Source organism: Carassius gibelio, chromosome A9, assembly GCF_023724105.1.
Source record: "Carassius gibelio isolate Cgi1373 ecotype wild population from Czech Republic chromosome A9, carGib1.2-hapl.c, whole genome shotgun sequence".
NCBI classification, from domain to species: Eukaryota; Metazoa; Chordata; class Actinopteri; order Cypriniformes; family Cyprinidae; genus Carassius; species Carassius gibelio.
Genome location: NC_068379.1, coordinates 5449298 through 5510245, shown reverse-complemented (window position 1 = coordinate 5510245; position 60948 = coordinate 5449298). Strand labels below are relative to the sequence as shown.

Genomic DNA, 60948 nt, shown 5'->3' with positions numbered 1-60948 from the left:
GAGCATTTTAGACTATGACTAGTTAATGGTTTGGATCAGCTTATAAACAGCTAAATGGAACATCCATGCTCCAAAACAATACCAGATACAGCCGGATTTCCCAACAGGGAATAACATGTTTATTTAGTTTCATATTTTAATTATATTAGATTTTTTTTTCATGTCTTATTAACCTTGGGGTTTAAAAAAAAATCAAGATTTTAATTCATTTGTTAAAACAAAACTATGATCAAGATATAAAATAACAGAAGATGGGTAGTTTAATGGAGCTGGGAGACGGAGCTGAGCTAAATAGGGAGCGCGTCCCACTAGACGTTATCAGGCTGCATGGAGGCGCACTTCCGTCCCGCATAATTCGGTTTAGGGGAGCAGGTGCAGGGAAGGGGACTGAAGCGTCACCTCAGAGAACGCAATATATTTGATTTACCGAGCGTTTAATTGATACCTGGACGCTGGCTCGGAAGATGGTAGCAAAACAGAGAATCCGCATGGCAAACGAGAAGCACAGCAAAAACATCACTCAGAGGGGGAACGTGGCGAAGACCCTGGTAAGACTGGCATGTGTCGTCTCTGTGCGTGGAAATGAACGACGATCTTGGCTTCTCTGGCAGGATTTCGTGCGTGATTTGGGGTTATCCCGGCTCATTTCGAGGCCATCGTCCGATTTTAGCGATGCTGTTGATGCTGTTTCATTTAAACCTCAAACGAGGCGATTATACAAGTCTAATTCTTTTCGGCATCGGGGATCGTCTTAAATTAGGCTTAAATGAAGTTAAACGCGCTAGCTATTGTTTTACATAATCACGATCTGCTCAGTAAGCTTTATGAGCATGATGTAAACCAGATTTAGTTAAGGTTGACGCCTATGTTGTTGCCATGGCGACAGTCACGAGCTGATGACAGATGCACTTAACTAATCTGACCATTGCTGACCCTCCTCCATAAAGCTGCAGTGTAACCGGGTCACAACATCTGCCACAGATGTTCAAGCTGCTCAATAATATATATACATTTTTTTTTTTTTTTTTTTGCATCAAGTTATAGCAAATGGCTCCATATATATACATATATATGGAGCCATTTGCTATGACTTGATGCAAAAAAAATTGGTGCATAGATAACAGAAAATAGTCTTTTTTAAATACTATTTAGACATTTGTCATGGGTAAATAAATGTATCTGCAGAAATGGTTTATGAAATATATTTTGTTTATGATCCAGCGACCGCAGGAGGAGAAATACCCGGTGGGGCCATGGCTTTTGGCACTCTTTGTATTTGTTGTTTGTGGATCAGGTGAAATTCAATTTTTATATTTTTTGTGCTTATTGCTATTAAAGGGTTACTCCACCCCAAAATGAAAAATTTGTCATTAATCACTTACCCCCGTAAAAGCTTTGTTCGTTTTCAGAACTGTCCCACAAGTAAATAACAGTGTCAAGGTCCAGAAAAGTAATGAAAAGTCGTTGTCAGAATACTCCATCAGCCATCAGACGTGCAATCTGGGTTATATTGAGCGAAGGGAACACTTTTTGTATGCAAAGAAATAAAAAGTTTATTTAATAATTCCTTTGTCAACGGTCTCCTCTGTGTCACTCAATATCATCCTTGTGTCAGTGATTAATGACGTTTTCATTTTAGGGTGCTATATCCCTTTAAGCTTCCCATGTGTTTGTAATATTTCTTTTTTTCTTTTCAGCCATCTTTCAGATAATTCAAAGTATCCGAATGGGGATGTGAGTCCCAGCGTTCCTCACATGCCGTGCTCTACATCTGAATGAGATTTTTGTGAGACTGGATACAATCTGAAGGAAGAGTGATCGGTGAAATCCTGTTTGTATGCTCAGCTGGATCTAGTGTACAATTCTACATGACATTGTCACATGTTTACAGTGTCCCTGGACGAAGGGAGCACATGCTTTTCTACAAAACCACTGTTGCTGTTGACACACATCTTTTCATTTTTGTCATATTTATTTGTGATTGATGATTGCCATGATCTTTTACTCCATTTAACCGTTTGCGTGAGCCTTTTTCAAATAAACGTCAAATACGTTTGGATAATGCCTCATGTCAGTTTTGCTCTTTCAAAATCATTATCAGATTTGTGAACCATCATGGATGTTTCAGTAAATTACCAAAAAATCACATTCCTCGTGTAAAATTAACAGACTGTACACTAACTGTACAGACAATCCCACTGGATCAGATAATAATCAGAGATCTTTCTGAAATGTTTGGATGTTAAACTGCAGCCTTTATCCTTGTTCATTGAACAGAAGCGTGTTTTAGCTTTGCAGTCCATTAGAAAACATGGATTGAGTGAAAAAAAAAAAAAGCAATTCAATCAATGTTTAGATTTTTCAAGAATCATAAAGAGACTGGTTTAGATTACTTTCAACATATAGCCAATATGCATTATAGACTTTGAGATTAAATAATGAATAGTACAATCCTAGAGGGATATTGATGTTGAAAAGACGGGTCAAATATGAAAATTCATCTGACATCAAAAACATGACATGATGTTGATTTGTTGTAAATTGAACGTCAAACATATTGGTCTACATATACATTAAACCAATTTGTGTGGGATTAACTTCTTTCTTTCACCACTGGAAGAAACTGCCATCCAAACTGATCTTAAAATGGGTCGTTCAAGTCTTGACTAATATTTGACATCAAATTGATACCAAGGTGCCAACAAAACAATCCAATTTGATATAATGCCCTGCCAAAACTGGCAATTTATTATCTTATTGTGATCGATTCATATATACAATAGATGCATTTATATATATATATATATAGCCATCCATGCATTGCTTTAATTCATATACAGTATACTTATATTGACCTTTTAATTTTAAATCAGAATATAACTTGATCTTTCAGTGAAAAAAAAAAAGAAGAGAAATAGCTTTATGATAATCCTTTAAACTTGGATATATGCCACAATATGAAAGATCTGTCACTCCGTCTGTTTTAATCATGTCTTTAAGTGAAAAGTTTTTCAGGCTGCTACAGAAACATCTCAACTAGAAAAGCACAGTCATCACAGCATGAGAATATGATATAAATACTCACCACCAGTCTGTAGCATCGTATGATGAACCTTACGCAGACTATCATTTCTACAGTTCTTCCATTGAAACACAAGCGAAAGCATCAAGGGTTTTTCCCAACGGTGTTCACAAACATGACTTTATTGAGGGTTGTGAAGTGCAACTGGCAAGTGCAATTACAGCGTTTTTACAACTTATCTCCTGGTTTTGAGAACATGCACAGAACATAAGCAATACAAGTTGTACACAATGCAATGTCAGCTATATGATAGTCGAGAGTAACTTTAAATTCAAAGATTGAGCCAGAATACTTCACTGTCCAAACTGAAAACAGAAATCACATGGGTGTAATACTTCAAAATCATCTCAAGGGAACAAAGTAGTGTACAGTAGGCATTAGATGAGTAGTTTCCATCTGTCAGATAAATATTGAAAGAACAATCCTGCTTAACAGCATTAAAAAAACAACAAAAAGAGGAGGAGGATGTCTCCTGGGTAAGCCAACTATCTTAAATCTGTACAACCTATATAGTGTCTCTTTAACCGCTTCGCATTATATTGCAATTTTACAAAATACTTACACTAATCGTACAATAATATACAGCCGGTCCGCCTCACAATTCAACTCATCCGCCATTCCCACCGCACGGAGAACAAGTGAGGATCTGAAGCATCAACCCTCCTCATTTACTTGCTTCCAAAAAACTAAAAGTATCATGATTACACCAACGCAGCTGTGGAAGTCAATGCGTCTGCCGTCCCCATGCCAGCTGGGGCACAGACCGGCAGCTCTTCAAAGTCCCATCACATTCGTCACCGTAAAAGTGCTTGCTTTATTAGAAGCTCGCGATCTTAAAAGACCGCCGTCAGCATGTACACTACAAAGGGAAGGGAGACACTAGGCCGAAAACCAGCGGGAGTTTAGACACAGGCACATTGATTCTTTATATGGCGTCCTCCAGGATCGTTTTCCTGACCATCACATTCGGTGGATTTTGGCAACGTCCCGCCTCAGCCAACTGGATTGTCACTGGCGTGTAAAATCACCTCGACATTGTCAAGTTTTGAAAGGTGTGCACATTTCGTCAGTCTAACATGTGAGGGAGGCATGTTTGTTCAGAAGCTTCGGCCCGTAGGAGGACCTGTCACCGGGTGCTATGCGGACGGGCCGGAGGTCTGTGCTGTGAGTTGGGCCGGCGGGGCAGGAGTCTGTGTGGAGGACGGCGGCGGAGGAGAGCCGTTCTGGACCTGCGCCTGGAACTGTGCGAGCTGCTCCGGACTGGCCAGGTTCTTCAGCAGGTTGTTCTCCTGCTCCAGCTGAGAGTTCCTCTCAATCAGCTCCTTAATCTGTTCCTTCAACACCTCCACCTCTTCACGGACCGCGTACATCAGGTGACTCTTCACCAGATCCTGAAAGCAGACAATAGAGTGTTATTTTCAAACCTTTCTCTCGCTTATTCAAACCGTTAGATTCATTTTATTACGTGAAAACGCAAATCTACTGCAAGATGCTGCCCAGCGTCACCAAACCAACAAAATGTCGTCCCTCAGCGACTCGGGCCAATCAGAAGCCGAGATTATTTATAACTAGGTGTAAAATATTTGAGGTTTGCCTAGCAACAGTAACAAGGATCGCGTGAGCACGCAAACAAAACCTCGCTCGGTTTATAATCAGTTTTTTTTATTTTATTTAAATTAAACTGAATGAGCTTGAACGATGAAGTGATTTACAAAGCCGCAAAATATTGACGTTGTGGCTAAAATCATTTGCTAACGATTACATAAGTGCTGACACTGACGCAACTCGACAGCCTGCTTGCGGCATGTAAACAAAACATCTGTTCGGATCTCTCAGGTTTGTGATGAGAAAAGAGGGATGACTTACCATCGCTTGTTCGATTTTGTTGTCTATGGCCACAACACTGGCACCCGACGAGCTGTGGAGGAAAAAAAAGAGAGAGAGAAACGTTAAACGGTACGTTACACCAATGCTTTAACACACCGACAATACACAAGAAACCATGCACACGCCAAAAAAAAATCATCGAAAATCGTTGTTTTAAGACAAAGTCCATAGTATCATGCTTTCTATGGAAATCTCTAGAAGTCGTCAACCGCTGCTGTATTCTCTCAGAGAGACACATCTGATTTATTCATCTTTCAGAGCCTGTGAGTGAACCGAGAGAGCAGGCGAGCTGCTTACAGTTTAGGGTTATTACCCGACCGACCCAAGCAAAAACCAGCATTAACCGGATCCTCCAACAACAGCACCGCGTCTTATACTTTAATGTGTTACTTGTGTTCAGCACTGAACACTGGCTCGTGCACGAGCTTTATTCCCAACACAACTGTGACACATTAACGTTACCTATTGTCAAGCTTGACAGACGAAGTCTCGGTCCCCAACAACGACGAGAGGAAAGATATTGAGAAGTTTCTAAGCTGACAAACACCGAGATCCATCGCCACGGAATAGCATGGAGAATTCATGCTATAGCGTCCATCAGAGATCGCGCAGGGAGCGAACGCGTGTCCTTCCTACAGCCTCTGGAGCATTACATCCTTTGTGTGCGTTTGCGGGAATATTATGCCGTGACTCCCGCAGAAAAGCTCGCTTTATCAGGAGACTGTACATCCAGTGCCGCAGCACAAAGAAACTCCAAGGTCAGCTCATCTCTGCGCTGGGGAATATCTCTGCAGCCCGGGCTATTTGCATAATCTTTCACGCCAGCGCTGCTCGGTGCGCTATTGGCGGAGAGCGAGCGCTATTTGGCTAAACTATGCAGCCACGCCCCCATTTGACGCTCTTCCGACTCGCTCTGGATAATTTATTCAAACTCCACTTGCCTTATAAGAGCATCCGGTTGGAGCGAGTCGATGTTGTTTCCATCAAAAATCTCAAGGCAAAAGCTCTCAACAGCCCATTTCTATTACTCAGCATCTACATTTGACCACAGAATCCAGGCTGGAATTATCACCGCTTCTACATCATGTTGTTGATGCATAACCTTTTTTTATAGTAATTTCCCCAAAAATCTTTTCCAGTCTGTTTTGTTTTTATTATAAACACTGTCAAAACTTATCTTGCGGGGAATGCCTTTGAGCACAGTGTTTATATGTCGCCACTTATCGGTAAACAGCGGAAGTGCAGCGGAGTGAATCCCAAAAAACAGGAGGTTCAACCAAGATGCAAGGAGTCCCAACCGTACCATCAAAAAATTCAGTATAATCCAGATGAAATAATTCTTATCTTTAAATCCTAAACATTTTTAATTACCAATTTAGCAGATTAATGCACCATATTTATCAATACTATTATAAATATACAAATTATTTGTACACTTTAGTTTCGTGTTTTTTTTCAGGGTTACGTGGGACCAGTCGCTCAAAGCTCCGATCCTAAAGCAGAAAGCATCTCCAGCATGTTTAGATCACACTCAGTTCCCTATGATTTAGGTACAGCTAACTAATCTCATGTGAGCTTTAATTAACAGGTTTAACTACACATCAGCGTGCTTCTTATTATTTGAGCATGCATGTGCTTGGTTTGCAAGGCACAGAGAAATGATCAAGCTAAACCCAAGCACACTTGTTCAACAGCACAGTTTTATATCTTAATCGATGAAGATGAAACTATAGTATATATCAAAATGACATCTTTATCTTTTTAAATTCGGACATGCAAACTGCTACATATGCAGCTTTTAAAGCATAAAAAAATCCCGATCTTTTTTCAAAAAGCATGCTGTTTTTGACCTCATAATTCTTCATGAAAATGATCTAGTGAAACATCTGACTTCTCTCTGGTGACGTATGCTGGACAATCATTTTGTTTACATAAACCCACCCCTTTCTTGCAGTCAATCACAAGCTCGCATTCAGATCTCTGACAAAAGTTATATTTCTTCCATAATCCATTTCATTTGGGTTTACATCACAATATGGAAGATCTGTCGCTAATTTTGTTATATTGTGACTGAATTGTATGTACAAGCACTATGAAGCAGACTAGGCGGATGAAATCAAAAAAGGAGAATCTCCAAAAATAAATATAAACTTAAACAGGGTTTCTGCAGGATTTTATAGCTCAAATTTAAGACTTAGGCCTTTTTTATGACCTGCACAAAACAAATTCATACCATATAAGCAGGGAAGGGCAGTATCTAAGGTAACAAACTGTAAAATGATTGTAAAAAGCATGGTATGTTTTAGTAAAACTGGTTATACAAATGGTAGTCAATATTCTAAAAAAATACATGGTTACTACACTTATACTATAGGAAACCCATGGTTATAGTTTGTAATGAAAATCTATCAATTATTAATGTAAACAAATATATTTTACAGTCTAGATTGTTTACGTTTTTATATTGCATTATCTTCTTGTTGACCCACCAGTTCAAGGTTCATGTTTAATGAAATCATAGCCTTTTGAAATTTAATCTGACATTCATCTCACATTCATCTCACATTTACTCCGCATTTTTTGTCTTTGTACCCAAATTTAAGGCCTCTTGAAATCATAATTAAGACTTTCTGGTTCCATTTAAAACTTTTAATGCCTTCAATTTAATACAACTAAATTTAAGACACCCGCGGAAACCATTTTAGATCTACAGAGATGAGGATTTTATATTCAGTTTTTCAATAAGCTGGATATGATCACAAAATAAACCGGGTGATCAGGTCATGTATCACCTTGAAATGGTTTCTTTTAATCATCTGATTGTTTATTATTTTGCTTACTATGCCGTCACAAATAAATGACATACCGGTACTGATGTTTGATATTTCATATCAAACAGATGTGTAATATTCTATAACGTGCATATAAAATTAGATAATTTCAGAGCACATTACAACAGCTTTGCGGTTTCAACACTGTCGCCTTGAGTCATGATTGTGGTTAGGTAGGTTTCCCCATAATTTGGGTCCTGTTGTAAAGGTGTGCACCCACACAGATGCCAAACCAATTATAAGGTGGTGCGACACCCACCCGGTAAGCACAGAGGAATGCTCCGTTACACTCACTGGAGCGCAGCATTTCCAACTGATATCCTCAGTTCTTCTGAAACATTGCTCAAGTCCGGTCCATGATTGGCACAGACCTTTGAAAACACGAGTGGGGTTCAGCAAATGAAGTGTACACTTGCGTAGAGTAAAAATAGATCACTTATACTAATTAAGTGCACCAGCGGCACACCAAATGAAGCCTAAACCTAAGCAGCTCAGGGTGCTGTTAGCTGTTCCAGGCTCTTTGACTGGAAATGGATTTAAGCAATTACGGAGTCCAAATATACCTCTGCTGTCCATGACCTGACACACACTACCACTATTCAGAGTGCTCAAATCAACACTACCTACTTATTCACTGACGTCTTTGTGCGCCAGTCTCAGTTCGCTGAGACTAGATTGAAATGGTCACAATTAAAAGGCCTACCTGAAGCTGACTAGGACACAAATATCAAGACCTGATCGGACCAATAACAGGTTTTCTGGACAGTGTGTACTCGCATAATGAACATGAAGAACATGTTCTAACTGATAAAGAAGCTTCTGTCCAGAAGCCTGGTGCAAAGGTCGACAGAACGAATCATCCATCTACATTATCAGCAGTTTCCCTGTAGCTCAAGCAGAGGAGCATGGGACTAGAAACATGGGTTCGATTCCCTGGGAATGAATGAACTGATGAAACAATATACCTTGAGTCAAATGTAAGTTGCTTTTGGATAAAATCATCTGCCAAACATAAAATGTAAACGACTTCCGACAGAGATCAAATGACATATGAAATTAAATCATAAAATACTGGAGATGCATAGCATAGCAATGTCAAAGTGCCAAATATTATTTGGAACTAAAAACACTGAACATGATTTCCTCATTAAAATGAGCAGATTAATCAGACACACATATGATGCTCAGAGGAACAAAAACCTCCTACAACTCTCCAACATATAGAGCCATACCTTTCATTTATGATGTCAAATGCATTTGCATGCATTTTTAATCTTCCTACATTTAAAATGTCTTTCAAATAAGAATCTGAAAGCATACAAACAGAAAATGATGCACAAGGATTTAAGACAAGGCTGTGTGAAACACACTTTACCTTTTCAAATGCTGCTCTAACTCCCAGAACAATAGCTTCATGGCCATTTCCTCTCGGCCGTGTACTCGGAGGACTGTTTCTCTCATTGATGTGTCCGTCTGCAGTCCTTCAAACACAGAACTTGCTCTTCTATTCCTCACAAGGCTCAAACACACAACCGAGCACATGCACAGAGCTATGGTCTCCCGTTATCCTCTCCAGCAGTAGTAAAATGCCTGGTAAAAGCTCAGTGGTCCTGTCCTTGTTGGTCTCCACTGTACTGCCTTTGTGCATCTTACATCGAGATTCGTGAACGGTTGTGTGAAAACAAGAGTAGGGAAAGCTGTGAAGTCACGTCACTGATGGGTCACGTGACTGTTACATAAACCAGCAACGGAGATTAAAATATTCCCAATGATCACTTCTCGCACACAGCCCTGCCGCCCTCACAACCCTCGATGGCTATCCTGTGCCGATGTTGTTTTTTTCTACTTTTCTTTTCCCGGCACAGAAGCGTGCATTTCTCCCCTGTGGAGAGAAGAGACTGGCCCCTAAACTTGAGCCGGGACTTATCTTGTCACTTCTCATCAGTATCGTAGCCTGATTCAGGCTTACAGCATGTGCGGCTGGTGAAACACACACACACACGTCTCTCTAGCTTAGGCTACTTGCAGTAAAAACAAAAAACAAAACAAAACGGATCCCAACAATGGCGGGGATTGTACCTGTTCAAATCACATGTCTTTCTGTGGGCTACAGACAGCTGATCAGAATGAACATAATATTTCAGAATCTTAAAACTATCACACTGGAAAGATGACTTACTTTTTGGTTTTAAATCACTGCATTACACTCTCTACAGTAGTAGGCCTGTGGCTATCATTACACAATCAGCTGTTCACACTAAAATAGAGAAAACATTCACTAAATAAGGGTTTTCCCCTCATAAATTCCTAATTTGCTGCTTATTAACAGTTAATAAGATAGTAAGGTTTAGGTATGGGGTATGATTAAGGGATCTAAAATATGGTCATGTAGAATAAGGCATTAATATGTGCTTTCGAAGTACTAATAAACAGCTCTTATGCTAGTAATTAGGGCTGCACGATGTGTTGTTTAAGCATCGATATCGCGATGTACGATTCCACGATAGTCACATCACAGGATGTGCGATGTAGGCTGTCGTAGTTGATCCGTTATTCATTAACTGTACGGGCCAGCTGCTCCCCGGCCCTTGACAAATGTGATTCGCGGAGAGCGCGCGAGAGAGAGCACGCGAGAGAGAGCACGCATACGCACTGCACACGGAGTAGGCTTGCCCCATTATAAAACAAAAATGCGCTGCATGGATGAAACATTATATATTTTTGAAAAATGTCAAAACAATGCCCCACTCCACTCCTCAAATTAATAATTAAGAAAAATCACCTTCAAAGTTGTCCAAATGAAGTCCTTAGCAATGCATATTACCAACCAAAAATTTAGTTTTGATAGAGTTATGGTGGGAAATGTACAAAATATCTTCAATTATTGTTATAGAACAAACATTAAAAATGATTTTGATTAATTAATATTCAGGTCAGTGTACCCTGGTTAACATTGGTTTACAAAGCCTTAAAGGACATCATACATCTTATGCATTTAACTTCAGTGTAAATAAACTCATGTGTATGTGTGAAAGCTGTATGTGTACTAAGTTTGCGCTGACTACACGAGGGACCATTAATCGCCAGCAAGTTTCATAATCATGACAGCCCTAGTCTGAGAACTGGGCAGCCTCAATATTTACATGTAAGATGATTTGAATAAGTGCCTGGAGAGTTTCGTAGAGAGTCGGGCTGTTTGAACAGCTGTGCTGGACAGAAGCCCTGTCGTCAGCAGCTCCCGAGCCTCACAACTTAAGTCACAAAATATATAGAAAGGTTACGCGTTTCAAATCCACCTCAGTGTCTGTAACTTATCCAAGAGTCAGAGTGCAGATGCCATTCTCCTCGGTCTTCAACATGAAACCCTCTCAAGAACCTGTGTTACAGATAGAAGATCCATGAGATCACACAGTGGGATTTCGACATGAACAAATGAAGGCCACGTTGCCACGCTGCGTGAGAGAAAGTGGCATTTTGCCAATTGGGCTGACAGCAGCAGGTTGCACAACACCGCTTCATCCTGTATTCTCCAGCTCCAACTCTGACAGTGCAGCACACACAGAATAGACTGGACAACCTCAGCAAGTTTCACTCCATGAGCAAGGAAAGAAGCATGTGTGCATCTACTGCTCAGTATGACTTAATACAGCAGCGCTTTTCTAAAAAGAGACGGCTGTGCATTTAAAAATCCCATCATTCACTCATAATGAAATGCTTTTTTTTTGCCGTGATTATAGGCATGTAAAATGTGCCATTAAAATGGAAAACGCAATAGTTGATTGAACACGCTGAGTGGCGTGTTCCTTCAGCGTTTAGGGAAGTGTGAATGGTCGATGGCCTCCGCACGTTAACAGTTATGTAACTGTGCTAGTAGTCTGCACACAGAACAAACAGGTATAAGTAATGTGGAGTGAAATCTGGAATTATCAGGATTAGCCCAAAGGCAAAACGGGCAAAGAAAAGACCAAGGATGATTCATTGAAGTCGTTTCCACTACAGAACGCATGAAGGCCTGCGGCTAGAATAGTAGAAGCCTTCTTCCCTTGCCGCAGTTATGCACCAAACCTGCACCGGTCCACCCTCTCCTTTTGTCTGGAAGCACTGTAGCCTTTATATAAAGTGACAGATGAGGCACTGTCGAGACGGTAGACTCTGGGAATTCACGCTCCCATTTTATTGAGCATTGTGTGGTACTTATAGCACCTTTGCACGCAATATATTGTAGAATTGATGGATTCTCACCGCTTTATAAGAGCACTTTTCTCAAGTGAACTCTTCAGTAGCACACTAAGGACTGGCGGAGACAAACAGCCATTGATGGTGTGGTTAAGCTCTAGTTTGTTGGGGCTGATCGAGTGAGACAATAGTTGGGATGTAGGCGAATTGAGGGGGAATTGAAAAGGGGGGTTGTTTACACTGTACACAGTGTTCTTGATTCAGACGGCCAGTCAAGCACGAGCATTACTTACACTTGAGCTCATGCGATTTTCGGACTTCTCAATATGTTTGCAGACACTCAAGATGTGGCAATATTATGTCAGACTGATACCATATATGCAGTCAAAGTTGCTTTTAAGGTTGTCAAAAGGATTCATTTTAAAATGTCAAACAAAAATAGTAAAAAAATTAATAAAAATCACCCAGCAGCCCTCCATCTTTTAATGGCGCATTAAGGCTTCTGTGAGTGTTTGTCTTTGCTTCAGACCACTTTTACAAAGAGACGTCTCATGGCATGCGGAGAAAGCATTGAGGCTGATGCCTGATCTAAATTAAACTGCAGTATGATCACTGGGATAATCAGAGAAGGTTCTCGCATCTTCTCAATCCATCCCACTGGGATGTAGCAGCCTAAAAAGGAAGAGGTATTTCCTCGACTGCACTTAAGAACACAATGTTCCTACTGCAGCCCTACAGAATATGCAGTGTGTGAACAACACGGGACCAAAATCACACGGTTCTCAGGTGAAGCAGGGTTCATGTTCACAGACTGAGCAGCAAATACCCTGATGTAACAAAAGAGATAACAGGCCTGCCCTCAGCGCATTCGTATTTTGGTTCAAAACATGAATCAATTTAGATTCATGTACAACCAAACCAAGACCAAGCAAGCTGTTTTTAATGACAATTATCTAAAATAGTATTAGGCTGATCAATATAAAGACTTTGCCTCTTTTTTTTTTTTTTTTTTGGGGCAAAATGAAAACACAGGGCAAGTTAAAGTGACCATTAAAGTGAGGGCCAACGAAACACTATCAATATATAAAAGGTACTAATTTGTACCATTTTGGTACTAATATGGACAATTTTCTAAACTACACTGGCTGACTCCTCCGCCTGGCTCCCTCCCCCCATCTGTCATGTCCGCCTTTGACGAGTGCTTCTCTCGCTCTGCTCTGCCCTAATTCTGAGAAGAACATATACGCTCGGGGGCCAACCGGCAGAATCCAGTTTGCTTATGGAAAAGAGCCTGTGATGAGAGCCACGGAGTCGTCGTGGCAATGTGGTGGGACGCATTCCAAGGCGCTTAAACTTCAGAATCATCCCTGCAGTCGTGCGCTGGCCTGTGCGAGCAATCACACCTGCATTAGCACTGGAGCCGCTCTACAGGCTTGGCAAAAACAGAAGCGTGACTCACTGAGTAAGGGAGCAAACTGACTACAGTCACAGAGACACATGAAGCAACTGCCTTGAAGCATGAAGCACTAGTTTATCACAATTACATTTCTAAATGATAGGTGGCAATCATAGTAATACATCGGAAAATGTAAATTGTTTGGCTTAACTTTGATTTCGGTAGGATTAAAAGTTACATCCTTGCAATACAATGAGCTGTGACGCTCAGGACGTTGCTTTCCCAATGTGCACGACAAACAACAGACCTAAAGACATCCGATTATACGCAAATGTATAATTTTTTGATCCAATCGGAGTTTTTGAATGCTGAATTTTGAACATTTGCGGCTAGTCCGGCTTTAAATTCATCAACACTATGAATACTAAGTGAGAATTACCAAATATCATTTCTGTCCTCAGTGGAGGACATTGTATTTCAGTGAATTTCTCGGAGAACTTCCATGTCACAAACGTCCTGTACTGAGCACATCCAGCGCTTTTCAGAGATCCCGAATGTTTGGAGGATTCACCATGACCTCTCCCTCTCCTTGGGTTATTTATAAGACTTGAACGCTTGAACAAAAAATATTTTGGATAATCATATTACATATTAAACGGTACCCGATTAAATTTCAAATAGAAAATATAAAAAAATCAAATAAGCCCCACCTCCAAAGTATTGCACAGCTGTTACACAGCATCACACCACCCAGACCTAGAGCTCGTGAGGGTGATGCAAGTTTAGGAGCAGCTCGTGTCATTCCAGTCTCTAGCTCCATTTTCTTTATTCTGATCACACCAATTAAAATGTTGCCAAATGCAAAACAACAAAACAAAAAGGTCTGCACCTTGAGAAAGCGAATGCTAAAATGATTTTCGTTATCAAAAATCTGCAGTAGAATGCAGTGTGTGTGTGTGTGTGTGTGTGTGTGTAGGAGCAGAGGCCCGCTGTTTTTCTTTCTCTGTGGAGACTACAGGAATCTCAGCATGCATCCCTCTCCTGTAACCCCTTTCTCAATTCACGCAGAAGAGAACCTGAGGGAGCCTCAAGCCTCGCCTGTTCTCATTGTGTGTTACGTAACTGCGGTTTCATTTGGAGAGGGGACCCCGTTCGGAGTAATCACAGAACAGGATTGCAGCTCTGTTTCCTCTGCCAGTCCTTTTATTTGTGCCCATTTTGTGTAGACAGGAAGGGCAACAGACCCAGTGCCTGCTTCCACAGGGCTGGCGTGCACAACAGATGTGTGCTGTGTGCTGGAGAGCAGTAAAACACAATCAAAGACAGAAGTGACCACTGACCTAGATATCAGTGAGTATGTCTTATCTCAATTATGTGCAAAATAAATGTAAAATTGAATTGGTATTTTAATTGTATAAATGCCATGCAGTGTGTGGCAGCACTCCACAAAAACCAGCATCAGTATCTTTTGTTTACTCTGCTGTGCACAGTCTGACCCATCCAGACCTGATCTTTAACACGTCTTTCATTGGGTTAGTTTACCCCAAAAATTCTGTCATCGATTACTCGCTCTCGTGTCATTCCGAACCCAATATGACTTTCATTCATCTTTGAAACACAAATAAAGACACTTTTAATGAAAGCATGCATGTTTGAGCTTCTGTTTACCATATTTCAATAGTGGGGTGGGGCTGTTGATGGCGCAGTGGATAAGACACATGCCTTTGGTGTGGGAGACCCGGGTTCGAATCCACTGTGAGACACCAATGTGTCCCTGAGCAAGTCACTTAACCCCTAGTTTCTCCAGAAGCATGCGACCTCTGACATATACAGCAATTGTAAGTCGCTTTGGATAAAAGCGTCAGCTAAATGAATAAAGTAGTACTGATCACCAGAGTAGATACTCCACACCTGGTGAGACGCAGACTTCTAGCAGCCATCTCATGCAAAGTATATGCAACAGAGTACTAACATTGACAACATTGATTCGTCAGAAGAAACCAATGCATTTCATTCCTCTGAGCCAAAAATGAACTATTCTTGATGCTTAGTCCCTGCTCCGGAGCCCTGATTGGTTCAAACTGTCCCATATTCAACCAATAAACATAGGCTTTGGTCTTTTGAACTACTATAACATATTTCTTTGGAAATATGAACAAACACAAAGTGAAAGTGAAGTCTGTCGTGCGTGCATGAATACAAACACAAAAGAACACATTTGCATGAGAAAACTCTCTGAAAAAACACAGAACAACACACGACAGAGTACTGTGACATAATACAAATCAAAGACAAAGATGAAACCATGGTACATATCTGACAAAGCACTGGGATGTATGTCTCTGGGTCGCTAGGGGATGTCCCGATAAAATCGATTCTGACGCAGATTACAGCCAGCGCATCGATCTTTTATATTATGTATATTGAGTAAATAATTCTTATATATAGTTCATAAAGATAGTTTGCACTCTTTTCTTTCTTATTCATTTCGTGTGTAGTTTGTGAATAATTTGCACTGTTTGTATCGCTGCAGAAGACAATTTGTGCAATTGTTTTACTACATGCTGCACAGTTTGTTTATTGTTCATACTACGATTAGAAATCTATTTCTCTGAAGAAAAATTGAATTTTTATAAATAAAATAGTTATTTAGTTTAGTTACACTGAAATGACACCGAGACATCCAAAGTTTTGAGTCTAGAGTCCGAGACTAACACATTAAAGACTGTAAATGACAGTTTCTCAGGAGTTTGCAGAACTGGCAGATTGCCCGTCATTCTTGGTATTCATGATGGAGAGATCATGTGTGGTCTTTGAAAGATGCCTGTCTCATCATCACTCTGCGTTCCAACCATGACAAGTGAAGCTCGGGTAATGCTTAGCATTACGACTGGACACTCTCTCACTCAACAGTGCCAAGCAAACGCTGTTTCTACGACCTGAACACACTGAACCACAATGCGTTTTCAGAGATATGTTTTAAAGCAATTGTGCGCGATGATGACTTCTTAACCTTCCACTGCTGTGTGGTTTACTGCTCATGCTGGGCTATATTTAACCCATTCACTCTTCTCTTCCTGCCACGCTCCATGATCATCTCGTTAAATGTTCACTCACAGAAACCAATATCCCAGATTACCACTAGTCTACGTCAGATGCAAATCCATGATGCCCACGTCTTGACTGTAATAAGACTTGATCTCTGGGCGATGTCCCGGGTCTCAATCACCGTTGACCGTGTGGTGGGGGGTGTATAAAAAAGCTGGTGCATTGTGTTGGCCAACTAAATAGAGACTGTCAACATCCTAATATCATAATAATCAAATTATGCTGCAAAAGGTATGAAAAGTCCCTTGTAGCAATAATTGGTTTAACAGCAGAATTTGGGGCTGAAAGAATCAGAATAAAGAATAAAGGTTCTTTGTTAGCATCAAAGGTTCCATAAAGAACATTAACATCCATGGAACCTTTCCATTGATTAAAAAAAAGGTTCTTTTAAGAACTTTTCACTGACAATGATGATTCTGACCCTGAAACCCTCTATTGAAACCTGTATTTTTGAGAGTGTGGTTGGAGAGCGAAAGAGGCGGGGCAGAGGAAGAGCCCAGCCGGTTCTAACCGGTCCTCTTGACTCCGAGGAGCTCACGGTCCCTATAGTACAGTCACAAAAAGACAGCTGGGTGTTTCTGTTCAAATACATTCCTCGGTTTTCTATATGTCTTTGTCATTTGCACCCAGCTCTAGTCGAGCGGCTTCATTGCAGGACTACAAGGTTTCAAAGGCCCAACAAAGGTCATTCAAATAGCATTGCTTGAATGATGACAGCAACACTGAAGCTAATCGCAACAAACAAAGGAACAAAGACAACACAAGGCCAGGCGTGATTTTCTAACACGGCAGAACAGCAGAAATGCATCATCCGGTTGAGATTTAACTACATTGGTTACAGATGGATATATTTCTGCTTCTATTAGCAGATATATTAGATATATTTCTGCAACTATTAGTGGGCAGGATTTCTTTACATAATTTAGCTACACGTGAAGGCAATGGAAAAACGTTGAGAAAAAAATACAGAATGTGATATGCCTAAAAAAAAAAGGAAGTCATTACATTTCCAGCAACAATATTTACACAATGACATATACCGTCGCGGTTATATAGAACCACTCTACTATGATAACATTTTAGTCATGCCAACCCCTGTACGAATGCTATATCCAAAAGCTGCTAGTTTATAAATTGAGGCACAAATCAAATGAAATATATCACAAAAAACTTTTATCGTCATCAATGTCTCAGTCTCGGACTGCTTAACTGAGGGTGCATACAAGGAAAACTGAATTACTTCAACAAACATTACACTAACACAAACAAAATGTCATAAATCGATAATGAAACAATTACACGAGTAGGCGAAGCAAAAAACTACACAAAAAAAACAACAAGCGTGAGGTCTGAACGGCAGTTTTATGAACTCCAGTCTAGTGAGGTGTTTCTGCAGAGATGCTTTCCTCGAAGACAAAACCGGAATTGCTTTGACTTCGAGGAATAGACCCAGGCAAGTCTGTACTAGTAAAACAGATCTAGATAAGGAGGCTGTAAAAGAAGGGCAGTCTGAAGTAGCTGATGTTATTTTGGTCATCACCAAAAGCTAGCTTTCATTTGGTAACACAACTCTCTAAAACATACAGTATCCCTCTGCCTCAGGACCCGGAGCAGCGCTGTTAAAATGACCTTACAGCAGTGAGTGAGTGTGTGATAATGTCAGGGATACTTCATTTCAATTCAATTTCATTTCCTTTCAAATGGCCTGATGAAACAGGCCACATCTCACTGGCTCAGCACAACATGAAGTTCTGCCACGGTGCAAGTCAAGACAATTGAAGCGCACTGGAAAACAGCCTAGCTTTTCCATACACAACATCAATCTGACATCAGCGGAGCTTTTTCCAAACGATTCGTCAGTCTGACAGCAAGTCTACCTAAACGGAGAAGAGAGACAATCTGTTAAGCCTCATTCTCACCTAATATATATCTATATCTCAATCCACTAAGACCCATGACTGCTGTAAACTTGCCTTTTCAAATTGCTCTAAAATAGCTGTATGACTGTTGTTGTGTGAATTACCCATTACATATGCAGCTATTTGCTGAACATTTCTCCATCTTATTCGTTTATAAACTCATACAGATATATATATGTATCCTACAAATGCTCTGAACCATCTGACTAATTTAACCATCACAGCAAAGCCATTTTAACACATGAGCTCACGGTCCTGTGGACAGCTACAGTGTTAGTCTCTACACCAGTTTGGATGGTCACACTTGCCCTCTAGTGTTCAGTTGTGGCAACAGACACATAATAACATAATTCGTCACAACACCATATAATGTTATAACACCATATCAAATTTTGAACTATGTAGACCCACACACACATACATAAATACACAGATATTATGTGTAATGTAGCTGTATGTGAACGTGAATGATCTGCAAAGGTTTAAAGCTGAAAGTGCACAATAAATAAAGTTTCTGTCTCCAAAAGTAAGAATCCACTCTGAACAGGATAAACCAGTTCCCAGTAATTCGAATCCCACTTCTGTGACCACTAAACGTCCCACTAAACGTCTACGCTGACCAGCTGCAAACAACTCGACCCGTCCTTAAACAATGCAGCTTGTTCCTGGGTTAAAACGAACACTTGCTCTTAAAAGACGGTTTATGTGGCCCAGGTTGCTCCACTAAATCACAACCTGTAAGTATGATAAATAATAGATGCTTATATTTTCTATCGAGCTTTCAAAATACAGAACTGGGGCAATAGACATATCTTTCCAATCTGACCAATCAAAGCAGAGGAGGCTCATGGAAAGAATTAAGAAGTTTAGAGAGACTGAATATTAAAACTGCTTCAAAAGAATCATTGGAAAATGAAATTGTATTAAAAATGTATAATATGAAGAAAAAAGGGCTGCAACGAACTATTATTTTGATAATCAACTTAATCTAACGATTATTACAAGGAATAATCAACGATTATTTCACTGATTAAGCAGTAGTCATTTATTGATTATTCAGCTTTTGCAATTAGTAAATTTTTTTAGTTATACATATCCTAAAAAAAAAAGGTAAGCACTCCTTTATGTAATTACAATTAGATGATTAATTTATACAAATAAAAATATCTGGCACACAAAATGAGATGACAGATAGCTATATGAAAAATTTACTGAATGACATCATTCTGCCCAACATCTTATGTAAGTCATGTGAATAAGAAACAAAAAAAGGTAAGTGATAATGTTTGTTTTTATAAACTATTTTATTTCGCTTTATAACAGAAAATCAGGTTGCAATTCTAACTGAAAGCGACACTGACTCTGGTTTTTCATGTTTAATGTTGTAAAGCTGCTTGTTCTAAGGCTGTCTGTTGCATAAAGTTTTAAATTATATAACTAAACGTGACATGACTTAACTGGAGCACCAAACTGCAGAGTTTAACATGTAACATCCACATCGCTTTAATCAGATGCTTTCTTAACTGCTGCTTTCACACTGCGGTCAGTTTTTAGTGCGTTTATTTTGTTATTTGAAGGAAAGCGTGCACCATAGATTTACATATTCATCCAAATGCCACTCAGCAGCTTCAGGTTTTGGTGCATTTGCTCTGAACTGAAGCATTGTGTCTTCTCTTGAATTGCAGCCAGGAGAGCTGAATTACTGTCTGATACAGCGCCACACTGACTGAACAGCATTATAGCAGGTTCTTACATCAGGACATGTGAAATCAAAGACTACTCTACAATCTTTTTGTTGTAGACGTTGTCGATAATGTCAACTAATTTCGCCCGCATGTAGGAGACTCGCAAAACATTATCAGGAACCTTCAAAATGGCATAACAGGGGCACTTTAATAAAACTTCTGAAGTGTTTTTACCTGGTAGATGATAAACTTAAAACGTGAAAAAAATATACATTATATATTTAAAAATTATGTATTTAAAACAGCAACACTAAAAACAAATAATATCTGCTATTATGCTGGGTGATAAAATGAAAATTATCCCAATATATCCTTCCCTCAACAGAACAATAACATGTTCAATTAATTATTGATATGATGTTTATGCACCAAAAGTGGAACGAGAGCAGCGGTGTTTTACCTTGTTGCTACGGGTTGTTCTTTAATTAAAGTTCAAGTTCATTTATTCATATAGCACATTTACAACAGCCACTAGGGTAAACAAAGTGTTTATCAGATGAGCAAGATTAGAGGAGAATATAACACAACAAATACATATGATATAACATACATAAAAACAAGCCAGACAGTAGAACTAAGAACAACATAGTTAAGCATGACCATATAGCAGAAGGACCAAAACAAAATGTAAAAGAATATTTAAGTCAGAAGAGCCGTTCTAATCTCTAAAGGCAGGGTGTTCCCAAGTCGTGGCCCTGCGACGGCAAATGCATGCTCCTCTATCCGCTCGAGTCTACAGTGAGGGACTACCAGCAGAGCCGGGTCACATGATCTAAGGTTTCTGGACGGAGCGTATGGATGAAGAAATTCAGAGAGGTAGACAGGAGCTAGATTATGTAGAGATTTATATACAAAAAGGAGAATTTTAAAATCTATTCTCTAGTGAACCGGCAACTAGTGCAGAGATCTGAGGACTGGAGTGATATAATCAAGTTCACCACACTTGAAAGGATTTTGGACTAGCTAAAGGACGGCCATTTGATTCTTAGATATACCACAATATAAAGCATTACAAGACCTGGCAAGAAGTAGGGCTGTTAAAATGGCTGAAAAAAATAAATTCTAATTTTGTGCTTAAATATCTACATTTGAATTATATTCTAATATAAAATGCATAATTTCAGTTAGGGTAAAGAAAAGCTTTTGGCTTTTCTCCTGAGGCCACAAGAGGACGCATCAAGGATAACATGACTATCTGTGAGTGCATAATGTTTATAAACCAATTATAATTAAGTTGCTTAAACAACTAAGAAACAAAAGCTGAAAGTCAATCACACAGAGAACGTTTTTTTTCATTTAAATGAACTGTGGTGGGATGGGGAAAAAACCCGCCATTAAGTCATGAGATTTTTCAGAGTTGAACTTGCATTAGAGTTTTCTAAACATGCGGTTCTCTAGTGGGAGATGCAAGTGAAACTGTGGATGTCTTTAGAAAATGCACGAAATATGCATTCTGTGTGAATGGCTTGGTTTCAGTTTTGATATAAAATAGATCTAACCTGTATTTACCCAATCATAGTAAAAAAATAAAAAATATGTAATTATGGAATTTTTTTTTCAACTACAATTTTTACAGATGTTCGAGATGTTACAGGTGTTTTTGTTAACAAATGAACTTCTGCATCGTGCCATCAAAGTCAGGGAACACAAACCTGTTTCATGATTTGAAACAATATCCAGAAACTAAGACATTTATTTCTCTATTAAGAGATTTTCCTCAAGTTTACTCATGCATATTTGGATGTAGAATTTTTTTTTGTGTAAATGTTATGAATAGTGTACCTCGGATTTGTGACGTATACCAGTTTGGGAAGAAAAGTTTACTGAATTCTTTTAAGTTTAACTCTAACAGAATTAGACTGTAACGAATCTAAGTCCTAAAACGAGTATCTGGGTCATCATGACTTCAGATATTTAGATGAGCTGGGGCCTTTCAAACCATTTGCAAACTATGAAGATAATCTTATCACTAACAATTAGACAGCCACACCCACAATAATATTACCATCACTTTTGCAAAACTGGACAGAGTTTTGAAATGTATAAACATTTTTATTCTGACAAAGCTCTTTATGAAGCATTTAGCATTATTTCATGTTTAACAAGAGCTTTTTCTTTTTATGTTTTCTAGGTTCTTAATAATAATTTGTCATCATTTTATGGTTATAGTTCAGAAATCATCACTAGATGGTGCAATAACACCCAACATGTGATTGAGATCCTACATGCCTGTCCGAGCACTTTTGGACAAAACAGCAAGAATTGCAGCCATTATCCATATCCAGCTCTGAATACAAGGAGCAAACAATCACACACGCTTCAAGTCCCTGTAAAGATTACAGTACGAAGGGTGAAGGCCTGATCCCAGAAATGCAGATGGTTACGTTCTGTACTCACTACAGCTGCAATCACATTTAACACTTGCAGCACCATGCCAGATTTAAAGCTGCTCATTTTAATATGAATTTGGACAGCACTTCACAGAATATGCATAAATCCATCAGTCATCACACTGTATCCAAGGGGTTTGAGTCTGGCTGGTTAGCACAGTCCAGTCCAGTCTGTGAGCATCAGGTGGTCTGTAGAGACACTGCAATTATAGTTTGAACTCAAACTAATTTGAGCTTTTTCCATGTAATACAGGCCGACTTAGTTGCACCAATGTCAAAAAAATAAAAATAAAAAAATCACCATTAGAGGGCAACATAAGCCAGCAATGTGAAGACAGAGCGACGAACACACTCATTCAACCATCCACAGATTGTGTGCGTGTGTGTGTGTGTGTGCGTGTGTGTGTGACAACACCGACCCCTCCTGCCAAAACTCTCATCTATCAAAATCCAGAATCATTGTGTCCACCATTCCCAATAAAGCCTCTCAACTCAACAAAAACGGAAGGAGTGGCAGCTCTGAGAGAGTTCATGTCAGGTAATGTGAAACAACAGGCCTCAAAACAAACAGAGCTCCTTCATGTGTGTTTGGGTTCAGAACCGATCCCACAAGCAGAAGAAATCTAGCCAGACACATGCTTTCAATTTGTAATGATGGGTGAAGTTCATGTGAACGTGACTTTGATGCCGTCATAGTGAGAGACAGTAACACATTGATAAAACTTGTTTCATGACCTCAGCCATGAAAGATATGAGTCAGTCACTCTCATAAGAAAACTATGCTGTCTGCCAAGAAGCCAATGAGAATACGGCACAGTTCAACCACATTTAAAGAGAAAGCTCACCCAAAATGAACCCTGTCATTTATCCACCCTCATGAGTAAAGCTTTTGGAGCTTGAAACATTTGGATCCCATTGACTAGATCTGTATCGACAAAAACAGCTAAAAGTCACTTTTGTGTTCAACAGACAGTCTTTACAGCTTTGGACGGGTGAACTTTCACTTTAAACGTCAGCTGGTGTGTATTTTTATTTATCATGCTACAGTTTTCACAAGAATTCGGTCTTTATCAGGTTTTTAAAAGCTGACTTAATTCCTAAGAAATCCTTTATCTCTTCTAATGAACTAAATATCCCCATGACCTAATAAATCTATAACAACATTCATTTATAATATTAATTATAAATATACAAGCATTCAAGTATAATCTTAATAATATGTATAAATTGAAAAAAATATAATTTAAAACGGTGTGTGTGTGTGTGTTTCAAATGTATAATTTTTAAATGATAACTTAAATTATGAAATGTATAATGTATAGCGCTATTAAAATACACAGAGTATTTAAAATAGGATTAACAGTAGGCTACATATTTATTAACAAACAAACAGAAGCAGAACAGAAATGTAATTGTTCAAACTCAAACCCAGGCACATATCCATAATGTGAAAGCATACAAACATCTATTCACAGTCCGAGTAGCTTGGCCTCAGCCCGGCTATGGCCTGAAAGACCCCGACTGTCACATCTAGTCCTCATTAGCACTCTTATGCACTACTGTCTGTGCCTGTGTGTGTGTGTGTGTGTGTGTGTGAGACGGTCTCAACCACAGGCTCTCTCTGTCCAGGACTCATTTAACCCAAACAAACTTTCTATTTAAAGCCTTGTTCACACCAGACATGAATTTTGGGCACGAAAAAAAAAATGAACTCAACACAGAGTTCAACATATCATTTTTTTCAATTGTTCAGCATGTCCAAACTTGACAACACTGGATTCAGTATAAACAGCTGTATGATTCGCAATGTGATTTAGATCATTCCCTGACAACATTACTGTCTTTAGATTACCAAATTCACTTCTACTCACTTTATAATCATGTGTACAAGACCTTCAACACAACCTCATGATGTGCAGACAAACTGGCCAATTAAAAACCTCTGGCCAAAAGGTATTGATAACCAAGAATGAAAAGCCATTTTCTCCCATAAATAAGAGCGAGAAAGGGCAATTGTTCGGGGGATTTTGATGGAAATAAGCAGCTTGCCATTTAAGTCAGTCAGAAATAAGTTTTAGCTTTAATGCTAGAAGATGGTTTTAATAAAACCAACTTTAATCTGAAAGGCATCCAGTGTTTGTAAGCAGAAACACAAAAGCAATTTTAATGCAAATTTTAAAAAAAACATACACTGATACAAACTGCAGCAGAATCAAAATATTTAAAAAAGCTTATGAGAAGTATATACTAAAGGATTTATACATCACTGGATATTCAAGAGCTCTATAACAGCATGAATACATGTATACATTTCAACAACTGCTAAAAAAACAGTGCCAAAATAGAAATGTAGAGTAAAACTAAAACCTATGGAACGTTCAATTGCAGTAAAGCACTAAATAAGTGACTCCTCCCAGATCCTGACAGCTGAGGACATGGTGATTCATCACAACAGCCATCCACACAGTCATTAAAACATCCAGCAGCACCTACACGCTGACTCAGCTTAAACACAGCCTGCTGGAACTGAGGGACTGATGAGGAAGGAACTGATGGGTTTATGTAAATGAACATTGAATGAGGGAAGTACAGGCCAGTTCTGTGCATTGTGATTGTGTGCATGTCACAAGTAGCACACAGAGTGAGGAAACAGAAGTTAGGGAAATGTGAGAGCAATCTCATCACGTGTGTGTATGCGTCCAGCTCACTCTCTCTTATTCTCACACACTCTCACATTACTCTGCCCCAGGGCTGGGTGAATGAAAGGCAAAGGCAAGTTCTCCATCAATACTGCATGGCTGTCACTGGATCCTACACTTGTGAGTGTGAGCAGCCAGTAAACAAATCAACTCCAAACCCAATGTGTGTTGGACAGCACATACGAAAGTAGTCAGACATTCATAACCAGCTGTTAGACTAGATCTAGGCTTGGTTTCACCTCAAAAGCAGTGTGGGATCACACGGTTAAGACGAGACCAGAACGACTAGATCCATTCTTCTCGGATAGAACCTCTTTCTTAGTGAGATGCAGCCAATCTTCAACCAGATCTACAAACAAAGGGTGAAAAAAAACAGTTTGACACCTCAGAGCGCTTCTTGAAAGGATGCAATTCATGGTCAACACACTCCCATTCACTGCGGTTTACACACGGCCTACCTGATACGCCTGCACTCATCCATTCACAGCAGCTAGAAGAAGACTATTTCAACACTGAGAGCTTAAAATACTCTCATCAGTTTAACCAGTGACTCAAAACATCAGCTTCACCGCAGCCGGGGGGATAACCACAGTCATTAGGAGCTTCGGAAGCGAACTCCAAAAAGCCCATGATGACAGATTCCAATATAAAGAGAAGTAATCTCTGGATCAGCTCCAGCTGTGGTGCCACACACTACAAAATCCCTGTCAACAATAAAGCAACTACATCAGATGATAAAGCATTGCAGAATTCAAAATTAACCCATGCAAAATCTATTTGTAGACCAACAGATTTTCATAAATCAATCAATAATTACAATTATAAAAATTTGATTGTGCCTGCTACGGTCATTAACAGATGGATACCAAAATGGACAATTATTATCCCCCTTTTTTACCTGGCCGAAAATGCAATACTCTTTTAAATAAATAAAATACATTGTTAAATCATTATTTAATTTATTAAACAAATATTATTTATATATATACATATATATAATACTTATATATAATATATAATATTATAAGTATAATATTATAAGTAAATAGTTAATATATCTAAATAATGTGTAAAAATTCAATAATAAATTATGTATATAAAAATGTAGATTTATATTTGTATAAAATAAAACAAATGTTTATAAATCCATCAATTAAAAAAGGAAACATAAGAAATTAAAGAAACAAGGGGAAAGTATTTAATAAACTAAACAGAAAAACACAAATAAAATCAAAAATATTAAGAAACAAATAAAAACAAATACAAACAAGAAATTTAATGAAAAGATATATTAACTGCAAAGGAAAAAATCTATAGAAAAATAAATTCAAAATATAACAAAACCCAATTATGTAAATGTAAAATGTATTTAAAAATAATAAAAATAAATTGATTTAAAAAACAAAAGGCCTACATATGCCATATCTAAATAAATAAATAAAATGTATTCACTAAATTACCACCCAGAACACCCTAGCAACCACCAAAACACACACACACAAATATAGCCACATATATATAAACTAGTGTTTGATTTAATGTTGTTCAAACGCCCCGATATACTTCAAATGAAATCAGAGAATGAACTGATATTATGTCATTTCAAACAAAATCAGGCCGAAACTACATTTGTTTTGAGTTCGGGTTGGAGTTCGAAACAGCTGACCAAAGCGAACTTTCGCTGGGAGTTCGTTTTGGCTCCTAAACACCTGAGTTTTCATTGGTCCGTGCACTGTAAAAAATAATTCAGTGGCTTAGTAAATTTCACAAAAATAAAGAGCTATATTAACTTAATAAAATCTTTTGAAATCATTTAAGTGATATTTTGAGTGGGTCAGATTAAAAATAATAATTAAAAATCCAACAAATAATTTCTCTAAAATTTACATATATTATTTAAGTTTATGTAATGAAAATAAATAAGTATTTAACTAACTAATTATATTTTTAATATACCTTCAATATTTCTGGTGAATTCTAATAGAAATATTTGATAATTATTTACTTGTACTGATCTGTTTTAGAAACTAAAATTACTAAGTATTTCCTACCAATTTTCCTAAATAAAGTTCCAGCTTAATAAATGACAGTTTAAATAAATTGAGTAAATTTCGCGGCTAAAGTGATCACGTGTGCAGCTCCGCAGAAAAAAAAAAAATCTGCTTTCCTCAGCAGCGACGTCGACTAGCCATACTCCTCACAACTCCTGGTAAGTAGCGTTAGTCAGCTAATCCTACTTACGTTTGTAACACTTTATTAAAAAGTTAATAATTATTAAGCATTTCCTAACAATTGTCTTTGTATTTTACGTCATATTCAACAAGTTTCGTAGCTTAATCGAAGTCACCTGAAGGACGGCTTTCCTCAGCAACGGCAAGGCCAGCACTCCTCTCATATTGTGGTACGTTATGTAATTTATCCAGCTAGTTAATACTAATTATGTTTGTAATGTTTAATTCAGAAGTTAATTATTAAGGATTTCCTAACAATTGTGTTTGTATTTTGCGTCATCTTAAGAAGTTTAACAAGTTTCGCGGCTCAAACAAGAGGCACCTGTCACTGAAGGACTGCTTTTCTCAGCTACGACGTGAACAGCATTACTCGAATTTCCTGTAAGTAACGTAGTCATTTTATAACTATGTATATTTGCAATAATGTATTCAAAAGTTGATTAAACATCGACCGTGTGTACGTGTACATAACAGTGTAGTTTTCTAAGTTAGTTAACGTAGTGGGGCAGCCATATGTATGTTCGTTTTTTTTTTTTTTTTTTTTTACGTTTTAACGTTAACGTTCGTACTATTTGGATCACCGTTTATTTCAACCGCCATTTGAAAGTCTAACGATAAGTGTAACCGTGGTCCAGCAACTATACATGCCCAATGGAAAACGATTTTGTACAGGTTCCCCTTTGGGGTCAGTGGCTTGTCAAAAGGGAACACATCATTTATGAACTTTCAAATGACAACATTCTGTCTTGTAAAAAGCTGTCATGTTTTTGTAAAACATCATAATTATTACATGAACTCAAGTATGAGCTCTTAAATCACCACTACAAATACGTCATGCAAAAGTATTTAAAATGGCGTGGACATAACATAGACTGGTGCGTTTTAATCAGCTCCCACTATATGCTCCGTTGTAAAATCATTCTAGTACACTGAAACTTATCACATACAATATCGGTCAAAAGTTTGAAAACATTAAGCTTTTTAATGTAACAAATCCAGACCTGGTGGGTATTGAAGGACAGCCGAGGCTGGGTGAGGGGTACATTGTTTTAATTGAGTAAACTTACTAAATTTCTTAAGAGTGTGTTTCAATATATTCATTTTGAATTTTGAATTAAGTAATATTTTTGTTCCCTGAAACAGATCAGTTTAATTTTCCATCCTTAAATAGTTTGATAGAAATTTCACAAATATATTATGTGTATTATAAATGAACAATTTGTTAGTCAAATACTAAATTGTTTTAGTGGAAAAAATAAAATAACTGTACATTTTAGATAAAATAAACTGTTGTATTTTTAGTCAGTTAATATGTTTACATTTATGCATTTGGCAGACGCTTTTTTCCAAAGCAACTTACATTGCATTTCGAGGTACACATTTACAATTTTATCAATTTTTGCTAGCGCCGATGCTCTACTGTTTGAGCTACAGGAAAGCCATCTTTTGTATAATCAAGTAAACTATATTCAGAGATTTTATTAAGTTAATAAAGTTAAATATTACTGTATTATTTACTAAGCCACATAATTATTTAGAGGGTTAAGGGTTGAGTGTGAGGGTTAATGCAATGCATATTTTTTTCAAGTAGTGCAATTAAACAAGCTTTTTTTGTTTCAAAACCATTAGTCATTTTACTTAAATATTAAACATGTTTATAAAGAAATTGGTTGAAATAATGCGGACCTCAATAAAAGCCTATAGCATTGATTTACAGCATAGAAGCTCGCAGTTGGTCTCTTTTCATTTTTCTTTTAGGTTTATTGTTAAAAATAAATGTCCCTATGTAGAAAATTAACCTGTCTTATTGTTAAGAAGAATGCTGTTAATTTTTGCAACTCCTCCCCCTAGTAAACTTTGTTTGAGATTTTACCTATCATATGGTCCAACAGAATGTTTGCTTCTTCAGGTGCTATTTGTTTTGTGTATTTGTCACTTTCTTGTAACATTCAGGTTTGAATGTAAGCTCTAACCAGTTATCTTTAAAATTTGCCTGTAGGGTTCAGCTGATCTACCCATCTTCATACAAGCAGAGTTGGCAGAGGAGGTCATAAAAATCTACATCCTTCGGGACAATGATGGGGCAGTCAGCGATGTAATCTTGGGAATCACAGCAGAGCCTGCTGCCATCTTTTGGGAGTCACATTGGATTTGAGATATCCCAAGACCCACAAATACAGGTCCTTCTCCAAAAATTAGCATATTGTGATAAAGTTCATTATTTTCCATAATGTAATGATAAAAATTAAACTTTCATATATTTTAGATTCATTGCACACCAACTGAAATATTTCAGGTCTTTTATTGTTTAAATACTGATGCTTTTGGCATACAGCTCATGAAAACCCCAAATTCCTATCTCAAAAAATTAGCTTATTTCATCTGACCAATAAAAGAAAAGTGTTTTTAATACAAAAAAAAGTCAACCTTCAAATAATTATGTTCAGTTATGCACTCAATACTTGGTCGGGAATCCTTTTGCAGAAATGTCTGCTTCAATGTGGCGTGGCATGGAGGCAATCAGCCTGTGGCACAGCTGAGGTGTTATGGGGCCCAGGATGCTTCGATAGCGGCCTTAAGCTCATCCAGAGTGTTGGGTCTTGCGTCTCTCAACTTTCTCTTCACAATATCCCACAGATTCTCTATGGGCTTCAGGTCAGGAGAGTTGGCAGGCCAATTGAACACAGTAATACCATGGTCAGTAAACCATTTACCAGTGGTTTTGGCACTGTGAGCAGGTGCCAGGTCGTGCTAAAAAACGAAATCATCTCCATAAAGCTTTTCAGCAGATGGAAGCATGAAGTGCTCCAAAATCTCCTGATAACTAGCTGCACTGACCCTGCCCTTGATAAAACACAGTGGACCAACACCAGCAGCTGACATGGCACCCCAGACCATCACTGACTATGGGTACTTGACACTGGACTTCAGGCATTTTGGCATTTCCTTCTCCATAGTCTTCCTCCAGACTCTGGCACCTTGATTTCCGAATGACATGCAAAATTTGCTTTCATCCGAAAAAAGTACTTAGGACCACTGAGCAACAGTCCAGTGCTGCTTCTCTGTAGCCCATTTCCTGCACACGCCTGTGCACGGTGGCTCTGGATGTTTCTACTGCTTCTGCAGGTCCCCCAAGGTCTGGAATCGGTCCTTCTCCACAATCTTCCTCAGGGTCTAGTCACCTCTTCTCGTTGTGCAGCATTTTTTGCCACACTTTTTCCCTCCCACAGACTTCCCACTGAGGTGCCTTGATACAGCACTCTGGGAACAGCCTAATCGTTCAGAAATTTCTTTCTGTGTCTTACCCTCTCGCTTGAGGGTGTCAATGATGGCCTTCTGGACAGCAGTCAGGTCGGCAGTCTTACCCATGATTGCGGTTTTGAGTAATGAACCAGACTGGGAGTTTTTAAAAGCCTCAGGAATCTTTTGCAAGTGTTTAGAGTTAATTAGTTGATTCAGATGATTAGGTTAATAGCTCGTTTAGAGAACCTTTTCATGATATGCTAATTTTTTGAGATAGGAATTTTGGGTTTTCATGAGCTGTATGCCAAAAGCATCAGTATTAAAACAATAAAAGACCTGAAATATTTCAGTTGGTGTGCAATGAATCTAAAATATATGAAAGTTTCATTTTTATCATTACATTACGGAAAATAATGAACTTCATCACAATATGCTAATTTTTTGAGAAAGACCTGTACTCACTTGAGTTGTTCCAAAAACTGTTTCTTGAGCTGGATCCTCCAAAACTCTGTTAATGTTCAGAGGTTAAAAATTATCTTCTTGTATAGTAGTGGTTCATGATCATCCCACAGAATGGGTATTCCTGATGGAAATGTTTCTGTTATCGGATTAATTCTGTTGAAGATATAGTTCACCCAAAAAGATGATTTTGTCATAATTTACTCTCCCTCAATTTGTCCCAAACCTGTACGAGTTTCTTTCTTCTGTTGAACACAAAAGATATTTTAAGTGAAGTGTCGTGACATTCAGCCAAGTATTAAAGAGTGTTGGTTAACGCAGTTAAAGGTTGCCATTGACTTTGCATAGTATACTTTTTTTTTTTTTCCTACCATGGAAGTCAATGGCAACTTTCAACTATCTGTTAACCAACATTCATTAAAATATATTTTGTGTTCAACACAAGAAAGAAATTCGTACAGATTTGGGACAACCCGGGGCAGGGCGGGGCGGGGGGGGGGGGGGGGGGGGGGGCGAGTACATTATGACAACATCATCTTTTTAGGTGAACTATCCCTTTAATATTGATGTAAGTGTTGCTTTTATTTTTTTTATGGTTTAATGTTGAGTGTGACTGCAAATGGCTGGTATGCACCAGGAACAAAGTAAGATGTCATTTCTCTTACGGCTATCGTATTTTACATGTAATCTAATTGAATACTAAGATGGATGAAATGTTTCATAAGGTTTAATCATTTCCCTTATGGCTACTTTACAGTTTTAATTTTTGCAATTTAATGGAATATTAAAATGGATAAAATGTTTCAAAGGTTGATTTTAGACTTTGTATTATGTTTAATTGACAAATAAATTTTCAATAAAAAATGTGTTTCTTTCTTTATTTGGTTTTATTATATTAATTGTAAAGGGTAAATAGTGTAAAAAAAAAAAGTGAATGCAACATTTTGATAATTTATTGTCCAATATTAAGTTAAATTCACTTTTACATGTAGTAAACGTAGCACATTTTTTTTGGTTAAATTTCATCCAATATTTCAATTATATCTACTCAATATTTTTTGTTTATTTTACATAGAATTACAGTTGTGGTGTTTTATAATTTTGATTATATCTAATTAATTTTATTTCTCATATAAAGTAATTCAGTTATTCAGATTTACTTAATTTTTTTACTGACAATTACTCAATTTAAACAGTATATTTCATTGATTTCACAGCTTTAAAATTTACTCAATTTTTTTGAGTGTAAAAATGTTTCACCAAAAAAATTGAGTAAATAATAGTTAAACTTTTTACAGTGTGGCGGTTATGCAATCGGTGGGTGTTTTCTGAAACTCCACCTTCTTTGATGATTTTTTAAAAACTTTTTTCTCTTCTTTTCTTGATGTATATCGGGGCCTTTAATCCTTTACAAGCCTCTTTCAGAAGTTTGTAATGTTTGTGTCTGGTCTTATAAAGGCTCTGCGTACAGTGTTTCAGGTTTGCAGTAAGTGAAAAGGCAGGAATCTTGATGCATGTGGGTGGGTTGGCTCTAATTTACAAGAACCAAACCCAGCGCAGTCAGGGAGCTTCTGGCATTACACATTCAAAACAAGACACAGCAGGAACCCCAGTCATCTGCGGCCACCAGAGAGACATCAGATTTGACCTGACATTTCACTGATACCTAGATAAAAACATTCAAATGTAAAAGCAAAATGACATGTATATCATTTATTATATATCAGTGATACTGGAGAGATAATCCCCCCCACCACCCTACAGTTCTGGATTCACTCTTCAAAGTCACCTCCCTTAATCTAGATTTCAGCTTTGCTGTAGTATATGGCACTTCTTTACATTTATTTTTTTATTTCCAGGCCAAAATCCAACAGGAAAGTCAGGCCTGCTGAGGATGCTACAAGGAGGCTAACCATGACTCTGCCACAACCACATTATGTTAGCATATGTATCACACGGAGGACAGCGGGTACAAACTTCCAGTCGTCTGGAATAAGGCCTACTCTGTTCTGTTTTTGTACCATTGCCGTTTATCTTGCACCTAGAATAGGAATATAAAGCTAAAGCAGTCAAAAAAGCCCAGACTACATGACATAAAATGACAGCTTCCCGCTAGCAAGAAAACAAGGACAGGGCCTGATTTGTTAAAGGGGCCGTTACTGGAAAGTCCCTGTTTGAGTTGAGTACTGCAAATACAGACAGCCACAGGACCCGTGGGACAGTGTAGCAGGAGGTTATCTGAGGACACAAGCCCATGGTTACTGCACTGCCCACGGTTTCATCCCACACAGCTGGTACGGTCCGAGACAACATGCACAGACACTGCGGAGTAGAGGTGGGAGATATGGAAAAAACATGATAAAACACGATTATAAATAAATAAAGAACAAACGTAGCCCAAAAGTGCCCCGGATGAGAAAGCAACTCCGAAGCGTCTGTAGGGATCGGTTCTTTATTCATGCTTCCTTGAAAACCACTACAATAGAGCACTGCACTGCCTCTCTGCCAGACAATGAACCAAGGCTAGGTTTAAATTTGCATGTACTCTGCAGACTAATCCACAAACAACTATGCAAACAATAATTCTGAAGTCCTGTGATTCCAATTTCCAGCACAGAGAGGCGAGGCGCTGTTTGTAAAATGAGAACTCGCAGCTCCAGCTGAATGGGAGCAGCTTCTCTAGAACCAGTGTGAGAGTGATGATGAAGACACATTTTGCTCTGGAAGGGCTATGCGAGGGGTTTTAGGGCTTGCTGGTTGCTATGTGGCAGCTCAGACGAGCGGGCAGACAGGCGCAAAGGACAGGGATGGGCGAGCGAGCACATGGGGGTCTGCACAGAAAGAGCGAGATGGCCGACGGCCAGGCGGCACTGGCAGTGTGTCTGAAACAATGACTCAGTGCTAATGGTCCACAGTGGCACGCTGTATGCTAAAGTCCAGCACTCATCACATCATCACATAAGAGAGAGGCATTACTTTAGACAAAGTGTTGGGAGAACAACGATAAACCCCATCGTAACCAAAGCATACTTTTCTATGTGATGGGACTGCGTTAAATAGAGGCCACTCCATGAGATGACAACAATGATCACACTCACATATATCCGTGCACTAATCAATTTCATATTCTCCCAAATTCAATTTATTCCATGTTAAAATGGTGAAATTACAATTTAACAATTTATTATAAGTTTAACAAAACCTAAAAAAAAATTATTATTCACAAATTACGTTTTATTTTCCCGTAATTCTGTGTTTTCGGTTTACATATTCGTGGATTCAATATGAATGGTTTAACTCCATTTTAAAGGCCCCCGGAAGTGCCTTGAAACAAGCAGCGTTATTCTATGTGGTGACGTAATTTCAACTGAAACATGAAGAGAGGGCGGGAAGTATCAAGCAGCCCCGCCCCCTTTTTAAATTGGAGAGACATTGAGCTCGGTAAAGCTGCAGTTGACAGCCAGTGTCTAAAAGATTACCAACTAAATTCAATATGAAAGTCTTAGTAAAACAAAATAGTGTTCATAATCAAGCTGAGGCAGTGTTGTTGTAAAAAATGCTGACTTGCGCATATGATCGGCTCCGTGCGGTCACGTCTCTGGACCAGAGCCAAAGTCCGTATGTGCGCTGCCGCGGTTCGCGTGAAACCGGACCTCCTTTGCACCATAAGCACCTATTTGCAAAATAAAACATTTGCCACATTCCATTTTATGGATTCCATGATACACTTCAGGTTTGCCTTATTGTAAAAATCATAGGGCCCTACATATAGGTGGCCTGCACTCATATGATGGATGATCTAGACTCTGCTGTGGTTTGTAGAGGTGATTAATTTGCACACAAGCTCAAGCTGTTTGCTCGTTATCCAGTATTAGGAGTTTAGAATTGTGCCGAGGCGAGAACTTGACTGGCAGATAATCCGTGGCACACATGGAGTTTGTGACAGGCATGGGGAGGAAGTAGAGATAAGACACTCCGCACAGATGGAGCAATCCTTCAGGGAACGAGCAAGGTGCTGGATGGGAAAAATTTTGCCACTGGCAAATATAATCAATTGCTCACCTGAAAGGCTATTAATAAAGTCTGTAAAAGTTTGTTAAGCACTAAAAAGCAATCAAATAAATGTCAGCTAAAAAGACAGCGTCGCATTCATCCCAGAAGAATAAATCCTATTTTAATTAGAAGCTGTCCAATTAAATGTGTTGTGTGCAGTAACCGCCATGTTTTCCACAGTGACCTCATTTCACTCCATTCAGCCTGGTGATACAAGAAGGGGAAATCTCAGGCCATCCTTAAAAATATTTTGGTTTGCAGTAACAGTAAAAAAAAAAAAAAAAAGCTTCGGTAGGTCGGTCTATATTTTTATTTTCAAGTTTCAATATAAAAAAACAAAAACAAAAAATGGTGATGGTGATTATGAATTTAAACATTAGGATAAAATTAGGATATTGTGACGTCACTGACTGGGTCTTCAACCCGTGCCTTCGGGCGCATCATTGCAAACCTCATTTCGATGCAGGCTATATAGACCACAAACAAATTGAAATCTGTCAAAAACACGTTTATTGCATGAATTTCAGGTGAGAAGAAAAGAAACGAGGTACTGTTATACTGTTTTACTTGCATCCACCGCAAGGTGTCAACGCAACCTACAAATGAGAGACTGTTTACTTTGCTTTCTTGGGTTATCACTTTTGTGAAAAAAATCCTGTTTGATTTGAGAGACAAGTGTTCATTGAATCGATTGTAAAATAAATTTTGCATGTCTAGATGCATTTTATACTGCAAATAACACCAAATATAGGTAAATCCACGCACAACAGGCAGGATGAATGTAAAGATTCAATATATTGGTAAAAACTAGGGCTGCAACTAACGATTATTTTGATAATCGATTAATCTGTCGATTATTTTTACGATTAATCGATTAATCGGTTTATGTACTTATATTTTAGTTTTTTCCATTTTTTCCCCAAGTAAATTATTAATAAAGGGTCTTTATCATTCAGCATAGATTTTTGAGAGATTTTAACCAATTGTAAACAATCCTTCGAAAAAAAGTGCCAATGGCATGAAACCTGAATGGAACTCACAATTTAAAGTAAAATCCATCAGAAGGATGTCCAGAAAAAAAAAATGGGACACACACAAAAAACCTGCTGTGTGAAAAAGAGCAGTGAATACTTAGAAAAGAAGTGCATTTTAAATATACTCAAACATTTACCTCTCTCATTCAGTCATAATTAGGCTGCAAGTCTGAATTATGAACTGGTAAACGACAAACTGATAACATAACATGTTTGTAAAGCTTTAAATGTTAACTGTTAAAAGCAATGTTATCATCTTTTACGACTAAACATTTGCAAACAACCTTGTACTGGAGAATCTGCACAAATAAAATTCTTAGGGGCCGTTCACATATCGCACCTAAAAACGCGTGGAAAACGCTAGTCGTGCCGCTTTCTCCTTCTTTCCAAAGCGCTCGGGCAGAAGCGCCCCTGAGGCGTCTGCCTTTGCTAAGCAACCATGACGTGCTCTCTCCATGACGTGCCCTCTCCATGAAGACCCGGAAATTTCAGCAAAGGATAAATGGATGCGGTGTGGACGCGCCTGGAAAAACGGGCGCATCGCACCGCGTGCTTGTCGCGACCGCGTCGCTTCCATTATGAGAGTGCATACTGCGCGCCTACATAGGAAATAACGAACTTGAGCACGCAAAAGACACGATATCTGAACGGCCCCTTAAACAGTTCAGTAGTGCAGAGTTTACAGGTTACTCTTCATTTTGAAGGCTCAAAGTCAAGTACTCCCACTTCCCGCTGAATGCTGCAGAGACGCTGTTCGGAAAGCACGTGACATAAAACGAGGCCAGCTATTGGCTATTCGCTACTTCACCTGCTGTACTGGCTGAGTAAAACCTCCGGTGGCTCATTACTGCCACACTTTGGTCACCGCAGATTTGAAATATGCACGAAATGAGCCGCTTATGGCAAATAAAATTTATTTAGCGACGAATCGATTACTAAATTAGTTGACAACTATTTTAATAATCGATTTTAATCGATTAAATCGATTCGTTGTTTCAGCTCTAGTAAAAACCAATATTTCTGATGATTTATTGGCGTGAAGTTATGTGCACAATGACAAACAGGAGTGCATCATTCTCGAAAAAACAATAAGCAGAGTGCATAGGTGATTCTAGCCCGAATCTGCATCTGTATGCACGAGACTGTGTGAATACCGGCAAAATTCACATTTCTGTTGTAAAAAGAGAAACACTAATCAGAAGTATTATTTGCTGTTATGTGTGTGTCCGAAGATGCAGTTGCTGTGTGATGCGTTCAAAAAAAAAAAAAAAAACGCGCTCCGAGAGAGGGTTGTTAAAATCTATTTTCATTTTCGAAACTTGTGTTGGTTGGTCCAATCGATTCGTGCAATAGATTTTCGAAGTTTTAGACTACACGGGAGAAGGGATGGGAAAAGATCTGGGCACAGTTTTTCCAGAACTTCGTAATGAGTTAAAGCGGTGTCGAGCTGTTTTAATGAATGTTTTAGATGTATTATGGTGCCCGAACCCGTATGACTTTGAACAGTGACCGCGAACATTTTGTTTACTGCAGCCATCATTACCAAGCGCAAACCGTTGACTCTGACAGAGACAATTTATATTATTATATTGCTTTTGTATTAGTTGTTTGAAGAGTAAAAAAAAATAAAAACATTGTTCGGTCTTAACACAAAAAAAATAAAAATAAATTGAGTCGGTCCTAAATTGAGAGGGCCGGTCGTGTTACGGCAAACAACAATATTTTTTAGGATGGCCTCATTGTACATGTTTAACAGAGCAAGAGCGCAGCATGGGCACATGCTCAAGGTTGCACACGAGATTTCCTACCCAGTCTGAAACCACAGCGAGAGGCAGCTTTCCAACTCTGCTGACTCACGTGCCGCCTGCTCTTAGAAAGCCAAAATAGGAAAGGACCAAACTTTCTACAGGCTGTAGTGCAGGCACGAATAACGACTTGGGCTGGGGAGCACCTTAATTTCAGAGCAGCTATCTGGATTTCTCTGTAGACATATTAATCAGGCGGCACAGGATTGACCTTTAAGTAAAAAGCATGTTTCTTTATCATTACATGTCAGATAATAAGAACACCGGAGTTTGCAAAAAACAGATAAAACATCTGTTTTTAACACTAATTCAGTCCATTTTTAAATAATTTCTCACGGTAACAGAGCAAACAAACATGGTCATAATGAAACACAAAAGGCTGAAGCTTAGTTATGCAAATATCTCATACATTAAAAAAAGATCTACTGAGGAGAAAAATAAAACAATACCCATCCCCAGTGATCTATGAATGCAAACTTCTAATTCCTCTCACGTCACTCCTGAGCAAACATTATTAAATCACTGAAAATAAAATTAGAGAAGCCAAACACTGCAATCATTATACCCAGCAGATCAAAAAAAAAGGCTTTAATTATCTGCTAAAACATGACAATGCAACAGCCATGATGTTTTTACGCTTGGTCTCAGTCCTGCTGTTCTGAAAGCACTTAAATAATGCGGTCTAAGTGGGCCAGATGAAAATGCCCTCTTGGCAAATATGCTTTATAAGTAATAAAATGTGTTGCTGCATCCAGGCACTTCCCTGTACGCTTTGTGTAGAGGCTTCAAAATAATGAAATGTTTACATGTGTTGCATAGCAGCTGTCCAGAGGAGTCTCCGTCTGGACAAATGAAGAGAGCAGAACATGGCCAAAGAAACATTCAACACAACAGTTCCACCAGATGTGCTTTTGTAATTTCAGAACTACAATGCTAACTTTAATGCACGTTCAGAACATTATTAGATTTATCAGAAAAACACAATGGCAATTGGCAGATGTAGGAAGCAGAAAGGTTTTCGGAGCTCATTTGGGAAAGAATATGAAACGTCTGGGAAAGAATATGAAAGCCGGCAGATTTCAAACCTGAAAAGAGAGTCGAGACCAGCGCAAATGCCTGTTGTGAAAGTGTTTGAGAAACCAGTTCAGCTGAGCTCATGATGTCTCTGCCCCTATTAGCTTTCAGTCCCTAAAGTACTTTGCTGTGCTCTCTGCTCTCAGGTTTGGAAGGACAGGTTCTAAACCAAATGACATCATCCTAAAAGAGAGACGTGAATATCAAGAGCCATCTCTGGTCTAAAAAAGAAAATTTAAAAGACTTCAAAGTACAGGATCTGGTCTTGAATTACAGATGCAGAATGACCCTTCTGATGTTTGATAATGATGTGGCTGTAAACCACAATAAAGGGAAAGCTTGTCCGAAAATGAACATCATGTCATTTACTCACCCCCTTATGTCATTCCAATCCATATTATTAAATAAATATCACTGAGGCATCAAGAGAGGACGCACACATGCACTGCCGCTTTAAGTTCTGCCACGTTATCTGCTCTGGCCCGAGCTGGCCGAGCGAAAGCATTTCCTCTCCTCACCCATTCCACAGGGTCATTAATTGGAGAGATAATCTACTTGATCTCTACACAATGAGTGATTCATTGAGACTCTCATGTGTGGCATATATCACTGCCAAGAGCAGATTACATTGAAAAAAGCAAATGTGAGATGATAATCTTTCTGTACGGGGCTGCTAGTCAACCCTGTGTCCTAAAGAACAGCCAAAAAACAGATTAAAATTATTTGCGCTGACCTAATCTGCTATTGAGCAAGAGCAAACAGAATGATCTCATCCTTTACAAGTGGCCTCCTGCTCTACACCACATTGCCCTTCACAACAGAGAAATAAAACAGGTTGAAATTGAATCGTTTGCTTAATGAGGAGCGGAAGTCGGTTTTATTTTAAATGGCTGGCTCTGTAGGAAGTCCAACTGTTCTTCATCCGAACACAATCACACCAAAAATGACACCAGTCAAAAAGGACAGCCATGATAAATACATAACAAGCCTTGAAACATAGACCTGAATCCATTAGATGTGTTAGTCTTCCATATGAGAGAGAGATTACCACTTATACAGATATACTGAGGACTATCGAGCGGTCTCTGACAGTAAGTGCTGACCAACTATTTATTAGACCATCAAGGTGTAATACAAGTGTGATATCCATCCTAATAAGGGTGTGATGATTGTTATGACATTTTACTTTATGTCTGAAATGTATAGATCTGAACAGAACAGTCTCAGTCTGGTCTGCAATATGACAATGTTACATAGTAAACCCAGATAAATAAGTTTCAATAAGGTTATGACTAACACCTGAAAGAAACAAGCAGGGCCAAAATGATATGTGTGCACGGTGACAAAACTGATTCATTAATGAGAGTCAGATTACGGAGAACTCGGTCATCCCTTAGACATCTGTTAGACAAGCTCTGTCAAGCAGAGGAAACTTTACTTATGAACAACTCATAAACACAGTACAATATTAGCACGCAGACCTGGTTCTGAACAGCTCAAGAAAAAATTCAAACATATGTCAAAGTATTAGCAGTATGTAAGCATTCATATTTAGGATACATGCTTCACCTTGCTGTGAGAAGACTGTGAAATACGGACTAGACTGAAGATACGGTTTCCAAGTCTTCAAAAAAAACTCGGAGAGACTATCAATAGATTGTAAAAATATTTTCAAGTATGTTAATCAGCTGATGTCTGCTAAAAGATTATACTGCTATATCTGTAACAAACCAAGACCACCTAAGAGTTTAAACAGGCTCACTCCATTGATCTCCTTTGGGCTTAATAGAGTTTCAGCTTGAAGCAAACACTTCTAAAATGACAACGGTTTAAAAAAAAGGGCCTGCAGCAAGCTCAATATAGAGTTGAAAAATGCTCTTTTTTTTTAAGATTTCCAGCTAAATAATTGTGAACCCCTTAAATGATGACAATCCACTTTTAGCAGATATACACACACACACACACACATTTAAAACAGCCAAAGTTTTTTTACTACATGGACCAAAAATAATGTTGACCCAGCACTCATTTTTTGTCCAATCTAATGTTCTTTAGAATTACAAAATCCCCCATTAATACCACATACTTCTCAACAGCAAGCCAAAAAAAAAAAAAAACTATCATGTTTGTGGATGTGATGCAAAGAAATGGCTCTTGGCTCCTGCCCTGCCTTCCTGTTTCAAAAGGAAATGACAACAGTAGAAAACACTGCATTCTAAAATGATTTCATGGGGTCTTTAAAGGCAGGCTTCAGACAGCAAAGCATTTACATTTCTGTCTGTAATACAACAATACCAGTCTAGCAGTCTATAGTTGTGTGTTACATAAAGGAAACACTTGTAGCCATGCAGTAGAAGCCTGTGGTCCTCATTCTGTAACCTCAGTGATGTGATATTTAATGCACAGCGCCATTTAGGTTTACAGCAGTAAATTAAGCCATACCGCTGATCACCCACTGCCTGCATGTGCAACTTTTAATGAAGCTATTCAAACTGTAATTACAAAAGCAAATTAATTGGAAACAGAAGCCATGCACTGGAAAAAAAAAAAAAAAAAGAGAAAAAGAATGAAACTTACCCATCTTCTTCTCCATCCACAGGTAAGCTCTTCAGCAGGCTGGCCGAGGCAGTTAGGGCATTGACTCCACCGCTCCCCTCAGGACCCCGGGAGGTGCCGGTCTGGGAGGCAGCTTCAGCACCGCTCGTCTTGGGTTGTGTGAGCAGAGCCGAGTGCTGTAACAGGAGCTGGGCCTCCTCCTGCAGGGTGCTCACCGCAGGCTGCGGCCCGGGTTCCTTTGAGCCATTCTGAATCAAACTGGACTGGGGATCACTCTGAAGGTTAGGAGGCACGTTTGTTAAGGTCACAAACTGGGTCCCACGGCCTTGACTGCTGAGCTGTGACTGCTGCTCCATGGAGGGTTGAGGCGCGAGCTGCTGCCCCTGGGTCTGCTGAATGAGACCGGTGGACTGCACCAGCTGCGGCACGACCTGGACCATCTGAGGGGCAGGTGTCTGTTGAGGCTGCAGGAGCCCTTGCACAAGCGGTTGAGCAGCAGGGGGTTGCACAGTGCCCACGGGCTGCTGCGAAGCTGGAGGGATGGAGGCAGACATGTGGGGAAGTGTTTGTGTTGACCCAGGTGGCACAGTGTTCATGATCTGCTTCGAATGAGGGAAGTCATGTGGCAGGTTGCCTCCATGGCTTAAGGGGTTAATGTGTGCCGGCGTTACCTGGGCCGGTGCAGCCGGCTGCTGTGCGGGCGGGTAGCTCATCTGCTGCTGGGTCACCACAGGTAGGGCTTGAGCAGGGGGGGATTGTGCTGCCTGGGCGTATGTCAGTTTGGGCATATGAGGGGGCACGGCTGCAGTCGAATGTCCGACTGTGGTATGCAGTCCTCCCATAGTTGCAGGCGGCATCTTCGGCTGAATGCTCGCCGGCATCGGAGAAACTGTACTAGTCTTAATCTGTGCATGAACGTCTTGGGGTTGCATCTGACTCATAGACACATTATGGGAAGATGAGTAGTCGTGCTTCTGAGCAGCAGGCTGCTGGAACATCTGCTTCACAGCTGAGGGGCCGCCCGTCTCCCCACTCCCCAGACTTTCAGTATAATGGCTAGCCGTGCTGCTGACACTCTCACGGTCCGGGCAGGACGCACTCTCAGGCACAGACTGGCGGATGCTTTCCACTGTTCGGGTGCTGGGGGCGTTTTCAGAGGATGCCGTGCTCGGGGGCTCTTTGTCGTAATACTCTGTGCAAGTCCACCGACCCTTCTTAAAAGGCTCAGAGGTAGAGTCCAATTTGACCACTCTAAAACGTGAGCTGGTGGAGGCTGGAGGAGGCACTTGAGCCTGTTGAGGCTGAGCGTTCATCGACGGGACAGAGGGAGCAGGCATTGTGTGCTGGCCCATGACGGCTGGGCCCACCTGCCCTCCACCTGTTGAAGCAACACCACCCAAAACAGTGGTAGCAGCGGTAACACCCATGCCAATTATTCCACTTGGAACGTGTGACAAGTTTACAGTTTGGTTACTAATACTATTCAAAGCAGGGGAGTAGTTTACATTGCTACTATTGGTACTCTTGCCACCCACAGCAGGCACACTGGCAGAATTTAACATAGAAACATTATTCGTTATAGGTTTACCAGTACTAACTGTGGCACCTGAAGTCACAGAGATCATTCCAGTTCCTGAGGCCACAGAAGCCAAAGGCTGACCGATGACAGCAGTTGAGCCAACAGAGGCGCTCTCAATCAATCCTGCCGCATTTGAAGGCATTTTCTGGCCTGTGCTAGCTAAGGCTCCAGAACTTGAGGTCACCGCAGACGTGACAGTGGCACCCAAAGGTATACCAATCTGCGTCCCACCAGCAAAATGGCCTTTTCCAGAAGAAGCAGGATTATGGTGTTGATGGTGAACAGTCCCGTTAACCATAGAGCCGTGCATGTGTGCTTGGGTGAGAACGGGAGGCTGGTTGGGCGACACGGCCCCCGGGGTCTCCGCCTCATGGAAGTTATTCAGCGTCTCCTCCGAGGAGCTCCTTTCCGGTCCCCCCACATCGTTGGCCCGCGAAAGAGACACATCCATGATCTCAGAGGACGACAGGTCTTCGGTGTGGGACTCGTCCAAGTCGTCACAGCTCTCAGTGTCCTCTGCAATGCTGTTGTTGGTGCTGACAGATGTCTGAGCGGGAGTAACGCTGGTGATCTGAAAGCCACTCTTCTTCTTCATCTGCGCCACTGTGACAGGCAGAGCTTGGGGTAACAGTGTGGCCTGCACGGGGATATTCAGGCTCTGGGGAGGGTTCTGGGACCCAAGCGAGGATGCAGCTGGCGTTTGAGACTGAATCAGCACCGGTGATGAATAATCATCCCCGCGCATCAAGTTGTTGCTATTAAGGCTGGTGCTTCCAGAAGTTGTCAATGTAGAAGATCCACCCACCGAGCTGCAGCTGCTCTCCCGTTTGGGTAAAATCATGGGGTGAACCATTTTTCGGGCGCTGCCGGAGTCCCCGGATCGGTCGTGGTGATTCATTTCTAGAGGATGGTCTCCAATAAAGTTATAAACGCAGCTCAAGAGAGCAAGCTCTTTTTGAGAAGCAACTTGATGCCGCTTGAGTAATTTCCACATAAAACCAACACTTTTTTCAATAACTGCCAGGATGATTCCACTTGAGGTGTGTTTAAATGTTCACCATGAGGAGCAGGCTAACGTCAATGCTAGTTAACACTCGCTAGCTAGCGAGCTAGCTGACGCGGATTCGCTTCAGCTGTTGTTTTCAAACGTGTATCCTCGCAAAACCATTCAGCACAGCATATCGGTGAAGTTTAAACGTGAAGAAATCGACACAGACAGCCGGGACGAACGATATCCACCCTTACAACGGCAGATTCTCTCCCCATCACAGTTCAAACTGCCAGGCGCATTTTCAATTGTTGTATCGCAGTCACCAGAGCACGAAATCACACGAAACAAAGTGTTTCAGCCGGCGTCAGATGACAGAGAGAAACCGAGCGACTCAGCGCTGTCCTGCTTTACTCCATCCCGTGCTTTCTTTTGTTTTAGTCCGGTGTAGTCTCTCTCACACTCTGCTCTTATTCACCAGCTGCCTCCTCCTTGTAATGTAGCCTGTGCTAGTGCTATCAGCCTGTGTGACGGGTCCCAAAAAGGGGAGGAGAGCGCGATAACATGGCGACCGCGCATGGCAGTTCACCTCCACAGCGGCCAGACATAAAGCCCAGCGAGTCTGGCGAGGATGAGCGGAGGGGGGCGGAGGGAGGAGGGTCTTTCCCGAAGAGTTCCGAAAACACACGAGCGCAGCCGAGGACAGCCGACTGTGTTGGCGAGGGATGTTTCTTATTATAGCGTTCGGTAACTGTGGCAGCAAACACTCAGAATAACATCTTTTGTCCGCTGTGGTTATTATTATTTGACATTGAAGGAGGAAGAGAAAGGAAGGGCGCGGATTTCTAGGTACAATAAAGGAGAAATGGAAAAAAAACTGTTTGGACATAAAAAATTCTTGATGACGAATTCGAAAATAAACTGTTTAAACATGTGAAAGATTTCAGAATTACCTGTATTTTAGGTTAGGTGCTATTCTGTGTTTTTTTTTTTTTCCTATACAGGGCAGCTACATCAACACGATGTAAACGGACACTGACAAACGATGTTGTCAACACACTCCACAGATTTGTTCTGTTTTTACAAACCAGCTAGTCTGAAAGAGGAGCCAGATATTTCCACAGACAGAAAAAAACAACCAAACACATCTAAACTGACACACACACACACACACACACACATACACACACACACACACATACACACACACACACACACACACTGTTGCTCACCTCTGTTTGGGGACTAAAGTTCCAGGTGCAGCAGAATACATCATGGCTTTAATATTTACTTTAATCCAGTGTAATTTGATTCCACAATATGTGTTTTATTTCAGACACTGAAAGCTAGGTTATAAAATTACTACAAGGAATGTATCTCATGTGCGCTGATCCAACTATATTTAGCTTTCAGCTGTGACAGTGAGAAAATAATCTTTGTTGTGTGGAAGAAGATAAATTGTCAAAAGTATGAACACAAGATATAATGTTAACGATTTGCTATCACAATACTGGCTGAAATAGTGGTTTACTAATAACTATTACAATTTGTAAATATATATATATTTTTTTTTCTAATATGGATTATATACAGTGTGAGAATATCATATACAGACAGACAGCACTCATAAAGACAAGTCACCAAATGTCTGACACACCATCTTGTCATTTATTACATCAAATTGTTGATTTATGAGTGTCCCTAGAAAGGGCTGACACATCCCTTTGTCCTCGCCAAACCTTTGCACTCGAATGTGAAATGGGATGACCCCAGTGAGAGATCGTAGTGTAACACATTGAGTATGAGGAAATGAGGTCTGACAGTCCCAAAATGGGCGTGTGCCCTGGTGTCCAGACCCAGCAGACAGGCTGTGCCCATCCATACAAATTTCAGAGAGAGAGAGCCAGCGAGAGCTGATTGCAATGTAAGCGTCTAGTGCTGTCAGCAGCTTTAAATCACAGGCACTACACAACAAAAAACACAGAGAGCTATTGTGCTCCCCAACAATAATGGTCAATTTACACACTGGAGTTTACTTTCATTTTGTAAACACTTATTAAAATGGGTATCTTTGGAGATACTGTACAGGAAAAAAACTGCCATTGTTCTGTGTAATTTAACTCCAGAATGAAAGCTTATCCCTCCGGAGAATGTTAGGAAGAGGGGGGCGAGGTTTACTTTAACAAGGCTGCCGATCGTTTCAATCTGACCTCAACAGTTTGTGTGGCACATTTTTACTGAGATTGTGTTTTAAAGTCTGACGCGATCTAATACAGGCCTTGCAGAGAGTTTGTCATCGAATGATAGGGCAGTTATAAACCATACTGGAGCTGACTGTAAACTGGTGCTCATTTCACATGTGAAGAAGGTGTTTACATACTGTACGACTTTAATTAATGGTGACTGAACGGATTGAAATGAGGTCTTTACAAAACTAAATCAAGGTTATTTTGAACTTGGTCAGTTGGGATTCAAAAGACACTTTATATTGTATGATCACTTAATATTCAGTAATATTATTGAGAATAATGAGTAATGACACTATTGTCTTCTGTAGAGCTGCTTTGTCCCTGAATAGAATTTGATTTGAAATTGGACTTTACAACATCAGAACTTTCAGTGAACTGAATTGAATCAACACTAAGAGCTATATAATGTTATGTCTTCTGTAGAGCATGCAGCTTAATAACTGAACTGAAATAGTTTCATAATTGATGAACTTTGCGACATTTCACTCTTGATCTAAATTGAGCTGAACAATGACACTGTTGCCCTCTGCAGAGCCATTGCATTTCACTTTTGTAACACTCTTATTTTCCTGTTTATTTCTTTGAAAACAATGTGTCTTAAATAAAGCACTTGTGGAGCACCTGAAGAGTCAGCTAATAACACTACTGTGTTACGAGGAATTAAAGCATAGCTGACTTTACAGTATTTAACAGAGCATCGTGGTAAGGGCATTCGTTTCTCATCTGCAAATTCATCAGAAGTGTTTAAACTGGACCTCCTTCTCGCCTCTGTGAGGAAATGCAACTGTTTTAAAGTAGTTTCACATATTTCTTAAATATCTTTAAAGACAAAGCATCCTATACACACAAAACCACTGACATAATTCCCTAACAGTTTGCTATTCACTTGTTTGAGGCCCAGGAAGCCGTGTCTCAAAGAAGTCTCAAACGACGGACCTTTTAATGTGGAAGCAAAACGAGCAAATAAAGCTGTTATCCATAAAACGGTCCTCCAACTAACTTCTTAATTGCACGGGAAGTTACTGATAAATGTGCACATACTAAAGCAGGTTTTACAAGTTTACTAACTCGAGCCGGTTTATTCATAGGACACGTGAATAGGCAAGGTAAGCGATTAGAGGCATTAAATGACATTATCCGTTTTTGCTTGCAAACGGGATAAATTCCTCTCTTGGACTCTGTGAGGCCTGCTGGGTAACATGGAAGGATATTCAAACCTCATTCTGTTCTGTTTAATTGTTTTTATTAATATTTATTCACATAGTTTCACTCACAGTTTGCAATGAAGTTATGAATGTTGAGTCTACTAAACATAAACGAATGCAGCGCATTCCCGAATCCTCTCCCTCGTGAAACAATGTCCTTGACAGCGACAGCAAGGACGGCGCTCCCTTCATTTCAGCACTCTCTAATATGTGAACAATCTTTGCAAAGCTTGTTCAGAAAAGGTTTGAATTTACGTGAAATATGAACATGTGGTGATGGAAAAGCATGAAAACCTATGAAAGATGTACTTGTGTAAACCCCGTGGTTTTACAGCCTCTTTGACCATCAGGTGAAATAATTATATAATGCAGGGTGAGGCTTTCATTATTATTATTAATTATTAGTAGTATAAATAAACCTCAGGTAATATCAGGTAATACAAATGTGGACACTATTAAGACTTATTACTAACCTAATTACTTCACTTGCAGTTTGAATGGGCTTGTGAATGGAAGAATTCAGTTTGCTGTGTACATCTCAGGTCTTTGGAGACAGGCCCTGGATTGGAGGAGAGGCAAACAGCTTCATCTAGTGGAGGCTTCCAGAGATTTTTTTTTCTCTGGCAGTTCATAGTTGTAATCATAACAGCTCGGATTTAACTTGAACCATTCAGGAAAGTATAGATTTCTGCTGAATTAGTTATACTGTATGTAGTATAAGTATAATCCACTGTCAATGAGGATGCATATCAGAATGTTGATCTGTGATTTTGTGGTTATCAAAAAGACAAATGGCTTGTTTTGAAAACTTGAAAGAAAAAAAAAGAAATTGTATGCTTTAGGAAATGGATTATGTATTTATATCAGCTTTACATCCTTATGTACTGTAGACTAAAGTCATGTCTTCCTATGGATGCAATGCTAATTTCTTCACATGGCCACTAGATGGGGATAAATAGATATAAAACCCTGCAGATTCATGAGCTAGTGTTCATGTTACCTTTCAATAACCAAGCACATATTAACTGTAGTTCAGTAAAAGCTTGTTTGTTCTTAACACAAAGTCCTTCAGTCATGACAGACAAAGACCAAGCATTTGAACAGCGTGTGAGAAATTAAACTATGGCTCTTAGCTAACTCTTAGTACAGCTGACACTATTGATAAAGGATGTTTCAATGACGCCTTGTTTGTACTTTGATATCTTTTTTCTTCTTCAATTTTGTGCTACAAAAGTAGGCTACCTAAGTTACTTGGAAATCTGCAACACATCCTGTTGTTAAAACCTGCCCCAATACGAAGTTAGTAGTCAATATAAGTGAGATTAAATTGAAACATGGACATAGCCTAAATTAAAATTTTGTTAATCAAATTAATAGTTACATTTTTATATCATCCCCTCATTTACCTGATTTAGATTTACACAATTTGATTTAAAAAGGTAAATGAACAGAAAACATTTTAATAAAAAAATAGAAAACATGTTAAACATTGACCAAATATAAATCCTAGGCTAATAATAATATTAATAAAATGGTGTTTGTTATTTAACATGCATTAACAATTTTTTTTGCATGCTGTTTTGTATATTCCTTCTATTTGTACATGAGAGATTTGACCACTGTAGCTCTTGTCTAATTGTTTATAATATTAATGCTGGTACAAATCACTCTGATCTTCAGTGATCAGATTTACAGGGAAGGATGGACCCAAGGACCAGAATCATTTTTAAAATATTTGTATCTTTTTTTATTTATTTTTTTATTTTTTTTACTTGGAATAGTAAGTAGCCAGCTAGCAACAACCCAGAAAACCATAGCAACATGCTAAGAACTACCTTAGCAACTGCACAGCAGTGCCATGGCAACCTCACACTATATGTATCATCAAGTTTACACTCGCATTTGCTTCAGAAAATGTAAACATATTGAATTATAGAATTAATCCGTTATATTCAGACAAACATGAGCAGTTTACTGTTTGAGGAAACAGACAAAGAGCTGAATTTAGTCTTCCTCACCTTTCCTTAGGTTCCCAAAGATCTTTCTCAGAAGTGGGCAAAAGCATCTAGGAGAAGAGAGTATAGGCAAACTTAAAACTGGGAAGTATGGTGCATTTCTAAAATCCATTCAAAATGAAATGTGTACACTCAAGCTTTTTAATCTCTCTTCTAGAGCTGAAGGGCAGACGGCGGTATGTTTTATGAATGTTTTTAAAGACATGCACTGTTGCTCCTCATCTTTTTGTTAAGATGTCAGTGCTGATTTGCATAATTACCATGATGTGACCCTGGGCAGTGGAGAGTGACAGTGTGATGTGCTATTGCTTGTGTAGACACTGACTGATGGTTTCCTCGGGTGTGTTTGGGTCTGAGCGGGGAGCTGACAGAGGTGCAGTGCTCTGGGGAGAGAACAGACCCTCGCTGTCCTCACAGAGACCTCAGGTGAGGACCATGCTCTCTGACGCTGGGAATAGTGACCGGTGTAAGGAACTGTGTCACCCTTCTTTCCAAGATCCACATACAAGGTTAAGTCAGATTTTTATCGTTTACATACAGTAAGCTGGTACAACAGCCAGTCCAAAAAACTGTGCCTCCTTGTTTGATCAACAGAATTAAGCATTTCATCTAGTGTTAGTCCCAAAATCTAAAAACAGCCCTATTAAAGCTGTGGTAGTTAACTTTTGACGCTCTAGCGGTTAATAAACAGAACTGCTTGCGTCTTGCGGAAGAACATCGTTGCCGGAACTACTTCTCTCTGTTTATGTCTATGAAGAATCACAAAGGTTCTGGGTTACTCCGCCGTGGTATCCCCGAAGCAATCTAAAATAGTCCGAATATAAACACTTATTATAGATGCACCCTAGTGATTCAGGACAAGCCAAAACACGGTTTGGAAAATGGATTCATGGTGTACTCACTTATTATATACATTTTTCTACATTTTGAACACAAACAAAGTTACGGACCGCAGCTCTGATATTTTTTACCAGGAGCGATGGAGTTTCTGCAAATGGCAATAGGACACTGGGAGGAGCCAGAGGAGCTTGATTCTTTTCACAGATTATCTGTCTCATATTCTACTGTCAGGACATAATGACAGGTTTAATAAATATGTAAAAAAAATTTTTACAAAAGTTACCTACTGCAGCTTTAATGGATCATTTTAAATATTCCTCATTGTGTTAAATACATTTTCATTTAACACACACACATCACACTCTTAATTTTGTGGAAATATTACTGCTGTAATTAAGTTTATTGTATAATATGTCTCCTTGTTCTCTAGGTGTTGATGCCAGCACATTATACCATTCAAAAGTTTATGAAAGAAATTTACACTTTTATTCAGCAAGGACACATCCAATTGTTTTAAAGTGACAATAAAGCATTGTATTGTTCATTTCTGGCAGACTAACTGCTTGATTCTGTAATCACTGTATGTACACCGTATAAACTTGTGGTCATTTTACTTTACCCCTGCAAAACAAAAAATATAGATTCATCATTCAGATTGAAGGTCACTGCTTTACAGTGCAGCTTATATTCACTGCATAATAACAGCAGCCTTGCTGGAAATCACACAAGCCTAAGTGTGGAATCGCAATCATTGTGTTGTGCGCTTTTGTTCACTTATGATTTCTATTTTTTTCTCCAGCTGTCTGCTTAGCGCTCACAAGCCCCAGGTATTGATTAAGTGGTTGCTAAGCAACAGGTTGGCCACAGAAGTTGTCCATGAATAGAGGCTCTACTTGTTTCAGTTAAAAGCTTTCTTTCTGGGGGTGGAAGGGTAACAGTGTCTTTTTCTCAGTAGGTTATGAATTGAAATGGTTCAGGGGATGAAAAGCTCTCTATTGGCTAATGCAAAGCATAAATGCTCTTCTTTGGTATTAGTTTCTCTTTTAGTATTGAAGAAGACATCTGTTTGAGGGACGGGGGTCACACGTCGATGTGCAGGCAGGCATCGGAAAGATCAGGGCTTTGAATTCTCTGTCATAAAAGCCTAAACAAAACCTCTGCATTGAGGGTGTGCTCTGAACTGCACATCTGTGTTTTAATGACCTATGACCCTAGGTGTAATGCATGTGATTCAGAACCGGACACATGTGTCCTTGGCTTCGTGATTTTAGACGCACATACTTGGGTGAATCAGACTTAGGTGAAATAGGAAATGCTTTTATTATTATTATTATTATATAACCTCTCATTTTTAGAGAGAGAGACTTCTGTAAAAGCTTTTCAGAGAGTTTCGTGTGCTGTTTTGTGAGCGATCGCTCTGTCAGAAAGCAGCGGTGTATAAGGACCAGGTGCTGGAGACTTTGAGAAGCTGTCAGGGCTGAATATTGTTTCTTACTTATTAAGTTCCTTACAACAATAAGTTGAAGAGGCAGCTTGGCTTGATTGACATGGCCGCTTTAAAGCCTGTTGCCAGTCTAAAGTTGGACTTGAATGATCGGACACTTTTGTGAAAGCCGCTAAAGGCACTTTCTGCGCACATGGTAGCGCACATTTCCATCTGCGACTTGAAATAGAGATGCCTATGCTATTTGGCTGGCATTCATTGTGACAGATGTTTTACTTTAAAACCCAGAGTTTCTTCATCTGAATATTTGGTTTGCTTTAATAAATGCTTGTTGAATATCAGAAGTCTGCATGAAGATATGCAGGCTTTGTTTCTTGCATTTTTCTCCGTCCGACTCTTAAACTTTGCTTTGATTCGTGCCTTTCTTTTGCAGATGGCCTTGACTATTGCCCATTTCACATTGTTCTAGCATGGCGGTGCGCCTTTATTGTCAATTCATACTCGCACTTTGAAAAGTACATTAGCAGGAAATGGTATTCTTCGCTCTCGCTTCACTCTCTCTCCGTGTGGCTGAGGAAATTGGTCTCTTAAGCGCATACGAGTCCTTGAAGTCACATGTTTGCCTGACCATTAATTTCGATCAAATTGAGAAAGAGCTATTAGTCATGCCTCCTTGGGAGCAATCTTTGGCTTCCTTTTTGTTATGTAGGAGTCTCATTTGCCTGGCAACAATTGGATGTGAGACTAATCCATGAATATTTCAGCTGTTAATGGATTTCTTCCATTTGAAATAAACCAGCACCCTCCTGCAGGTCTCCAGTCCCCTGCTGGCAGCGGTTTAGAAACACATCAGCTGGTGAGGATGGCTAATAAACCCTGCCGTGTCTCATCAAATATGAATGACTGATATCTGCAATTAAAAAGGACCCTGTTTTGATGTCCACACGACAAAACCATGGAGACTGAGGGGGTTTCATTTTCCCCCCGTGTCAGAAACGTACTTTAGACTCATTTTAGTGCAAGATTGCATGACAGATTATATGCAAACAGATGGATAATAGTGTGTGGAGATGTCGGCTAATCCAAAGTGAGTGTAACCATATGTCTGCCTTTGCTTTTCTTTGAAACAGCCGACTGAACTGTAATTTAATTTAGCTGCATGTCGAGCAGAGCTGTTTGTTAGAATTACTCAGCGCTCTTGACTGCGCTCTGAATGTTAAGTTGCAAAATTCACAGTGTGATTAATCTATTTTGAACTTGATATTTTCCCACGGTAACTGAGATCCTGGCTCTGACTAATGTTAGTGGACTTTAAATACATTTTTTAAGATGAAAACTATTTTTTTGTCGTCCCTGAGCTTAATGAGCATGCCTTGTTTTCTGGAAATACAGAAGAATTCATCAGCTGTTGTTTATGAATCAGTGCACACATGCTAGAATATCTGTGGTAGATGCATGTGTGCCACATGCTCTGAAAAATGAAAATCAAGCATCAAACCCTTTCGAATTTGGATCAGTGCTGGAGGAAATTTAATTTTAGGTCACATCTTGCTGCATAATATTGCAAACTTACAATTTAGGACAGTGTATGTCTCTTACAAGCCGACTCCACAGCAAATAAGAAAAAAAATAAAATAAATGTAGCTCTATTCACACAGCCCACTGTAAATCTCTAATGTACATTTCACAGTTCACAGACAAAATCATACGCAGCGTATGTCAGTGTAGATCATCACCTAAAGGATACACCACAGTGTCATTTATAAACATTATTTTGAATAAATTATAATGTGGCTTTATTGTGCAAAACATTCACAGACTGAAAATTACAACCTGTTGTTTACTACATGTGTTCACATTACCAGAAATCACAAAACTGCTTACAAATGTAATGATCATTGCACACAGTACTCTGCAATTCAGATTGATTATCATTATCACAGTCATCTTCTACAGTACAACTGTTGCTCTTACTGTAAAAAACATCATCTGTAAACAGACTATGAACACAAACCAAACAAAACCCCCCACAGCACAGTACACATCTCTCTCTCTCTCTCTCTCTCGTTTCTCCAGGCTGTCTGTCGGAGTGTGTCACGTAGAAGCGGTTAGCGTAGAGTATTCCAGAACAGGCTTTCGGTTGAAGACGCTGGTGTTTGTTGATGCAGGATGGTTTTACAGCAGGTCATGTGGTGACAGTTCTGCTCGGGTCACTTGACAAAATGCAGAGCCTCGCACTGAACCACTGATCCGCGGCTGCTGTCTAGGCTGGTGAGCAGACGAAAGCCTCCTCTGAGAGCGAGCATCACCGCTTCCAGCTTCAGACACTCGAGTGTACACAAAAACGTGCTGTCCTGCTTCAGCACAAGCCGAGAGCCCTGCTCCGACTTGATGAAATGCCGAAACTGGATGATGTTGGACGACACCTCGAACTCTTCCGGAAAGCCGTCCAAGCGGCTCTTGGAGATCTGCACCAGGCGGCTCTTCACCTTCTCGATGAAGGTGCTGTCGCTGCAGTAGACCCTCAGACCATGCGAGCGCTCGTGGCTGTCTGTCACCTCCAGGAAGGCGGGCTCGTGCTGCGTGGCCTGCTGCTGCTCCCAGTTCTGCAGGGCTTGGGCCAGCTCGCTCAGCCGGTAGAAGTTGGCCTCGCGTCGGAGCAACCCGGCTTCCTTGAAGTCATCAGGAAGCACCAGTTCACCAAGTCGCAAGAAATTCAAAACGTGCCGGAAAATGGGCCCATCGCGGTCGATGAAGGTGTTGCCCATGGAGTCCACATGCACCACGGGCTTCTTCCCGGTCACCATCTCTTCCAGCAGAGAGCCGGGATGCTTGGCCAGGGTATGGCGCTGTGCGGCATACAGGTAGCCCCCCACATTGATGGTGATGGTGCCGGAGGAAGGTTTCTTGAAGCTCTTGCTGGGCTGCAGCAAGTCCGGATTGATCTGTCTCAGTTCACTCTCCATCCTTCTGAGATTCCATTCCATGCCGTGCCTCACACCCAGCCTGACGGAGCGTGTGGGGAGCGCGCGCGTGAGCGGGCGGAGGACAAATAGGAGCGCAGCTGAGCGGTGCTGGCATGGAGTGCATGAGCAGTGTGCGCTGCCAACGATGTCTGAGCCTTTCACAGCCATGCAAACACACACATATATGTGTGTGAGCATGCACTCGCAGTGGGAGGAGGGGTGTTAAGGGTGGGCTCAACTGCGTCAGCGGTGTGGGCTCGGAAAGAGCGAGCATTTTGCTCACTGCCCTCCGCTCTAAAGGCAGAATTTAATCACCTTTCCGCTTCAGCACCTCTTTGGCTCTGGCTCGGCAATTAGCGTCGCTGCTCTCTGATGAAAGGACACCTCGTTCGGGTGACGGCACGTGAACTCACCGAGAGGGCCAAATCACAGGGATCCCACATAATGAACTCCTTCCAATGAGAGCGAGATGTTAATGCTTTTTCATCCATGGTGTCTTTAAGTCGTAGCTTTTGGAAAGCCGTCTGTGATATGCCAACAACTGGCAGCTTTATTGCCAAACGAGAGCTGTATCGAGTACAGTGTAGGTGTAGTTATGTAAATTATTTGCTAGTCTTCATATCAAAAGGTATGAATGCATTGAAGCCTTCTCGCTGTCTTTGAGAGGCTTAGAGGAACTCGCCGTTACCCAGTTATCAGCGGAACCTTTGATGAAGAAGCCTTTGACTTCACTTGAAGTCATGGGGACTGAGACGGTAATTGGCCCCAAGCCATCTCTAAGGGTGTTGTACATGCAAACGAGACATACAGTGCTGTGTCACCATATAAACCACCCAGGGATGAAAACACAGAATCGACATTCCTGATATTATCCTTGTTAAACTTGGGCTGTCGGTAACAAAGGGTCTGAGCCTTCATCTGTCACAAAGAAGACATGCCCTTAAACAGCAGTAGAATCACTGTGACAGTTTTCTCAGTGATGTCACTAAACGATGGCAGCCTGTCAATCATTTTTAAATAACAGCACCTCTAATATAGCCCCAGGAAAGGGATGATGGCCCTTCAGGGATATATTTTGTTGGGTGTATGTCAGCAGCAGCTGAGAAGGGATGGAGGCTAATCCACTGTCTGAGTGCTGGCGTTGATTTGACTTTACATATTCATCAGATGGATTAAAATGGATGTTTTCACACATCTCACTTCATCACAGAATGAATATTTAAAAATCACATCATTTACATTTTGCAAGCGAAATTGTCCTTGCTTCTGTTATAATTACAATGAAAGATGGTAAGTTTTACTTGCTATGGGTGAGTTTTGAACAACGGCGCAGTCTAAGGGTCAGGTCAAGTTGTTCTAGCTAACTAGATCTCAGGATTAATAAATGTCACATAAGCCTATTTTTTTGTGAAAACAATATAAGATTGTATAAAATTATTTAAGGCAAGACAACCCAGGTGAAAAAAAATTACAAATATAAAAATGGACAGATATTTCTCTCCAGGTGATTGATTGCTTTAAGAATTGCAAACATTTTTGTATTACAATTTTTCTGAAATTATATATGAATTCTGAATATCCAAATGAGGTATTATCTAATTAAATATGCAATAATTTGTATATATTTCAAGAACAGGAATCTGATCATTGGATGAAGAATGGGTCAAAATGGTTTCTTTTCTTTTTTTATATAATAGATTAGAGTCAAAGGATTTCTCCAGAGGGGATTTTGGACTCTTTTTATCATTCCATAAAATACTGTCAATGGCCAGAAAACAATTTCACCAAATGTTTATAGGAATACAATGTTGCATAAAATCAGGCAAGTTATATATGGAAAAAAAAACTCAAGAAAAAAGAACAATATATAGTAGATAGAACTAAAACGGTTATGTTTGGCGCTATTATATGGAGCCATGAAAGAAATGCATTTTTTTTTTCCGTTAAAAAAAAAGTATTTGTATTTGAAATAGACAAATAGAAAATGCAATATAATAACATCTACATGTTTATTTTGGATGTTTTTGCTCCATAGTAGTCTGAATAAGACATTTTATGGAAGCAAAAAATGCTATTTTCTATTTTAAAGGTCTATTTTCACCTTACAGTTTCATGTTTTTGCATAATAAAAATTTGAGCATCATATAATTCATATTTAGGAGCTAAGCCTTTCCCATGTTGTGATGTCACAAAAAGCTTGTCTGTGCAACCCGGCTCCACTTTCCTCGTGACTTTTTTTAAACTGTGCCGCCCATGCGAATAGCCATCTGATTACAGATGCAGTGACAGTTTATTATGGTCATATATGACTGATTATAGTTGTTATAGACGATGACTCGGTCATGGTTTAATCATCATGTGATTACTGGGTTTATTCATCTGCATTTGAATTGCTAACAGGGTTTAACTATGCCAGAGAAAATAGTGGGTGGCTGACCTGCTTTATCTCATCTATGTTTTTTTGTTTTAATTAGCACACTTTTGTGTTCAACTTGAAGATGCCTGAATTGATTTAAGTCCATCAGTGGTGGACTGGCACAAGCAGGTGAATGTAGATCAGAGCACATGGATGGGAGATATTAGCGAAACTGTGCAGAAGAATATGACGGCACAATGAAAGAAGGCAAAGTGGAGCAAATGCTGTGCTTTTTGGCCAGATTCATAATCAGTTATGCATATTCATGAAACTACAATAGCCAAAAAACTATTTGGACACTTAAATGCATTACATAACAGAATAGCAAACTGAGTGGCAATTATTTAATGGATGATAACTTTCAAGAACATATTTCGTAATAACAATTCATAAAAAACTAGCTTTAAATTATAGATATACAATATGAAGTGCATGTCATGCAGAAGAAGAAGAAAAAAAAGATTTTCTGAGTCTGACCATGAATCAAGAATTTATTCTCACAATTGCACGTTTTGTTAATTTGTTCACTATTAGGTAAATCATTACCACTTTGGACTAATTCGATCTCGTTTTAGTTAAATCATGTCTTCAAACAAGGGAACAAAACATTAGTAAAATGTGCCATTAATATAATTGACCTAAAACTATAGGAGACAACTGAAGTTGTTTGCATCTTGTTTTTTCCGTCTGCATTTTTTTCATTATTTTTAGCTTTAGTTTAAACAGTGTAATGTTAAACATAAAACTGTTTAAACTGAAGCAAAATATTTTGTGAAACCGGTTTTCAAACATTAGCATGTTGATATGATGTACCGCGTGGTTACTTTGTGTGAACTTGAATTCACCGCTTTATTTCATACAGCATGTCCACTAAAAACAACTGCAAACTGCATTTTTTTGCACCCTTGAGGGAAACCACAGGAAAGGGACGAAAGAAATTGAGCAAATTAATCTCTTCAGAAATGGATGAATGACAAATTTCATCTTTTATGATCTTGCCGTCCTGAGTTTTTATTCATTTATTTGACTGAAGTTAACAAGGAATCGAACCACTGTGAAATATTCCTTTCACATTTATACACATCGTATGTTTTTTTCTCCCACAGTCTTAACAGATGAATTTTCTTAAGCATGAATTTAGCTTTTTATGTTGTTGTCATGGAAACACAATAAAGTGGCGGTTACGTATGGCTGTGCAAATGGCCACATACTGTATGAGACAGTAATGCCCTGCACCCTTGAGAGCATCTGCCCTTCAGAGTGCGTCGGGCAGTGGGTGCTCACATCAGAATGAGCAGATGAGACGCTTTCATAACTAATGCAATGAAATCCATGCAGTTTTAATTGCGACTTAAATGTCTAAACACATTTGGGGTTGCCATATTGTTTGTGAGATTGGCAAATGCAAGAAAAAACACCTTTGCTTGATGTTTGCTATATTTGCATAGTGTTTGACCACGTGCAATACTAGACGCATTTCGAGATGATCAAAATCAACAGGCGTCGGGTTAAACTCTGTGTTTAAGAGACCTTGAGGCGCTGAAAAGGCTTCTTTCTCTGCTGTTGTGTGCTGATGAAGAGCCTGTGGGGACTGAAGCTCTGCCTGCAGGTGTGTGTGTGTGTGTGTGTGTGTGGAGATAGAGAGGCTGTGTCCTGCCGAGGGCCGGGGATGTTATTCCTCTCGTCTCTGAGGAAGTCAAACTGGTGGGATCTTGTGAGGAGGTGGAAGGCCGACCCCCGTAACCTCGCTATCATCTCAGCATCGGATCTGCTGCCCACCATCGGTTTGAGAAACTCGCGCCACCCCCAAACACAGTCCTACTCCATTCAGAGCCAGCATTAATGCATCTCGGGCTGATTTCAATATGAATCCTGTGTGGAAATGCTTATGTAACGTCCCCAGCCTTGTAAGATGAGCGAGTCACGTGACGCTCAGGGAGGAGATGCAAACCCCCGAGGTCTCGGTTTGCCCTGACCCCTCTTCAGAGCCTCCGGGTAATTGCGAGGAAAATGGATGTTGTGTTGAAGTTGTGAAACACAAGTGGGCGTTTTTATGGAGTTACTCCAACAAGTGCTCTAACACTCATCTGCCAATAATTGCCAATAATTGTGCACATTAGTGCTGCTCTGATGGATTTTGTGAGTGAAATATTTCTGCTCTTTTAAAAGGCCTCTGGGACAATAACCACAATGTATTACGGGCACCGCTGTACAATTAATACAATCAGCAGAAGCAAGCTAAACCATTAGGCCGACTTCACGGCGTGCCATCAAATGAGAGTGGGACAACACAATGCCATACTGCAGGAGGGAGGCTCATCGGGGTTTGATTAAAATCATCACTCATGGCAGGTTGACCACGTCGTTTTTCACACGTCGAGTCAGACACTTCAAAATAGTGGCATAAAAACCACCTGGCTGAATCACAATATTTCAATTGTCACCTTAAAAGAGGGGTTTCGTGCCAACGCTTTATAAGAGAGTGCTTGCTGTTGAAGTATGTTAGTGCAAAGCCATTAGTTGCACTCAAAAAATTCTCATATTTCTAATTAGGTTTGCTTCTCCTTTGTGTGAGTGAGTGTGTAATGCATGACACATGGCTGTGCAATATTAAAGGAATGGTTTCCCTTTAAATGTTTAATTCGCTGGAAATTTACATCCAAAACGTACTGTAGATGAGTTTGTTTGTTTATCAGAACAGATTTGGAGAAATGTAGCAGCACTTGCTCAACAAAGGATGCTCTAATGTGAATGGGTGCCGTCAGAAAGAGAGTCCAAACAGCTGATGAAAACAACACAATGATTCACACGTAATCCTCAATGTCTTGTGAAGGGCAAAAGCTGTGTGTTTGTAAGAAACAAATCCATCATTAAGGCGTTTTAACTCTTGAACTGTTGCTTCTGGACAAAAGAAGGAGTCCATTCCTTGTTGTCCTCACATCAGAATCTAGCAACACGTTTGTTTAAAACTGATTTCACTTGTAAAAGGTGCTTGATCTCTGCATATTTCTCTCCTGATTCATACAAGATGACTTTTTTACTGCGGCAATATTATGTACAGATTACTCGTGTTTTAGCCGTAAGCAATGGTTTGAATTTAAAAACATCTTAATGCTGGGTTTATTTATTATATAACGTGCACCTTTTCACTTCAAAATATTACTGGACTGGATTATTGTGATGTTTTAATCAGCTGTTTGGACTCTCGTTCTGACGGCACCCATCCACAGGTGAGCAAGTGATGAAATGCTACATTTCTCCAAACCTGTTCAGATGAAGAAATACACTCATCTACATCTTGGATGACCTTTCAGCAAATTTTAGTTTTGGGTGAACTATTCCTTTATAAAGGGGAATAATTAATTGAGAAATAAATATGAAAACTTACCAGGTGTATACATGATGACAGATACATTTTTTGGGGGGGCATGAATTGTCCTTTCTCTGAAATAGATAAAGTGTGATGTCTTTTGTTTTTTAAGACGAGCTGGCTCTTGAAGGCATGGTTGTGCAGCGAGCCGAGTGCAGACCTGACATCGAACTAAAAAAGTCAAAGTT

At 39.6% G+C, this 60948-nt stretch overlaps 3 protein-coding genes and 1 long non-coding RNA gene across 10 annotated transcripts; 2 read left to right on the top strand and 2 right to left on the bottom strand.

Annotated features, from left to right (window-relative positions):
* Window positions 1-258: 258 nt before the first annotated feature.
* LOC128019513 (stress-associated endoplasmic reticulum protein 2) lies at window positions 259-2062 on the top strand. Its single transcript, XM_052605514.1, has 3 exons — window positions 259-548; window positions 1222-1294; window positions 1698-2062. Exons 1-3 carry the CDS (start codon window positions 465-467, stop codon window positions 1736-1738), a joined length of 198 nt encoding a protein of 65 aa, XP_052461474.1. The 5' UTR covers window positions 259-464; the 3' UTR covers window positions 1739-2062.
* A 1126-nt stretch (window positions 2063-3188) lies between these two features.
* On the bottom strand, window positions 3189-44850 carry LOC128019512 (TSC22 domain family protein 1). 7 transcript variants are annotated; one of them, XR_008185192.1, is made up of 4 exons: window positions 41710-44850; window positions 25692-25937; window positions 25473-25582; window positions 4959-5000 (listed from the first exon to the last, which is right to left on the bottom strand). XR_008185192.1 is itself a non-coding variant. In XM_052605509.1 (3 exons), the coding sequence occupies exons 1-3, from the start codon at window positions 44259-44261 to the stop codon at window positions 4219-4221; spliced, it is 2859 nt and encodes a 952-aa protein (XP_052461469.1). In that variant the 5' UTR covers window positions 44262-44841; the 3' UTR covers window positions 3189-4218. The 7 variants fall into 7 exon arrangements, 5 of the variants coding, with proteins under 5 accessions (XP_052461469.1, XP_052461473.1, XP_052461471.1 ...); XM_052605509.1 differs by lacking the exons at window positions 25473-25582; window positions 25692-25937 and adding an exon at window positions 3189-4473 and having other exon boundaries at window positions 4949-5000; window positions 41710-44841; XM_052605513.1 differs by lacking the exons at window positions 25692-25937; window positions 41710-44850 and adding an exon at window positions 3189-4473 and having other exon boundaries at window positions 4949-5000.
* On the top strand, window positions 26784-31022 carry LOC128019514 (uncharacterized). The gene is made up of 3 exons (XR_008185194.1): window positions 26784-27634; window positions 27751-27845; window positions 29464-31022. It is a non-coding gene; the product is annotated as an uncharacterized LOC128019514 (long non-coding RNA).
* Window positions 44851-53537: 8687 nt separating the features above from the next.
* Window positions 53538-55152, bottom strand: LOC128020309 (BTB/POZ domain-containing protein KCTD4-like). Its single transcript, XM_052607147.1, has one exon. The coding sequence runs from the start codon at window positions 55140-55142 to the stop codon at window positions 54219-54221; it is 924 nt and encodes a 307-aa protein (XP_052463107.1). The 5' UTR covers window positions 55143-55152; the 3' UTR covers window positions 53538-54218.
* Between the last annotated feature and the right edge of the window lie 5796 nt (window positions 55153-60948).

What these genes read in the sequence shown, in the direction of transcription:
- LOC128019513 (XM_052605514.1), top strand. Translation starts at nt 465, where the DNA reads ATGGTAGCAAAACAGAGAATCCGCATGGCAAACGAGAAGCACAGCAAA. An exon ending in GGAACGTGGCGAAGACCCTG is followed by an intron (nt 549 to 1,221) that starts GTAAGACTGGCA and finishes TTTATGATCCAG; the next exon opens with CGACCGCAGGAGGAGAAATA. An exon ending in ATTTGTTGTTTGTGGATCAG is followed by an intron (nt 1,295 to 1,697) that starts GTGAAATTCAAT and finishes TTTTCTTTTCAG; the next exon opens with CCATCTTTCAGATAATTCAA.
- LOC128020309 (XM_052607147.1), bottom strand. Translation starts at nt 55,142, where the DNA reads ATGGCTGTGAAAGGCTCAGACATCGTTGGCAGCGCACACTGCTCATGC.
- LOC128019512 (XM_052605509.1), bottom strand. Translation starts at nt 44,261, where the DNA reads ATGTGGAAATTACTCAAGCGGCATCAAGTTGCTTCTCAAAAAGAGCTT. An exon ending in GTGGATGGAGAAGAAGATGG is followed by an intron (nt 5,001 to 41,709) that starts GTAAGTTTCATT and finishes TTTCCTCCACAG; the next exon opens with CTCGTCGGGTGCCAGTGTTG. An exon ending in ACAAAATCGAACAAGCGATG is followed by an intron (nt 4,474 to 4,948) that starts GTAAGTCATCCC and finishes GTCTGCTTTCAG; the next exon opens with GATCTGGTGAAGAGTCACCT.